At 43.3% G+C, this 72,089-nt stretch overlaps 1 protein-coding gene across 2 annotated transcripts; it reads right to left on the bottom strand.

Moving 5' to 3' along the window:
- Positions 1-45,634: 45,634 nt before the first annotated feature.
- MAP3K8 (mitogen-activated protein kinase kinase kinase 8) lies at positions 45,635-68,318 on the bottom strand. 2 transcript variants are annotated; one of them, XM_077152853.1, is made up of 8 exons: positions 67,976-68,318; positions 63,635-63,993; positions 56,922-57,089; positions 53,899-54,160; positions 52,965-53,071; positions 48,874-49,026; positions 47,919-48,165; positions 45,635-46,985 (listed from the first exon to the last, which is right to left on the bottom strand). In XM_077152853.1, exons 2-8 carry the CDS (start codon positions 63,968-63,970, stop codon positions 46,855-46,857), a joined length of 1,404 nt encoding a protein of 467 aa, XP_077008968.1. In that variant the 5' UTR covers positions 63,971-63,993; positions 67,976-68,318; the 3' UTR covers positions 45,635-46,854. The 2 variants fall into 2 exon arrangements, with proteins under 2 accessions (XP_077008968.1, XP_077008959.1); XM_077152844.1 differs by lacking the exon at positions 67,976-68,318 and adding an exon at positions 67,568-67,963.
- Positions 68,319-72,089: the final 3,771 nt, after the last annotated feature.

Genomic DNA, 72,089 nt, shown 5'->3' with positions numbered 1-72,089 from the left:
ACCTCTCTCTCTCAGCCAACACGACAAGCAAACTCACTGCCATCCCCCTTTCTACATGGGACATGACTCCCAGGAATGTGGACCTTTCTGGCAACATGGGACAGAAATCCTAGAATGAGCTGAGACTCAGCACCAAGGGATTGAGAAAACCTTCTCAATCAAAACGGGGAAGAGTGAAATGAGACAAAATAAAGTGTCAATGGCTGAGAGATTTCAAACAGAGTGGAGAAGTTATCTGGGAGGTTATTCTTACTCATTAAAAAGATATCACGTTTCTAGTTAGGGCATAACAGAGAGGCTGGAGGGAACTGCCCGAAAATGTAGAGCTGTGTTCCAGGGGCCATGTTTCTTGAAGATGATAGTATAATGATATAGCTTTTGCAATGTGACTGTGTGATTGTGAAAACCTTTTATCTGATGCTTCTTTTATCTACCTTACAGACAGATGAGTAAAACACTTGAATTAAAAATAAATAAATAATAGGGGGAACAAATGTCAAAATAAATTTAGTAGATTGAAATGCTAGTGATCAATGAAAGGGAGGGGTAAGATTTATGGTACGTATGAATTTTTTTTGTTTTCTTTTTATTTCTTTTTCTGAATTGATGCAAATGTTCTAAGAAATGATCATGATGATGAATATACAACTATATGATAAAAAAAGAAAAAAGAATGTTCATATTGTGTGTTGATTGATTTTATTAATAAAAATATGGGCAAAATGAACATAGGAGTATACTTATAAAATACATCATGTCCACTGAGTATATTCCAGGAATGCAAGGATGGTTTAACTTAGAAACTATGTATATACTTCACTATTAAATAGATTAAATAAGGAAGTTTTATGTCTGTTTCAACAAATACACAAAAACATTTTGATAAAATTCACCAGCAATTAATTTTAAAAAACACCTCTGGCAAATTTATCAATCAGGATCCCAGCATAATCAAATGGGCTAATCTCAGAAAAGTTTAATGATTTATAGGGGTAAGGGTACAATGTGAATAAATCAATTCAGGCATGCATATCTTAGTTGAAGTTCTCTAAATGTAAAGTCTTAGACAGGAATTTCAGGTATGCGTGTTTCACGGAGGGTGTTCTCAGAAAAAAAGGGGGTGGGGAAAGCAGCACAAGCCAGGGAAAGAAACCAAGCAAGGATAAGATCTCAGGTGCCACCTACCTTCATTTCGATCCCATAGGATGCTCTGGAGCATGGATTGCACCACAAGTTTGGTCCCACTGTTAGGCAAGGGGGCCAGCCTTTCTGGCCTATTTCATTCAGTCATTGGTTATGGGCTACCCCAGCAGGGAGGGGTGGAAGGAGTCAGAGTGCATTGCATCCCTAGCAAAGACAACTTCTCTTAGGCCATAAGCAGTTTTCTGGAGATAGAGTGGCAATTCTATGGCAGTTTGAAAATGGATACATCAACCCACTAACATGGATCTGGATGGAGCATCAACAGCACCCAATATAACCCATCTCTTGCTCCATTCCTACCCACTTGCTTTTCATAGAAAGTTCACCCTCTCCAGACACAGACTCTCCAGGATTCTAGTGGGTCACAGTTTCTGAGTACACTTGCCCAAGTCAGGTTAGTGGGACAAACTATAGCCCCCACTGCTACAGTTGGTTCTGAGGCTATAAACTACACTCATAATCTCCCTCCTCCAGTACTCACTCTAGAACCCCTTCTTCCTCAAGTAATTCTTTTGCTGGTCTAGATGATTCTCCTGGTGGGGCGATCCAGATCCTCACCCTTTAGGGATCTTATGTTCTGGTTAGCATGCCTTGTTAGACCATAGCTGCTGTATTTGACTTCCTAGAATTAAAACTGGCATGGAAACAATAAGCGATGGTAAATCTCTTTCTCCCCACTTGCATTATGGATCAACAGCCCTACCTGCTCATAATAAACAGGATCGATTATCCCTGACAATATGGTAACTCCTTTCTTTGCCTGCAGACTTACTGGCCTGAGACTAAAGTGACTCAGTGAGAGGTATAGCTATAATTTTAAGATCAACAAGGCTCTTACCGTGTCTCCCGGTGACAGCAGGCCCTTTAGACATGCAAAGCCGAAATATCCAGGGAGCACAAAACCCCATGTGTTGCTGAGAGTTGTGATGACTGGGACCACTCCTATTCTACTTCTGGGACCCCAGGCCCATGCATCCCATCTCCGCTGAAGGTATGATACATTCTGAAGTTCAACGACCTACCCTCACAGGGGGTCCACCCCAAGGTGGCACTCAGCTGCACCTTCAAGAGGCCATCCTGCCACCCTTTCAAGCTGGCTGTTTCTGAATGGCTCAGTAGGACCAGGGGTCACTTACTTTGCTGTAAAATGGATCCTCAGGCCCAAGGCAAGTTGTGCTTGTTTGAAAGTATTTATGTACCCTAGAAAAACCATGTTTTAATCCTAATCAGTCTTGTGGGAGCAGCAGTTTCTGTTAATCCCTATTCAGTACTATAGGTTGGAAACTTGATTAGGTTATCTCCACAGAGATATGACTCAATCAATTGTGGGTGTTAACCTTGATTAGATGGAGACGTGTCTCCACCCATTCTGCATGGGTCTGGATTAGTTCACTTGAATCCTATAAAAGAAGAAATATTTTGGAGAAAGCTTCAGAATGCCTTTTCTGTGACTTTACTACTGGAGCTTGCCAGAAGCTCCACAAATTGTCTTTATCAGCCACTAAAATTTCTAATACAAGGGGCCTGCTGGGCCATATGTCCTAAATAGCAGGACTTCCTATAATGCATCCTAGACCTGACGCAGATGACTTTCTGCATTTGAACTTATTCAAAACCAAGCAGCATTTCCATTACCTTATAAATGGGTCAGAAGAGTATTCTCAAGTGTGGGATATGCTCACTTCAAACCTGAAGAGAGCCACCAAGTATTATGCTTCTTTCTGAGTGGCTGGAAATACAAGGCAAAGTAATCTGTTCTTTACTTTGGAGAGAATATCTGGTATTCTCTAGACCATTGGACAGATGTGGCAGGCTCCTGAATCTTTTATGGTTTATCTGCCATCTTCTGGAGCACATCTTGTCAAGGCATCCAGAATCCTTTCCACTGCTTGCTCATCAGGCTGACGAACATAGCGTCATCAAAATATAGAACCAATGTGATTTTTGATGGAATGTCCAGCTAACCTAGTTCCCTTGTGAAAGAAAGTGGGAGAATCAATGTAGCCCTAAGACAAGACCATGAATACATTCTGCTGTCCATTCCTAAGTGAATGCAAGTTACTTCTGCTACTTAGGGTAGCAGATGGGTATTGGAAAGGAAGCATTCATTGGATCAGTAGTAGCTCCATACTATGTAAAGAGTCTGTTAATCTTCTCTAACAAAGATGCCACAGCTGGCACAGAAACTGTATTGGGGCTTATGTTTGGGTAAGTTTGCAGCACATTGGGAATCCAAGGAATATCCACTGGGTGTGTTCATGGATCCAGCGGACCCACTGTCAGATGAACCTGGGCCTGGACTACTAATCCCCAAGTGCCCCTGCTGTAGCAGGGCTAGGATGGTGGGTATCAGCTCAGCATAGCCGTGTGACCAACAGTCCTCAAGAGATCTGCATACACCCCTTTCCTCACTGTTCTGTTGTCAGAGTGAGGCTTTTGAGGGGAGGGCTAAGGATATCACTACTGTATGCAATTGCCATAGGGTTGCAGGTTCCTTCTTGATGGGGACTTGACCTCTCCTTCAGTCAGTGAGTTTTGGGTCCAAAAGCTTTCTCAGATTTGGAAATAGATCACAGAAGGGATGATGATTTCTCATTGTGGTGACTAATCTCAGCCTCTGCACATCTGTTCTTGACCTCCTGACAATACTCTTGGTGGCTGCCCAACTATCTCAACCCAAGTCCAACATGTTCTATTCTACAGGCATCTCTGTCGATCCTGGTAGATGAGGACCCTCTCGCTGTCGTTCCAACTTGGCTGCCCATTAGGGTAATTGCATACATCTGGCTGCTTCTGTGGGTTAAATGCTGACAGCTGGCGCTGCCATTTCAGGCTCCCAGCAGTCTTTCCTATGAGGGAGGCTAATCTCCTCCCACCCACCCTGACCCACAGAGGACAGCCCCACCAAGCTTCTCAGAAATCCTGAAGCTCCCCTCACCAGCACATTCCTAATTACCTTGGGAAGAAGGGTGTCGTCCAGAGCCTTTCAGGGATCAATGGCAGCTCATGGTTTTCCCAGTCTTATAGAGCAACTCCACTGTAGCATGCCTTTGAACGTTTTGTTCCATAAGCTGCCATAGCAGTTTTCACCATCTCTCCTTCATTTAGCATGGTCCATCACTGTTTCCTAGTTCCCAAAGCCATCTAACGTCCAATTAAGATTGACTCCTTGGGCTCTTGCCAGGGTTTTACATTCTATGTAACAAGAGCATTTCCCCATATTAATAAAAACACTCACCTATCCAGCCCTATATTGATCTACCTTGATGCTGCACCCTCGAGGTCCACTCCTAGACACACTCTTGCTGTTCCTGCCAGTTCGGTCAGCCAGGTCCTATAGGTGTTCTGGTGTATGATCCTTCTCCCTTGGCAATGCAATGCTCTTCCAGCTGGGCCACACTGGGGTTTCACCCTGGTTATTGGTAAAGTGCAGGAGGGGAAGTGAGGACTGATGCCTAGAAGGAAAAGCATCTTTCAAAGCATCTATCTCATGTAAGGCTGTGCATAATCCTAAGTCAAAGAGAGGGAGAGCCACCCAATTCCAGTCTTTAGTTACTATTCTTCCATATGCATATGAGATATTGCATAAGTTAGTGTACCTATTTCTACCTGCCCCCCTTCTCAGTGTAACAGACATGAAAGCCTTTGCAATTGCACTGATATTGCACCCCAAGAACTGATCCCCATCACTGGCCGTCCAGTGAGTTAACTAAATCCAGACTCTCATCCTTAGAATCTGCTTAGGTGTTAAGAAAGACCACTTCTTAGATCTGGTTCCCTAAGAGCAGAGCTTGGGACAGGAAATTGGGAGCCTGCAATTTGCAGAGGGATGATCTCCAGAGAAAAGGAGTGAGGGAAGCAGGAGGGGGCAGGGGGAAGAGCTAAACCAGGATGTAAGCCAGCTGGAGTCCTGCTTCAGCCTGATCCCACGGGGAGCATTGGAGCACGAGTTGCAGCACCGAGTGGGTCACACATGTTGAGTCAGTCATCAGCTGTGGCTGCTCCCAGGGAAGTTGGGGGAGAGGTGCAGCTTCCTAGGAGAAGCAGCCCCTGTTAAGCCCAAGGACAGTTCTTCAGAGAAGGGGACAGTTGTGCACCATGAGGGGACAACACTCACAGCAGATGAGGGTTGGGTGCTTCAGTCTGTAAAGGGGGCTGGGGCTGGACACAAATACAACCTCTACAAGGCTGAACCCTGGGGCTGGTGACAGGTGAGGCCTTTACCTGATGGCAGGTGAGACCTTTGCCACCCAGGCATGAACACGCAAGGGAGAGGAGCAGGTTCTGGAAGCTGGAGACAGGCTTGGAAGGAGAGACTGCCTAACAGGATCCAGGACCCCACGAGTAGGAGCTGGGAAATGGATCTTCTCCCTCCCTCCTAAACAGTTTCCACAAGTCTGGACATAGAGCAGGCAAGGGAAGGGTGGAGGGGCCAATGGGAGGTAGTCATCATAGCAAACCATGAACAAAATGGAACTAACTACCTTAACATGATCCAGGTAAATCTATAAAATAGCTAAGAATAAATCTAATATATATATATATATATATATATATAATCACTCCATGAAGAAAATTATTAAACTTATTGAAATATACTTGTTATTGAGAAGCAAGGCCTGAAACAGCCCAAATGTCCCTTGAAGGGAGAGCAGATAAATAAATCATGGTGTTTTCTTATATGCAAGACTGTATGTGCTTTACCAACCAATAATGGAAGTGGGCTAATTATTACGCACATCGGCACCTATGAATCCTCAAATTTTAATTTGAGCAGGAAAAGCAAGCAGCTAAAGATGGTATACAGCATGATATTGCTTTTATAAAGTAAAAAACAAGTAAGGGGAGAAAAGACGTGTAACAAAAAAAGGTATCAATCACTGAGAGAGTTTAAACAGAATCGAGAGGCTACTCTGAGGTCACTTTTATGCAAGCCTGTTAGACATTGCTACTCACTGTAACTTGCCAAATCCCAACCAAAACCATTCCTGCCAATCCTAAAGAATATCTAGGGAATTATGTAAGATTCTACAAAGGCTCCATGCACTAGGGTAACTCTCCAAAACTTACAACTTCCAGATGGGTCCCTGGACCAGATGAGTCCTGAAATGCAGAGGGACCAGTCTTTCCAGAAAATCAGCTAGTTCCATCCCCCTATCCCACATGATCAACAGCCTCTACCAACATGAAAAAGTTAGAATGAGCAATAACCCTAAAAACTGGGAGAAAGGTCAAAGGTAATGGTGGAATTATACAGAGAACGGGTTTAGCAAAGGAGTATGATTGCTGAATCATTATACTGATATTTCTTTTAGCCTCCAGTACCTTAGAGCAGCTAGAAATAAAAACCTAAAATTGTGGAGTTGTAACCCATACCAAACTCTGGAATCTGTCCTACAACTAATTGTTGCATTGTATTTTGAAATTTATTGCTTTTATGTATATATGTTATTTAAAGAGAAGAAGGAGTATAACAGAGAACATAGGATTTAAGAAATGAATATGACTGCTGAATCATTATATTGATATTTCTGTTGGTCTCCAGTGTCTTGGAGCAGCTAGAAAAAAATAATAAAAGTCATGGAATTGTAACCCATACCAAATTTTAAAATCTGTTCTATAACTGCTTGTTAAAATATACTTGGAAATTTGCTTTTTTGTATATATGCTATATTTGACCATTTAAAAATACGTTTAAAAAAAAGTTTAGAGAGTCATACAAACATGGTAAAAACTGCATGGCAAAGAAGGAAATGATTCCCACCAAATTCAGGAAGGCAGTGTGCTCTGGATAGAAAGCAGGTCCCGGGGTCAGAGCAAAGCACACAGGATGTTTACAAAAGTAACCTCCTTCATAACATCTGTGTCATGTGCTTTTCTACGAATCGAATATTTCATAATTTCTCAAAAGAAATCATTAGACCCAGTCTTTTACCTCAAGCTGCTCCCAAAGTGAGGCAAGGCAGACACAAAAACAGCAAACTCTAATACAAAATGTATATGCAAATTGAATCAGCACGAAGTGGCTACTTATACCAGGGAAGAAAAGGGAAGGCTGGGGGCATCAGGGCAGAGCCTGGAGTCAGTTCCAAGAGGGAGAGAGAGAAGGAGAGAAAGGTCGAGCAGAGGCCAGAAGCAGGGGAGGGGCAGGGGAAACTTGCCCGCGAAGCTGGGAAATCTGGGGGAGAAGGGACCTGCCTCCATTTCCCAGATGGTGTCACCTGCCCCACAACAATCTGTGCCCTATCTGTGCCTTTTCTCCAGTGATGAAGTGGAAAGAGCTCAGGCTTTTGAGCAATGTGAAATGGGGCCACCCCCAGCACCGGTGAGTGTGAGGTCTGAGAAATGGGCACAAACATTAGCCTCCTTCTCTGCAGGACACATTTCTAACGAGGGTGCATCCACTTTAAACTCCATGGAGAGCAGGTTAGCTCGGCCTCCATACATTGGACTTTCGGGAAGTTGCCTAAATGCCCCTGCACCTCAGTTCCCAAAATTCTAAAAACAAGAGGAATAGGATGAAAGAGAGCTAGGTGAACAGGTTCCATCTCACTTGCCAGGAGGAGTTTTGAGTCTGTTTTAGGCTCCCATGGAAAGAGGGCCCTGACAGTCTCTCTCCTTTCCCGAATTCCTACAAAGTCTCAGGCTAAGCAAAGCAGCTGGTCAACCTCCCGACCCGTCTAAATGGTCAAATGGTCAAGGTGTTACAAACACCCTGCTCATTGGCATGTCTTTACAACCGCTGCATCTGAGTCAAATCACATCATATCGCGGCTGAGTTCATCCCCAAAACAAACATCTCTCACACACACAAGCTGAGTGTACTTTTAGGAAACATCCCCTTTTAAATCTATATCTAGAATAACATCAGACAGAAGCTTCCGGATGCAGAGGAATCTTTTCTAGAGGAAAACTTTGACCTTTAAAGAGGGATGTTAAATAGCCTCTCCTCATTTCAACCAGACCTCACTGGGTTCCAACCCTGATAATTCAATACCTATGATGTGAAAATTGGATTTGGCACATGAGTCACCGTAGCCTGGCATGGGACAGGGGAATACCCTGTCCACTGTTGAAAAACCACACCGCGGGAAGTGGGGTGAGTCAGATGACAGCTGCCCTGGAGAGGTTTTGTGCTGATATTTTCCCCAGTCATCTCAGATAACTGCAGGGGCTTTTTCCCTTTTTTTTTTTTTTTTTTAATGCACCAACACTTCTGGGATTTCAGAAGCTAAATTTTCAAATGACCACATCGCAAATATCAAGGCATGCTTTGTTAATTTGCTTGTTTGAGATTTTATTCTGGAAAATGTCAAAACCACACAGAAGCAGAAAGAGTGATACAATGAGCCTCAGCAGCTCTCAATTCATGGACAATCCCCTTTCACCTTTACTCCTGCCTACCTTCCCGACCCCACTCCCAGGTTATTTCTAAATAAATCCTACGTGCCATATTATTTCATCAGTAGGTTCAATGGTGTTATTCTTTTAATACATATTTTTATTATACACAACGACCAAACATACAAACATCCTTGACATACAAACATTTTATACATGGTGTACAATCAATGGCTCACGATATTATCACATAGTCATGTATTCATCACCATGGTCATTTTTTTAAATCTGCATCTCTACAGCTAAAGAAATAAAAAAGAAAAAAGAAAAATCTCATACATGCCATACTCCTTACTTGTCCCTCTCATTGATCACTAGTATTTCAATCTACTCAATTTATTTTAACCTTTGTTCCCCCTATTATTTGTTTATTTTTATCCATATTTTTTACTCATCTGTCCATACTGTAGATTAAAGGAGCATCAGACACAAGGTTTTCACAATCATATTGTCACATTGCAAAAGCTGTATCATTATACAATCATCTTCAAGAAGCATGGCTGCTGGAACACAGCTCTACAGTTTCAGGCACTTCCCTTCAGCCACTCCAATACATCATAAACTAAAAAGGGATATCTGTATAATGCATAAGAATAACCTCCAGGATAACCTCTTGACGCTGTTTGAAATCTCTCAGCCACTGACACTTTATTTTGTCTCATTTCTCTCTTCCACCTTTTGGTCAAGAAGGTTTTCTCAATCCCCTGATGCTGAGTCCCAGCTCATCCTGGGATTTCTGTCCCACATTGCCAGGGAGGTTTACACCCCTGGGAGTCATGTTGCACATAGAGGGGGATGGGCAGTGAGTTCACTTGCTGTGTTGGCTTAGAGAGAAAGAGAAGTCACATCTGAGCAACAAAAGAGGTTCTCTGGGGGACTACTTAGGCATAATTTTAAGTAGGCTTAGCCTATCCTTTCCAGGGATAAGTTTCATAGGGACAAATCCCAAGATCGAGGATTCAGCCTATTAATTTGGTTGTTCCCACTGCTTGCGAGAATATCAGGAATTCTCCAAATGGGGAAATTGAATTTTTCCCCCTTTCTTCCTATTCCCCCAAGGGGACTTTGGAAATACTTTTTTATTCACTGTTCAAATCACTCTGGGATTTATTGGGGCATCACTCTAACCTGGACAAACCAACAAAATCTCCATGGAGTTTTTAAACTTGTGTTTCACAGGTTGAACAATTGACAGCCAAGCAAGTCTGCTTTGTCAACAATGATACCCACCTACTAGTATTCTGTGTTTATAGATGGTAACTTATAGCACAGCCAAGCTCTGAATTGGGTGGAGACTAACTCAAGCTGGAAGTGACTCAAATTGGAAGTGACTCTCTAAGAAAAAACACTGAATGCAGAAGGTAACTTTTAGCTTACGTAAGAGGTTCAACAAACATTTCACCAAGCACCTGCTATGTTCAGAATAACCATTTATACATGAAGAGTTCTTGACAATGTACAAAGACCCTTTGATTTTCCAGGTAGCCCTGTGTTGTTACGGTGCATACTTCATAAAGGAGGAAACAAAAGTTCCGAAAAGCCCACTAAATTTCGCAGACTGTCACTAGTAAAAAGGCAAGGTCTCAGGCTCTGACATAAGGACAATTTGTTCCTCCCCCTACATGCTATATTTGTTGCCATCAGCAAAAGTGCAGGAAAGAGTAAAAAGAATTACACAGACATAAGTTATATTATCTCCCTGTCTGCCGAGAAAAGTGAGCAGCTTTTCAAGGACAGTAAATAATGTAACCAATCCCTGAACTCACTACCGCATTAGTTACATGTACTTGAAGGGCTGATCTTGGGATAAGGAGTCCAAGCTGCGATAATAAAATTTAAGTTCTGAGGAGATGAAATGTGTTCTAGAGCAAATGAGATCTCTTATAGGGAAGTCTGAATTACTGAAAACCACTCATCTCCAGCTAAGCCCCAGCCACCCCATGTGGCATGGAACAGCCCATCAACGCAGAAGAAAAGAGTTTGTTTAGATGTCTGAGACATAACACAGACCCAGATGAGAAAGCCCGTAATGGGGAGGAGTGAGGTGTGGGCAGCCTTAAGATTGAAGATAAAATGCAATAGATAAAGGGACTGCGAAAGACTGGAGAAAAGATTATGAGCAATGAAATTACATTTCCTGTAATGTTGGGGGAAAGGCTCATGCATGCATGCCCCCCCCCCCATCCTATGAAGCTCTTACACAATTCTGCAACAGCTCAGGGACCGAGAAGAGAAGGTGGCCCTTTCTCCCGACACCTTCACTACTTGTGAGAACTCTTACAAAACCACCATCCTCCTACTTGGGTCTCATATTTTGAGGCCTCTCAGCTAAACACTGTAAGTTGCCCTCAAAATAAAGCACTCTTTCTGCACACTGGAAAACAGTGCTTGTACTGATTTCTTCAATTTATCAAAAGAAAAATAATGGGTGTTTGCTTGAATTACTTTTGCATGAAGTACTTAAAATATATTTCTGAGCAATCAAACCTCTACTATCAGCTCATTTTAAAGTAATTTAGGGTTTTGAATAGTCTATGGAAGGACTTCCAGTTTTGTAGACTTAACCTGAAAAAGTCCTTTAAAGAGTAATGGTTATTTTTAAAACTAAGACTTAAGTATTCAGTAGACATTCTATCTTGGTGAAATCATGGTTTTTAACATTTTTCATTTTGACTTTGTTTTCTTCCCAGATAGAGATTTTTAAAAAAATCTACAGAGGTACTTTTTAAACTGCAGTAAACTTACCAGTTCCAATGAAGCAGATAAAACACAGTTTCGCTCATTGCCCTCTCCACTATGTGCGACATGACATCCAGGGGTGAAAGGTTCCCTGGTGGCACGGAAGATGATTCCCAGGGATATAAGTCTGACCCCAGCACCATGGAAGCAACAATCCCATCCTGACCAAAAGGGGGAAGAGAAGTGTAACTTATAAGGTATCAGTGGCTGAGAGAGTTCAAATAGAGTTGAGAGGCTACTCTTAACACAAGCTTCAGTTAGACGTCGCTACCTAGCATAACTTGCCAAACCCCAACCAAAACCATTCCAGCCAATCCTAAGGAACACTTAGGGCAATATATAAGATTCTACAAAGGTACCATGCACTAGAGTAACTTTCCAGTAACCTACAACCTCCACATGGGTCCCTGGATCAGATAAGTCCTGAAACCTAAAGGGCCCAGACTCTCCAGAGCATCAGATAGTTCCATCTCCCTACCCCATATTAGTGACAGGCCCTTCCAACATGAAAAAGTTAGAATGGCCATAGCCCAAATACCCATAAAGAGTGGAACAGAAAGATCAAAGGTGATATGTGGAGTTATACAGACAAGGTAGGGTTTAACAAACAAATATGATTGCTGAATCATTAAATTAATATTTCTTTTAGTCTCCAGTATTTTAGAGCAGCTAGAAGTAAAAACCTAAAACTGTGGAATTGTAACCAATACCAAATTCTGAAATCTATTCTACCACTAATTATTGTGCTGTGCTTTGAAATTTATTGCTTTTTTGTATATATGTTATTTTTCACAAAAAGAAAAAAAGTCCATTGTGATGATCAAGAAAACATTTATTCCTTCTAGTTTCCTATATCTGGAGCAGCTAGAAGGAAAAATCCGAGAGGATGGTATGTCTGGTAGCCCATGACAAACTCTGGGATCTGTCCTGTAACTACTTGTTGAAGAGTGCTTTGAAAACTATTGTTCTTTTATTTCTTTGCTTTGTATATATGTTATATTATACAATAAAAAAGTAAAAAAAAAAAAAAAAAAAAAAAAAAGGAGCTTCTCCTTTGTACAGGGATGGATAAAGATGAGTCTTCCATTCCAGAGGCCCAGGTAGAGGCAGTGGGTGGGGCAGACCAGGGCAGGAGGGCATTGTAGGAAAATCTATAATGATAACAAATCTTGTTCACATACAATCTGCTCTAGTCATTTATCCTTGCTTCCAGTCCCCAGATGGTCACCCCTGACTGATTTCCTTAAAATAGAAGGTCAAAACTACCCTCACCCTATACCTCTAACCCTCAGAAAACTTAAAGGCTAAGTTCAAGGTTTTTGTGTCCCAAAGGATGTGATCAGACACATTTTCTCACGGCTGTATTCCACTACACAGGTGTGGAACCAGTTAGGTCCTCTTCTCTCATGGACATCTTAGGGGCCAGTAAGCATCTAATGAGGATTTGGAGTTTAAATTCTATCCTAAAGTTTAAAAGATGCTGACCATGAATTTTTTTTAAAAAATGCACCTTGGGCGACAGCCTAGATCTTGCTTGTTTGATGAGCAGAGTCTGATGACTGAAGGAAAAAATATATATCAAATGCTCCTTGGCTGCAAAGGAGCCAAGACTAAATTTCCCAACATCTTCTGCTTTAAGCTCCAATCAGGGCTGTGAATGAGTGAGCTGGAGAAGGTTTGTCCTCTGTAGTTTTAGCCAGGCCGTATTCCCAACACTTTGTGCATTGCCTCATTGAACCCTCAGCTCTTTGGGGCAGCTGTATTTTAATTCCCACTAATAGAAGAGAGGGGGAAGAAGGCACACAGAGGTCAAGCAACTTTTTCAAGTCGTGGAGCTAGTGAGTCATGAAGCAAAGGCCCAACCCCACCAGCATCCTTGGTTCTAAGTGCTCTTCCGTAAAACCTGCATTACCAATACCTCCTCTGTGCAGGTACCAGGCTGAGCATTTTACGTGCACAACCTCACTCATCTCTCCAGCAGCTTTGTGAATTAACACCAGTACAGTCCCCATCTTACAGGAAAGGGAATGCTCAGAAAAGGGAAGTTCCTTAGCCAAGTTTGCTCAGTTGGCTGAGTCAGCTTTTGAAACCTCATCCAGCCAGCTATGAAACCCAGGCTTTCAGCCAGCAGTATACGCTATCACCCCAACACTATTCTACAGACATGTTGATAGTGACATTTTTCTGATTTAACTTAAAGACAAAAACGAGTACAGATAACAGAGAAAGAAAAATAAGAATATAGAACTTGGACTTTTTCATACCTATCAAGAAAGATGCCAGGCTAAAGATGCAATTGTTACGAATAATTCTCTCTAAATGAACTGTGAGCTCAGCAATCCTTAGCATAAGAAAAACTTAATTATGAAGAGCTTAATGAAGAAGCTCTTAATCGGATACCCAGTGCCCTCTTTCTTATCCTGAAATGACATTGATAGAAAATATAACCTGCACGAATAACAAAAACATAATTTAATGTAGAAGGATTTGTTTGAGATTTATGAGAAATTACAGAGTTATTAAAACATGGGAGAGCCTCCTTATGCTGTAAGAGCACATTGCAGGCCAGTTTCAGTTAGCAGCAGTGGGCTTAACAGATGCAGCAGTCTGCCCCCTCTCCTGAACGCCACTAATGTGACAGTAAAGGGTTTTTTCTTTTAAAAGCACAAGCTATAAAGATAAAAATTGTCTCAAATGCAGAGAGACTGGAAAGCAGAAAGATATACAAACATAGCAAACTTGAGACAATTGAACACTAATCCAGTATTGGAAAAGTCAGGAAACAGTCCAACACAAACTGCAGACCCTGAAAAGGCTGGGGAAAATGACATCTGCAGGCACCTCTAAAGAGCTAAAAACTGGGAACTTGGTTAAAAGTCTATTTAAGTAGCAGTGAAACCCCATATTGATTCCCTCACAGAAAGACCATCCTTTCTCCACCTTGCCAGGAGACTGGAGGTTTATTCTCTGGACTGGGGAAACCCGGCATCCTTTAGGTTCTATCTGGATGCCAATGAAAGGATCACCTGAATACATACATACTGAATGTTAGGGCTCCACCACTTCCTATACTTGGCTCTCGAAAGGCTTAAGTTTTATATCAACCAGACAGAAGCCTAGAAAATCTGAACTTCCACTCCAAAGGGAAAGACCCAAGGATATAAACATTGAGTTTCTCCCAACAAAACAGCCCATGCAGATAAACATTCAGTGAATCCCACAATTAACAAACCATCCTCATATGCTCAGCACTTCCAAGCAGCTTCTGAATGTCAACTCTAAATCTAAGTGGCAGCCAAGGATCGCTGAGCATGGAAAAGCCTTCCAAAATGAAACACAGAGGTCAAAACAAGCTGACAAGGGATTAAAATTTGAAAGAAGAGGAGAAAACTTCATAGCTATAGATAGAGATATAATTTCCTCAAGAAATAAGATAGGCTATTCAACCCATGAGATGAGAACAGCATTTAAATTTTTTTCTGAAAACAAAAGTGTACTTTGAAATTAAAATATGATAGGAAAAATTTTTAAAACAATAGAAAAATTTGAAGTTAAAATTGAGGAAATATCCTAGAAAGTATAGCAAAAAAAAGACCCAAAGAGGGAAAAAACAGAAGAAAATGACAGGGTTCCAGAAAAATCTGGCAGAGAAAATGAACGGGAGAATAGCAGTGTAAATTATGCATACAAACTACAAAAATGATTTTCCAGATTAAATTAAGATTCCCAGGATGTCCAGAATAATATGCTAATGCTGTCATATTACCATGGCATTTCAGGGTACTGCAGTGAAAAATCTACAATCTGAACGACTTTGAAGTTCTCGAACGCAATACTCGAAGTAAGAAGCCAGTAAATTAATACCTTCAAAACTTTGAAGGGAAAAAATGATTTCTTACTTAGACTTCCGCATTCACCTGAATAGCAATTAAATATGCAAGTAGAATAAAAAACATTTTCAGAGCTGCCAGTTCTTAAAAATAATTTGCCTCCTATATAGGCTTTTTTCTGGGAGCTATGGAGAAAGGACTCCACTGAAATGAAGATGTAACATAGTCAAGAAAGAGGCATGCAACCACAGCATGATGGCTCCTGGGTGGAACATTGTCCTCCAAATTCACATCCACCCAGAGCCGAAGAGTGTGACCTTATTTGGAAATAGGGTTTTTGCACATAAATGCAGTTAAGATACAGTTATATAGGACCGGAGTGAGCCTTAAGCCCAATAAGACTGGTGGCCTAACAATAAGAGAGAAATTTCAACAGAGACACAGACACAAGGAAAAAACGGTTATGGGATGACAGAGGAAGAGATTGGAGTGATGGTGCCACAAGCCAAAGAATACCTGGGGCCACCAGACATTGGAAGAGGGGAGGAAGGTCCCTCTCTGAAAGCTTTCGAAAATCCATGGCCCTTCCAACACCTTGATTTCAGGACTTCTAGCCTCTAGAACTGTGAGAGAATACTGTTCGGTTGGTTTAAGCCAGTTTGTGGTCCTTTGTTATGGTGACGCTCAGAAGCTGATGCAGATGGTCAAAGGAGCTCTCAAGATGCCCCAGCCTCATCTGTGCCTCTCTTGAGTAGATGGTACAAAGTTGAAGAGAAAGTCTAGAGCTCAGCTGGTGCATAGAGAAGCCGCTCAGAGCTCCCTTCAATAGAGAACCTGCTGGGAGGAGTGGCTTCAAGATGCTCACCAGGCTGAGAATATAGGGCTACTAGAGCTGCCGCTTCAGCCACCGTGGGGTTCCCTCAGCGAGGCTCCCCTCAGTGCAGGCTCCTCTGCACTGAGGCTCTCCCCACTTGATCCTCCTCTGCTCCCCTCAGCTAAATCAGAGCTGCACCATGGACCACCAGGGCTGTCCCTGCCTGCCCCTTCTTCCTGTCTCCCAGTGGATCTCATATGTAAATCCCGTGCACTTCCAGTTCCATACTGGTGCCTGCTTCTTGGAGGACCCAAACTAACACAAATCCCAAACAAATCAGGTCAGATGCCTCCTAGAAATGTTTCTTCGAGAAGCAAAAAGTAGATGTCCCAACGGGTTAGATTTCACTGAGCAATATTTACAGAAGGGGAGGAAAGCGGGAGGATAATTAGCGATAAATATGTAGACCATTAGTCCCCACCCCCAAAAGGTAATGGTTAATTCCAGGGGAAAAGCCTAGTTGATTACACGACTCAGCTCTAAATAGCAAAGATGATGTGAACATTGAGCATCAGTCTGACTGAGATTATAATATACTGGAAGAATGTCCATAAATGTGGTCTGAAAGTTAGTTGTGAAAGAGAACTATATCTGCATCTTTCATATTGATAAATCAATAGATAATGCCTAAAATAGGAAAATAAAGTAGCACAATCATGTTATTTAGTGATGAGGGAAACATTATTAAAGAATTCATTAAAAACTGTTGCAGATAGTTGCCTCTGGGCCCCAGAAAATGGAGAGGGTTGTTTAGGGACCTGTTTTTTAACAATCATTAAAAATGAACTTAAACTATGCATAATTATAACTTTCATAAAACACACATTGCAAAAGAAAATAGTGTTTTAGGGGGAACATAAGATGAAGAAACAGGAAAAGCCTGGTTAGACAGTGAGAGAAAGGGAAGAGATGGAGGGGAGAGGTGTTCTTGGAAAAATATTTGAGTGACTGCAATATGGTGAGCAGGGAGAGGAAAGGCAGGACATGAGATGGACAGATGGGTCGGGACTCAGAGGGCTTGACAGCACATTTCCTGGGGACCTTAGTTTAACCACAATCAGAAGCCTTTGAAGGGTTTTCAATGGGAGAGCGCCTTAGGTGAATGTTTTAAGATCTCTATTTAGCTTCAACTAGAGATTCGAATGAAGCTGATCTGGATAGGACCAAGGTAATTCAGAATACAGGGTAAAAGGTGATATCATCCATATTTTAAAACTTCAACTTTTGGGTGAGACCAAAGAAAGAGATGCTCATCTGATGTAAAATGTATATTTTAGGCAGTATATTATCTAATTTAACCTGTATGGTCAGTTTATTCGAACACCACAAGTACATGGAATCTTGAATAGGGTATGAGATCTTTGGGGTTTGTATAGGTTACTGTGATGCCCCAATATATCCCAGAGTAATTTGGGCAGAGAATAAGAAATTATTTGCAAAATCCCCTTGGGGGACAGGGGAGAAAGGAGGAAATATTAAACCTCCTCATCTTGGGCATTCCTGATATTCTCGCAAGCATTGAGAACAACAAATTCAATAGGCTGAGCTCTCAGTCTTGGAGTTTGCCTCTATGAAATTTATTCTGCAAAGGAGACGCTAAGCCTAATTATAATTATGCCTAAGAGTCACCCTCAGAGAACCTCTTTTGTTGCTCTGGTGTGGCTTCTCTCTAAGCCAACTCAGCAGGTGAACTCACTACCCTCCCCACTCTGTGGAACATGACTCCCAGAGGTGTAAATCTCCCTGGCAAAGTGGGACAGGACTCCCAGGATGCGCAGGGACCCAGCATCATGGAACTGAGAAAGGCTTCTTGACCAAAGAGGGGAAGAGAAAAATGAGACAAAATAAAGTTTCAGTGGTTGAGAGATTTCAAACGGAGACAAGAGGTTATCCTGGAGGTTATTCTTATGCATTATATAGATATCCTTTTCAGTTTATGGTGCACTGGAGTGGCTAGAGAGAAGTACCCAAAACTGTTGAACTGTGTTCCGGTGGCCTTGATTCTTGAAGATGATTGTATAACTATATAGCTTGTACAGTGCGACCATGTGATTGTGAAAATCTTGTGTCTGCTGCTTTTTTTTATGCAGGGTGTGGACAGATGAATAAAAAAAATAAAGGATAATAAATAAATAATAGGAGGAGAATAAGGGGTAAAAAAAATTTGGTAGATTGATATGCTAGTTGTCAATCAGAGGGAAGGGTGAAGGGTGTGAGATGTATGAGTCTTTTCTTTTTTCTTTTTATTTCTTTTTCTGGAGTGAGGCAAATGTTCTAAAAATGGTGAACACACAACTATGTGATGATATTGTGAGCCGCTGACTGTGTACTACGGATGGACTGTATGTGTGTGACGATATCGCAATAAAAATATGTATATTTTTAAATCACTCTCTAGGATGCTGAGAATGTGCTGGAAGGAGATGAAAGAGCAGCAGGAAAGAGCGGCTTTTCCTGCGCCAGGTCCTGCGTTCCTCCCTCAGGCCTTGGGGAGTGGACTGCGAATTACTGATGAAGCGTTTGCTACAGGAGCAGCAAATTTGAGAACAGGAAGAAAACAAAAAATTCAGTTTAGGGTAAACTGAGTTTGAATTTCTGAAAGTCTCTAACCCAAGTTGTCAAGTAAGCAGCTAGAATTATAACTCACGGGTTTAAGAAAAAGGTCTCTCCTGGACATGCAAATATAAGGGTCATTAGCATATGGATAGGTAATTAAAATACAGGGGAACAGGTGAGTGGCTACAGAAGAGAGCCTAGAGGGAGGAAAAAACCTTGGACTAGGCCCTAGGGAACCCCACAAAGTAAAGATTGAGTATTGGAGGAGCTGCCAAAGGAGACTGAGAACGTATGAGGAAAATCCGGAGATGATGTCCCTGGAAAGATTCAGATACTCAAATGGAAACACCTCATGACTACAGCTGAGCCACGCAACAAGAGCCTCCAGAGTAATCAAACATAAAACCAAAACCAACTTGGGGGAGGGGGAGGTGAAGACTGTGCATTAGGAATGGTAAAGGCAGAAGGCAGAAGCCTAAGAGGGCAGAGACCAAGCAGAGCATCCCAACGCAGAGTGCGGTCAGGCCACAGAGCTGCAGGGAGGACAGGCTCAGAGGACAGTGCTCTGTGATGCAGAAAAATAAAAGAGAAAGAGGGAAAAAAGCCACAGCCACAGACAAGAAATTAGCTAAACTTCTGGGAGTTTTGAGACAGGACTTCCCATGCACAAAAACTGTTGCCACCGATGGGTTTATAGGAAATTGTTGGATGCGTGAAGTCAGTGTAATTTCCTTCGCTTTTCGTCACCCGTTTGGGTAGATGGGTGCAAATTCTCAGATAGCTTAACCTTGCCACTAAGAAGTGTCACTTCTGGGAGTGGCTGTGCATACGTATTGTCAGAACCTCCTCTTCGGCCCCGGCGGCAGATCTTTCCAGCTGCTGAAACCACTTCCTAAGTACAAGAAATGAGTCGTTTTTCTACTCACGTAAAATGTGAACTGTAGACCCCAGCCATCGGGAAAGCGTAACTGAATGAAGTTATGCCAATTTGGAATGCCCACTTTAAAAGGTGGAAAAGATTAACCCCTTTGTTGAAATGTTCTTATCCGTTGTTATTTTTCTCTGTACACTGTGTTAAATAAAAAAACATCCAAAAGCCTGATGGAAAGGTATTGTAATTTTTTTTTGCTTTAGCCAAAAAGATGTCAATGAAAACTTAGTATGTACAAGTTTCTGGTCTTTGGAAGGAACCACGTGGCGATACTCTGCATGTATTCCAGTCAGTGTCTTGCTTTCTGTGGATGCTAAATCAGTCATGAATGCCTTAAAGAGAAGGATTATAACACTAATGAATTCTAGCTCATAAGATGAGGGCATCCGAAAAAGCACAAAATGCTGGTTTTGACCATGTGGTCAGGGTTTGTGCATCCATCTACTCCAATGAAAGGGGAATCTTTCCTTCATTTAGTTCTCCTGTTAAAGTAAAGTGCCTGTTAAGCAGTGCTTTAGAAGAAAATGACATGTCTCGCTCTCTTTTTCCCTTTTCATCTATTGCTTTATTTCTTCATCCGTATCTATATATTTTGGTTTCTTGAGAATTTAGGCGAAGGGGATGGATGGATCAAATCGATAATTCAGTTTCTCAAGAAAATCTGTGCATTTTGGTCACAGTTCTAGGCTGCAAACAGTAAAATAGATTCCGGTAAACTTTGGCAGCTAAGCAATTTATTGGAACACACCTAATGACTAAGAATCAGAAAGCAGGAGGGGGCCCAAGGAGGCTGGGCAGCTGGCACACTGCAGGGCTTTGCTGGTTAGAGTGCACCACTAGCCGTGGCCAGCAGCTACTGGTCACTGGCCACCTGTGATGGGCCATCAATTTGCCACTCAACCACATGAGAAATCTCTGACCGCACTGAACCTCGACTTCACCCCCTCAGGATTCAAAGTAAGAACATTCAGTTGGCCCAGCCTCAGTCATGAGCTCACACTCTGGACTCCACAGAGAAAGAGGGCAGGTTACTGCACCCCTTAGGTTTCCCTGGAAGAAGACGGGACCTTGCCCCATGAAGACTCACACAACTGAACATTTCCCAACCTCAGAAAGGGAGTTCCAATGTTGGGCAGCCAAAAAAAACCCACCGTAGCAGTGTTTTTCAAGCTTTTTTTGACCGTGGCTCCTAGTAAGAAACACATTTTACAGCACACACCAACCCATGCATGCACACACTCGTATACATGCCTATAAATGAAAGTTTTGTGTGATACTTATCATCACTAATCAGATCCAGTTCCGGCTGTCCTACGTACTAAAGGTGATGTACTAACAATGCTAGGGCTGCCATGCACTCAGACTGCCATGCAAATGATGTCCTTGAAGCGTGCAGTGCACAACCTGCACAACCGTACCTAGCAGCCCTGGGTGCTTTGTTTTATTTTATTCCATTTACTTTATTGCAAATTCTCATTGCAAACCACTAAATTGACTTTCAACTCCACAGTTCGAAAAACACTATATTACACTATGCTTAGGGCAGTGGGTTAGGAATATGTGGACCCCTTAGATGTCTGCCTCTAGCTCCAAAGATTCCTTGAGAATTCCAGGCTGCAACTATTCCAGAGCAAAGCCTGTTCTGAGCTTCCACCTCCCACAGGGGCCTCCCAGTTCCCTCGCTGGGGCTCACTCCCACCCGCAAACCATTTTTCCTATTTGTCCAGCCTTAGTAACTCTACACTGGGAAAGTAAATAGGTTATCTTCCTTCCCTAACTCCCTCACTCACTCACTCCTTTCTACCCACCTTTCCTTCCTTCTTTTCTTCCTTCACTCCCTCTTCCTTCCTTCATTTTATTTAATAAAGGGATTCTTAAAGATCCCAGAGCTTCCTTAAGCAACAATATCTTCTAAAAGTATTTTAATTGACTTAAAATGAATGTGAAGTACATAAGGATCAACATTGAATATTTGGCTTGTAAAGACTTAAGTCTTATTCTCTTATTATGAGCAAAATTATAGCTTTTATAAATAAAGGAATTGAGAGGCCAAAAAGTATATTAAAATTTTTTTGAAGCCAACACTAGCCTCATCCAAATAAAGCCTAACCTAATGTGCCCTAGATTAGGACACAGCAAAACTGTTCTCTGTCAAGGGGAATAAATTAAGAAAAATGCCTTTTTTTTTAGGAAAAATTGTTTTTAAGGCCGTATTCTCTCCCCTGCGTCTGTTCCTGCTTATCTATTTTTTCAGTCTTTGCTTAGCACCTCCACTGACTTGTACTCTAGTTAAGAATGTATTCTTATTTGCCATTTCCACTTTATCTGTCTCCTGGCTTCTCCTATACTTTACAATGTTAAAAAGAGAATTACGTTGCGTTGACTTTCACTATATGCCAGTTACTTTATATGTATTAACCTGTTTTAGCCTCATACCCATGGGGTAAATTCTCTCAGTCCCACTTGACAGGTGAGGAATCTGAGATCAGGAATTTCAAGTTCATACTGTAAAAAGTTTTAAATCAGATTTTCCAATTCCAAGATGTGTGACTCCTTCCTCAACACAGCACTGCCTTCCCATTGCCCATCCACCCAGAGAACTTCCTTTCACATACTGCATTTGGACAGCAGCATGTCCTGGACAAGAGTTAGATACCATGGCCTACGTTTTCTTAGGCCTCCAGAGTCCACTTTCAATGGTGGACACTACATACCAGTCCCTTGGATGACAGTGTTTGCCCCATTGGAATTTATATTCTCTGATGAAAAGGAAGCCCTTTTGCATTTGACCCACCAACTTCATGGTGTCCAAATTATATACCACATCAATCCTAAACTTCTTAAATTTCACTTTCAAAAATGTCTGTCATTTGAACCCATCCATCCTTGTCCACCCATTCTGCACTATGATATAATAGGCTTTTCTCCAATTTTTTCTGAAATTGTGGAAAGCATTGTGGTGGAACCAGCACTAGGCCAGCTGTCAAAGACCGAAGGCTCTTGCTCTGGCTTTGATTCCTGGCAGCTCTGCATCTGTCAGACCATCAAATCCCCTCCCTTGGAGATTGCTCCCCAGCTCTGCATAAACAGACCTATACTTTCTCTGCAGTCCCCAAGGTCTCTCTCTGCCTTTCACCTCATGGCATTATGGCAGAGGAAATTCTGGAAGCCTTTCACATACAGCATAAGCACAAAGGAAAAAATTCTCCTCAATTTATGGCTCAAGATTTTGTAGCCAGAAGACAACGGCAAAGAAAGATGCTAAATGGAGCGCAGGGCCTTAGAATTAGCACTGTTTTTTGTTTTTAGATTAGATGGCTTCATTGTTCCAAAGGCTTTAGATGTTAATACTATAACATTTGTAGGCTGGCAGGGAAAGTAAGCAAAGATGTGGGAAGGAAGTGGCTGAGGCAAGGTGCCCGGAGCCCTTTCAAACAGGCAAACAGCGGTCAGTGCAGTTCCGGGGAAATTTCTCTCTGCCACCCTGCAAACAGAACTGCACACTAGAGTGAGTCCCCTACACACTCCTTCCGAAGGCTTCCTGGGGTGCCCTCTAGCTGAGACCCAACTGACAACTGCCTTCCGCCAGGCCGCCAGAGAGAACTGCTCTCGCTCTCTCTTTCCCCCTCTCCACTTCAAATGGAATTTTATCCTTTCAAGGAGTCACGCTTGGATTGAACAAAATTCTATACAAATCCAGAAGCTCATCTCCTTATAACTTTCAACTTATAATCTTCGTGAGGGCCAACAGGGTGACCTCTGGGCGCCCTCGCCCGCACCCCAGCGCCTTGCCCTGCCTAGCAGAGATGGCCGCTGCTTCCTCGCCTCAAGTTCAACCCTTCCTTGGCCGATCAACCAAAACCATTCCCAAGGCTCACCTAAGTTCTCTAGTTCATCCTTGGGGGGAATGACACAACACGGGCGGGCGAGGGGGATGGAGATGGCAGGCCCAGTGCTGGCCTGGCAGCCGCTTTGGACCAACCATCAGGGCTGGTAGACAGACGTCTGGTGATGCCCCAAGTCATGGCCACCACCTCTTCTGCCCAGGACTGACCTCACCCGCAGGAGGGCGTACAGGCTCCCACGCAGCACCACGGAAGGATAGCCATTCCTCATTGCTCCTGGAGAACAACCTTCCCTACCAAAACCTGAAATTTCACCATCGGCCTTTGGTCAAGCATTTCTCTCTCTCCCGTGTGCATTCAGATTATCAACACTCTTGGGAAATAGCACATCCACTCCTCAGTACTTCTCCATGAATGAGCTTATCAGGTGGTACCAAGGAGCCAGGCAAGTTGGTGAGGGTGCAGAGGAGAAGGGAGAGGGGTGCTGCTCCCTCAACAGGAGAAAAGCTTTCCCCATGTGACGCATGGGCCTGGAGCCAGTCCCTGTGACCTCCCCCCTCCTTTCCTTCTGCCGCAAAGAAGCATCTGAGGTCCCGGGTATGCTTTCCTGACTCATTCAAATGGCTTCCAGAGATGGCCTGGATCTGAAAAGACTGTGACCAAAGGAAAGAGAGTGAATGAAAGAAACCGCAATTATGGTGCTTGTCTCACCAGGTCTGTCTCTTAGGAAGTATGCAATAAATAAACGTGTCTTCCTCATAGAGCTACACCACTAGACATGTAGGCTTTATGTCTGAAATGCTCTGAAATTGCAAATAAAGTTCATAAGCAATTGGTCTTCACAAAGGAACTCTTGCCGTAGATATTAACAGGTTTGCACATCTGTTCAACTTTGACCATGAACTTATACAGATTGTAGTGTAACTGGAGGTAGGAGTTAGTTAAATAAAATCAGCAAACAATGAGGTTAAAAAAAAAACCAAACTTGTAATGTGGAGAAAGTTCTAAAAGAGCTTACTGCTCAATTTGTTATTTACTATTGCAAATGCTTCTCAGCCATTTCATTTCTAAGTGCTCTAACCACACAGCTGATTCTTTAATCCGATACGGTAATAGCACCTTAATTTTCCATAACAGTTGGCCCTTTTAAAGGAACTAGACCTTTCTAGTTTCTCTTTTGATTTTAAAACCATTTTAGTACATGCTGAATAAAGATGCTCTTTCACTAATACCACCAAACAAAACAAGGCCTCACTGACTGATTTCATTCAAATTCCCTTGACACATAAATTAATTTTTTTCTTCTTTTTCCATGGTGTGTTTCTGGAGTCTTACTCCAGCCCTGCAGCCTACACCTCCTGCTTTCCTCGGACACACATAGCCTGTCCCAGTTCCCTTCTCATTTCTTTAACTTCCTTGGATTCTCTTTGCCTTTGGCCTTTGATTCATTTCTTTCTGTCCTTTCTACTTTTCTCTGTTTCAGGGTGACTTCCTGTGTTCCTGCTTCTTCGTGTTGCTTGGTTTTCTGAGATAGTCATTTCTTTATCAAGGCACTGAGCACACATTATGCACCTGGCACTGTGACAGGTGCAGGGTCCCCCGAGCTTAGGGGCGCTCAGCTGAGTGGCAGCAGCGGAGAAAAGCAGTTGCAACATACGGCGTGTGCAGGGCAAATGCCACCGGAAAGACAGTGGCAGTCAGGGCGAGCTTCCTAGAGAAGTTGCCATCGAGCTGGTTCCTAAAGGACCAACACTCGTGGAGGGGGCCGGAAGGGGGTAGGACATCTCCCAGGCAGCAGAGACAGCAGTCTTTGTCAGGGTGAGGAGGGAAGAGAAAGCATGAGCCCCACTGGAGGTCTCTCTAAGACGGGGGAGCAGATGGGGGCAGAGGAGGCCCTTTCCATAGTCTGCCACCCCCACCTCACCCCCAGCCCTCTCCTGCCCCTCCCCAGGTGGCCACACCTGACTCTGCCATTTCTCCAAACAAGCCAAGCACTTTCCTACATCAGGACTTGTGTTTGGCATTCCCTCTGCCTGGGAAATTCTTCCTAGGGCTTTCCAACTTCTCACTCTTTGGGTCTCAGTTTAAATGTCATTCCCTCATCACCCTTTCTAGCTGGGGCACCTGTTGTTCTCACTGCATTATTTCCCTCCTGATACTCGGGACTCGTGGTAACTTATACACTTGCTCCCAGGAAACTTTGTCTCCTGCCTCCTTAGACTGCCAGCTATCTTTGGCAGAGACCTTGTCTGCCCTGTTCTCAGGGTATCCCTGTGCCTAGCACGGCCCCCGGCACACCTCTGGTACCCAATAAATGGAGCCAGAGTCTTTGCCACAGAAGGGGGCCATGTCTGCAAGGTCCTGGGAGGAACTGGCAGCAGCTTAAATTGGGTGGTTTGGAGCAGGCCACAGTGACTCAGTGGCATAGTTCTCACCTGCCATGCCAGAGACCTGGGTTCGATTCCCGGTGCCTGCCCATACACACACACAAAAAAATGGGTGGTTTGAGGAGAGTTCAATAAAGGTGGGGGGGGAGTACCGCTGACAGTAAGGGTGGGGTGCTCCATCACTGCCCCCTACTGCAGGCATGGAGGGGACGGGGAGGGAGTGATCCCAGATCCCAGAGACAGCCTAGAGGGAAGGGCGAGTGGCAGGGCCCAGAGCCAGGGCTTAAGGGAGGGGCCCAAGGAAATGCCTGGCCCCGTGCTGCCCCCTCATCCCCAATGCCCAGGAGGGGTGGTGAGGGAGCTCACACCCATCAGCGAGTGTGCCCAGGTCCACCCACCCAGGTCCAGGGAAGGGCGGACAAGGGTGGAGGGTGGTCCAGGAGGCAAATGGTGAACGCTCAGTGTAAGGACCACCCAAGTCAAGAGAGCCCACCAAAGCTTGGGGTTTGCTCACTGAGACACCTACCAGCCCAAAGAACACTGTTTCCAAAGGCTTCTGGCAGAAAGGGGCACCTCGGCCTCAGGGAAACTAGGTGGGTTCTAAACAGCCAAGGACAGTGTAGGTCTCGTTTCCAAAGTGTGTCCTTGGAGTGCCTCTCAATGAAATAACATGACAAGAAAAATGGGTGGCATAGTCAAAAAAAGTTCAGAAAATGCTCAAACTAATTTCACGCTACCCAATATTTCAAACCTCCCGCTATACCAGTGTGCAACTTCAATTTCCTAAAAAGGAGCTTCTTGGTGGCATCACGTGGATCTAGAATGTTCTTTAATGTGCTTCTTGGTAAATCCCAGTGTGATTCTGTTGGACAGGCTATGGCAATTCTAGGTTTGTACTGACCACTGCCCAGCTGCATGGGCGCTGCAAGCCTGGCCTGCTCCTTGCCTGCCCATCTTAAGGGGGCCATCTAAGATGCTCGTATTTTTAGGATTTAATGTCTGCCCCTGAGGCAGGTGGAACCGTGATCTTTAATTTCTTGGGGTGAAATGCAGGAATCCCTAGGGGAACCCCTGAGGGCCAGCTCGGTGGGAGGACTCGCTGCCTGGGTGCTGAGTGCCAGTCTTCCCTCCGCCACCCTGCCCAACTCGCCCGGACGCATTTGCCACCAGCTCCAGCGTGACTCTGGTTCCAGCTGTGAGGCATGCTGACGTGACGGCCAGGAGCAAATGACTCAGGCCCAGACTGCCCGGTCTGGTTCTGCCTCCATGACATGTGCTGACTTATTCGTCTGCATCTGTGACTTCTGAGCATCCTCCAAGGTCGTTCCCCAAGGTCACCTCCACGGTCCCCGCTCTGTCCGGGACCGTGTGTCCTTGTGGTTCTAAGCTCTCCAGACCTCAGCGGCAGGTCTACCCACTCTGTCCTCTGGCTACTGGTTTTCTTTTTTCCATACTTCTCTGTTTATCCCTGGGAGCTTCCTCTTTTTCCCTACCACTCCTGAACGGCAGCTTCATTTTTTCCCAATTTCTTCCAAGAGCTGCCTCTTTCCACCTTCCCCTCTTCTCGCAGGTCCTGTGGCTTCCCTGCATTCCTTTGGGCAAGAGTTACCATCCCCTCCCAGTTGGGACGTTGACCCCCAGCCCCCCCAGCCCCACCCCCCCACATGGCACCATGTCAGCTTTGCTGTCTGCTAGGACAAACCTATGATTTTTCATCCACACTGGGTTACTTCTGAGTGTGAAAGAGGATGACAGCAGCAAGTACACCAAAGGACTGTCTCTGGCAAACAGGGATGTACGGTCGCCCCACTGTTGGCAGACCAACGACCTAGTAAGCCACTGAAATTTCATACAATTTTCTTCTAGGATTTTCTGACCTGATCCTGTGGAAGAATTTGAAGCCCTGTTCCTGAAGGCCAAGCACACATGGGCTTTTTTCTTGAGTGCCATGTCGTACAGGTCTCTGGCCATCTGCTAAATCAATTAAAGGCCTCCCCTAAATGACAGGAGGCCACCGGGGTCTCCTACCACATTTTTGGTCGCATTCCTAGTCCCAGTCTCTGGAGCATCTCTTCAGTGAGCAGCAGTCTCTGCACCCTTGTCTTTTCCCCTTCCTGCTTCCCAGGTTTCTTCGATGCCCACCCTATGCCACCGGCCCCCCATTTTGCAGCTTAACCTGATTCTTCCACTGGCACCGACAGCAAATATCTTCCAGAATGTTCTCAAGGCCAGGAGCAGGACACCTGAGCCCTAAACAGCCAGTTCCTCACCAGTTAGTGTCTGTGGTGGGGTCTTCGCCCTCTTCCCTGGCCAGCTGGATCCTTTCTGGCAGTTGCCTACACCAGGATCTCACCAGGCTGTGTAAACTGATTTGATGGTGAGGGATGGAATCCCAACTCAAGCTAGTTTAACCCCAAAGGGGAATCCATTGAGCAGAGGACCCAAGAGCTGGGCCTGAGAAAAACCTGGAACCAGAGGTCATGGAACCCATCCCACCCCACACAACTGTTGGCATCTTGTGTCCTTATTTCCCCTTCACTGATGACCAGTGTCCTCCAGGAAAGAAATGTGATGGCTGAGTTCCCAAGTTTTGCATCTTTTGACACAGAAATAACTTCCTGTCTCCAGGGCTCTCGGCCAAAAATCCAGAGGCAGGAACCAGCTTGGATGTGACTGCCCAATGCCAGGATGAGCCGTCGAGCCCGAGGGGAATGGAGCTGCTGGGCAGAGGCTTCCCTGGACCACTAGGCTATAGAAGCCCACCCACAGCTCCCCATTTCTACCCCCCACCACTGGGGCCTGAACTCTCTTTGGCCCGGCGCACAACACGCCCCCCCCCTCCCCAGCAAAGCTCACTCTGACTTCCTGTTTTATTATTGTTCTCACAAGTAGGTCCTTACAAGTTGTCATTATGTAATGGCCCCAGCCTGCCACCAAATCAACCAGAGATTGTCCTTGACCTCATCCCCACCCAATTTCTTGTAGCATAATAAACACCTTCTCATCACCCCCTCTCCCCCGACGCCCAGTTTCTCCACTTCTGCCCTCCGGGAGGCGTTAGTCATACTGCAAGTCGACTTTCAGTGGAATTTCAACATGTGGGGAGCTTAATCATCTTACTTGAGCTCCCAAGTTTCTTTTAACTTTGACACATTTCCTTTCTGTCGCTTCAACTTTTTTTTCCCCTATATAAAATCTGCACTTCTGTGCCAGGCTGAATGTGCCATCCCTTTTTAGGAGATTTATATCCCGGGGGGCCCTTTGAACCATCCCCACCACCACCGCCGCCACCACCTGGTTTCCTGGGACTTCCCTCTGTCCCCCTCCTCTTTGCACCTTTGGGATCTAAACCAAGCAAGGCCTCCCTTTTCCGGAGGGGGGCGACCTCCTTCCGGCTATCCTTGGCTGTCTCAGCATCCACTGATCAGCCCTCTGTCCCCCTTGCTGCCTGGAGACTCTGCAGGTGTTGCCTTCTCTAGATGGCCGGCTTCCTGGGCAGGTGTTCCCAGCCCCTGTTTCACTTCCCCTCTCACCCGGGGCCTGTCTCTACTGAGGCCTGCACATGGCTAGTTTATGTTAGTATAGCTTCCTTCCACCCGAAGATGGGCCCAACCTTTTGTACATGGAAGGGATGCGATGGGGGCAAAGCTTGAAACGCTGTTCTCAACCTTACCACTGAATTCAGAGAGCTTCCTCGTTGGAGCAGCATTTTGTGAATAACAAGTTCTTTGTAACTGTAAAAATAATACATGGATGCAACAGAAATAAAATATTAACATTTTTGTGGAGGCAAAGCACAGTGAGGAATTTTGTGTTCTGGCTGAATGCATACCGAGAACTCACACCAACCATTTTCAATCACTTCCTCTTTCTTTCAGACCTTTTTTTAGTTATCCCGACTTAGTTCTTAATTACCATCAGTGAGTGTAGAAGAGGAAGGAAGCAAATACCACCCTTCTTGGGTGGTTGGACTATTTTAGGCCAGTCACGGTGGAGTCACAGTTGAGGCTTTTTCCTAACAGTCTTATTAGGCTTCATCGCCAGTGTCATAAATCACAAAATCTCAAATCAGAGAAATGATTTCTTTTCCTATATCATTTTCACTTGTTGGAAACACTTCTTGTTATTTTGTCATCTTTCCTGACCCTCAGCTTCCTCTCAAACTAATTTCATTTATTTGGGAAACACCCTGTTTCATGGTTCATCATTTTTTGTTGACAAGAGCTGTACACAGCCAAGATGTTAAGGGGCAGCCCACGGTGGTTCAGTGGCAGAGTGCTGGAGACTGGGGTTCGATTCCTGGTGCTTGGCCATGCCAAAAAAAAAAAAGTATATAAAAGCTATGTCAAAGTACATGTCTTCCTGAATCTGCACACAAGCCATCTGTCTGATGTTTGGTTCCTTTTTGGTGTTTTGTTTTTAAATACGCTCCTAATAAAAATCCACATGCTCCTTTATTCAGAAGAGGGCTGTCAATCAGAAGAGTTCTTCATTCATCTCATCATTTGCTCATCTGTTCACTAAACATTTATTAAAATAGCCACTATATATGAACTTTCACACTGCTGGAACCAGCCTTAGTCTCACACCCTGATCAAGAGTTAAGAAATGATTCAATTTTATGAAACCCTTAAAATGACCTCTTTGCACAACTTACAAGTAAGACTCTTTCCCAGTGCATATCTAACATAAATAATGCAGATCCTTTTTAACACTTTCTTCCTCTATATAACAAGATTAATTTCAGTTATAATCATGAAATGAAATAATAGTTATTGCCAGAAAGAAAGCACAGGCCACAAAAAATGTTCTCTTATTGGACTTCAAATATACAACTATGCCAGTAAAAAAATTAAAAATTAAAATAAACATCACATAACAAAAAAGAAAAAGTAAAGAATTAAAACATTTTATATTGCACTAGTGTATTTTTTGTTTGTTTGCTGAATGGCGGGGTCATATTTTATTATTTTTCCATGTGAGTATCATATTATTGCAACACTATTTGTGGAATTTTTGTTTGTCTGTTTGTCTGTTTTGCTTGTTTGTTTGTTTTTTGGGGAAATGCATGGACCAGGAATTGAACCTGGGTCTCCCACATGGCAGGTGAGAATTCTACCACTGAACCAACCCCACGAATACAGTTCTGAAAGAGAAAAAAAAAAAATCTCTACATATTGATTTATTGCAATAAAGAATAATAAATTATAGTTTCTACTTTTGAGCCCTAGCTCCTGCAGTATAACTTCGTAAAAATTTATCTTTGCAGATTCATGCTCAGTGGATACCATGGCCAGATTTTTCCATCTTCCTTCACCCGTAGTTGATTGAAAACATCCTTTTTCATTTTAATTTCAAGAAGTGTCTTTACATGAGACAACAGATTTACAAATAGGGAAAAGGATATGGTTTAGCAGAGAGTCATATAAATCCCATTTCCAAATAAATTCCAGAAATTGAAATACTTCTTATGTTTTTCTTTCTTCAGAGTTTCCAATGGCTTTCAAAATACTTCACCTTCAAAAAAATTTCATTAAAATACCTTCTCCAGAAAATTTATTACAGATTTCTACTACATTTGGTAAAAACTTCCAAAGCTTTTATTCTTCTGCAAAATTCAAGTGAAATCATGTCAGGATGAGAGTAAACACTGAAGTTATTTGATGTTTTCTTTTAGTATGAGTGTGATAGGTTGAATGATGTAGCAAACCTATGCTCTTAATCTTAAACCACATTCCATTGGAAAAAGGACCATGTGGCCCAAGCAAAGCAAGGTGCACCTTAATCAGGATTACTGGAGGCCTTATAAAGGGAACTTAGAAGTCACAGAAGCCAAGAAAAGAGACAACACTGCCATCTGATAGGAGACAGAAATAAAAGCCAAGGAACCCAAAGGATGGCCGGCAGCCAGCACCAGAAAGCAACGGATTTTCAGGAAAAATAAACCCTTTCTGATGTCTTGATTTGGGACTTCTAGCCTCAAAATTCTGAGCCAATAAATCCCTGAGGTTTAATCCAACCCATCGTTTGGCATCTGTTTTAGCAGCTTGGCAAACTAAGACTGAGCATCCAATTCTCAGAGAAAATGATTGGGACACTCAAACATTGTCTGTTAAGTTTCTTCTGACACTGGGAGACCAGCATCTTTTGTCTATTCTAGCCATTTGCCTTCAAAATGTAACTGTATTTTCTATACAAATGTCTCTTGTTTATAATTTATTGTTGCATAGTTATAGGTCTCCTTCACAAATATGCACACTGATCCTGAAGAAACAATTTGGTCCTTCCTATACCCTGTTCCACTGATTGCAACTGCTTGTGGAGATTGCTGTCTGATAAATCTCATCCAACACGGACCCCAGAAAAAAATGTAACTCAGAAAATAAAAACAGCACAAGCCGAGGATGAAACCTAAGCTGATCCACGTGTTCACATTTTTTTTTGGATTACACACTACTTCAAAGTTTGGGATTAGCTTCAAAATTAGCCTTTATGGTATGCACAGTTTATTTGCTACCTACACTCTGCAGCATTCTTCATTGATGGCGTGAGACTAAGAGAGAATGAATAACATTTTTCCCAAGTTCCCGAAATATCACATCATGAGACACATCCAAAAGGGTAAGTTCTGCAAAGATTCATTTGAATGTTTGCAGGAAGGACTTTGGTTAATTTCTTTGATTTTTACTGAGCAACACCATGAAGAATTCTGGTCATAATTGCAGAGTTATCATTTTCTTGACCACAGCAGAAGTTTGTGTTTAGTCTACCCACATCCCATTGTTTCAAGATCTCTTTTGTGTAGTCAGCAGCAGTTTTCCCAGAAATAGGAAATAAACCCAAGAATGATTGCTTTATTTTAACTTAACCATCTTCAGTGTGGACATTCTGATGACTTTTAATATTTAGCAACTATTTGAAATATCAGGAGTGCTAGTGTGCTTTGATTTGTTTAATATTGTTTTAGTTCGCTAGTGCTACTAAAATGCAATATACCAGAAATGGGTTGGCTTTAACAATGGGTATTTATTAACTTACAAATTTACAGTTCTAAAGTCATGAAATTATCCAAATTAAATTATCAATAGGATGATACCTTCTCTGAAGAAAAGCTGCTGGCATCTGGGACACCCCTGTCACATGGGAAGGTTTATGGCTGGCATCTGCTGGTCCTTCATTCCCCAATTTTGTTACTTTCCGCTTCTGGTTCCAGTGGCTTCTTATCTGAGTTTCTAGAACTGGGGCTTTTCTCTAAGCTCTCTCTAGGCTTTTTCTGTCTTTTCTCCTCCATAAAGAGCTCCAGTAAAAAGATTAAACCCACATTGAATGAGCTGGGTCACATCTCAATTGAAACAACTTATCCAAAAAAGTCCCACTCACATTTTGACCCATTGATCTATACCTGCAGGAATGGATGAAAAGAATATGGCCTATTCTGGGCTACAAAGCAGCTTCCAATCACATAATTATCTACTACAATTTTCAATTTTTTGTGATTTCCAAAAAGGTGAATGAATTCATCTTGGATTTTGGAGTTATGTATGAAATAAAATTAATTTCACAAAGAATCATACATTTAATTTCTACAAAATTGTTCCTTCAAAACTGGATTACAAATTGACATCGTTTCTACCACCTCCCCCAAAATACACACTTTCCTCAGAAAGAAAGGTTTTATTTGGCCAAACACATAATTAGGTCCAAAAAATCATACAAGATTATGTAAAATGTCTCATTGTTTTTTATCTTTATCTCTTTTCACTTGATAGGTTTTATCAATAGTTTACAGGAGTTTCAGTCTCGTTACCAAGGTTTTCCATTTTTCCAAGCAGTGGTTTAGCTACCTCATGACCAGGGACTTTAGGGTTTAATTTCTACCAGATTTTAAAACTAGTTATAAGGCTGGATGCTCCCTTTTTAAAAATCTCATCTACAAAAGTCCTCCAGCAAAAACAAAATAAACTAGTTTTTTAAAAAAACTAATTAAATTTTCTTTGAATAAATGGCCCATGTTCTCTGTACATTCTTGGCATTTGGCAGAGATTTAGGAAACCTTGACTTTGTCGTGTGTTGAATGCCTAGTTTGCTATTTCTCCTTTCTGTTTTTCAGCACAGATGAGTTATGTATATTGTGAAGGGTTCATTGGCCCTCTGCACCAAGTTAGTTCTCCAGTCATCTAGAACCAGTATTGGCCAAAATTATCTATCTATCTATCTATCTATCTATCTATCTATCTATCTATCTATCTATTTATCTATATAATGCTTTTTTCTTTATTCATTTTTTAGTTTTAAAACCAAGTGGTAACATCTAACAATTCATCTTAAATTTTAAAAATACTATTCACAATGAACTAACAATTTACCCTTACCAAACAAAAAATTACATCTCTCCAATCATACTCTGTTTTAGTATTTGAGATTTTAAACACTCCAAGCTGTCACATGGAACAACAGAATTGAAGTCACACGAAATTTTTCTTTAAAATCATTGGAATATCATTGTTTATTTTTATCAACCATAATAGATATAATGTCCCAGAGACTGAGGCATGAACTGCACTGAACTGAACAATTACAAGCCATTAAAAACTTACTCTTTGTTCTTTTAAGTTTTCATTTTGAAATAATTTCACACATAGGAAAGTTACAAATGTAATTCAAAAGAATACAGAGGGCTCCAATATGCCTCCTACCCAAATACACAATTTACCAACTATTAACATTTTGCCACATTAGTTATATCATTCTCTCTATCATCTATCTACCATTTTCTAAACATTTAAGAATAAGTTGCACACATCACACTCCTTTACTATTAAATATTTCCATGTACATTTTCTAAAAACAAGAATATTCACTTACATAACCATATTAAAGTACAATTATCAACTATCTCTTGAATCACTCTCATGTGGCTGAGTTCTTTTGGGACTTACAACTGGGAATTTTCCAATACATGCTTATGAAAAATAAGTAATTAAAATGTGCTAACTAAAGTTTATATAGACTATTAAAAGTCAATGGTAATCAGAGAAATTGTTTAGAATTTAGACCAACACAAGTTTTTTAGAAAAAATATTTTTCACTGACCATGGTCATAATCAGGAGCAGACTGACTCTGTGTTGATTTCAGTACCGTTTCTGAGTCTTCTATAGACAAAACCTCTACTTATTGCCTATACCTTGGAGGCCAGATCCCACTGCCTCAACCTCTACCCTTGGTGTGGTGATTTTGAAACATGTACCCCCCAAAAATATGCTCTTAAACTTAATCAATTCTTGTGGGTGTGAACCCATTTTCAGTAGGACCTTTTGATGATGTTACTTCGGTTAAGATGTCACTCACCTCAATCAGGATGGGTCCTAAGCCTATCACTGAAATCCTTTATAAGTGGAATGAAATTGAGGCAGAGAGAAAGTCACAAAGAGAGCAGCCAGAAGCTGAAACTGAAGGAAGAGAAAAGAGAGACCCAGAGACACTGCCATGTGCTTTGCCATGTAATAAGTCAAGGAACAAGGATCAGCAGCAGCCGGAATGTTCCAGGTTTCTGGCTGAAGCCTTGATTTGCACTTTTTCCCATCCTCAAACCATGAGCAAATAAATTCCATAGTTTAATCCAACCCATTGCATATTTGCTTGAGCAGCCTAGGAAACTAAAATACTTGGTATGCCATTAATCTAACTTTTTTTTTAAAGATAATAGATTTGGTTGCACATGTCAAGATTAGAAGAGATGATTAATTAGTGGGTCTTCCCAGTCTCAACATGTCTTAACCAAAACCCATAATCAGCCGAGAACATCGCCCATCCCCACCCTACGTGATCACTCACATCACTTTCAAAATTGCCACCATTTCTCCAATCACACAAACTCAGAAGTTGCATTTGTCTTTGCCTCATTCCTCTCTCTCACCTCCACATCCAGCAATATACACATCTTATCCATTTTTCCTTTGAAATACATCTTATGACTAATTTAGACTTACATCTCTCAATTTCTTTCTCTATTTAATAGCTTCCCAGCTGGACTCCCTAAATCCAACTTCCCTCTTTTCTTAAGTTAACTTACTGTTCTCCCTAGGCTATTCTTTCTTAATATTACTTGCATCTCAAAATCTTCAGTAGCAACTTTTTTCCCACCACACCAAGAAACTTAACTCCCTGATTTCAAGGCCCTTCAGATAATAACCCTAGCCACTTTTGGGTATTTCTTACAACGTTTAACTTGTGTTGGATCTGAATGATCCCTTCAATGCCCCCAACAAACTCTTCTTGCTTGTTCCTATCCCTGAACATTGATTTATTGATTTATCCTTCTTCCCTTGACTGTGACACTCTTTCCCCTGTCTGGCCATGCCCTAATTCTCTTGCAAAGGTATAGAGGACTGACATCATCAGCTTGACTGAGTCACCTCAAAAAAAAAAAAAAGTAAATGACAGGTGTGAGAAAGGCCTAAATGGGAGTTTTTATTAGACCCAGTGCCACTGTAGACCTCTACTAATAGACCCTTGTTGTCTGGCTTCTTGATTGGTTTAGCCAACGTGGAGCCCAACAAGAGACCAGAGAATAGGAAGGAAACAAAGACAGGGTATTTACTCTCTGGCACCTTCTTTTTGAGGTTGCCTTGTGGTTGGCTGGGTCCCAAGATCATCGTTAATCTCGAGGAGGCCTCCTCAACTGTACTATCCTTTTGAGTTCAGTCATTGCTGCTTCATTAAATTCCTCCAGCCTGGAGTTGGTAACCAGCTCAGCTATCCCTAGCCTAGAATTATTGAATGATGCCTGTGGTTCCCTTGTGCTGTCATCTTTGGAAAGAGAGCTTTTGTGGCATTAACCTAATGTGTCACTTCTATTCACCTGGAACCCTTTATCAGAAACAATTTATGTACTTCCTCAGATTCACTGGACCCCATGTGTCTGTGCCCTTGTGTGCTCAGCATGAAGAGTCCCCACCACTACCAATTTTCAGGGAACCATCACATCATCTGCTAGCACTGAAATCTTCAAGCCACCATCAAGGTGAATACCATGCTCCAACATGGCCAGTGTTGCCCTGTTCCAGTGGGATCCTCTGCAGCTCTGGTGCCCAGGCCCACCTGACCCAGGAGGCTCTGGTTCTTTTCTTGGCTGAGGGGTTTGGATGAAGTCCTAAGCTGCAGTTCATGAGATGAGGCTTCCACAGCAGTTTCCCAAAGTGGTATGATAGTGCAATCCAGAAGTGTAAGAGAGTTAATGCTAGATGAAAACCCCTTGACTTATGAGACCCAGGATATTGGAGAGAAGGAAGATGAATCCCTCTCCTTTCCTCCCTTCAATAGACTCTTCTGGGACACTGTGTTCTGTACATCCTGTCTGAAAATACCCCATGTGACCAAGCAATCACCCATGCCTCTTCCTGAAGCTCTGGTCGGTCAATAACACATCACCTTCTCTTTACTTCCACTCCTTTCCTGCTGTATTCCCTTTTCTCTTACCACACTCTCACAGCTCTGGAATTGCACCTCCCATAAAGCATTAGTTAACGCTTCAGCTTTGGCTCAGGCTGTTTTTGAGGACGCTCAGTCTCAGAAAGACCCTAACTGATGCAGATCCTCTCCAGTTCTATGAGCCTATGAGCCTTCATTCCTTCAACTTTATATTCTCTATGCATTCATTCAGGAACCTATGCCACATAATTGTGTCATACACAATTACATTAAGTTGCCACTTTTATAAGTCCTGATCTTATGGTCCAATCAGATTGGAAGCTCTTTATGAGCTAAGTTTACATTCTGAAACATGAAGCAGACAGGTTTCAGCAATAAACACTATAATAATTCAAGGAACTTTATTTCTGAAGGTGGTAATAATGTAAGAGTCGTCAGATTTGGATTCTCATCTTAACAAGTTTTAATAAGAAATGTCTTTCTCCTCTTCACACCACTGACATGGTAAAGCAGTAGAGTTTAGTAGACAAGTATTAACTTAGGAGTCAGATGAACTAAGGTTCAAATCCCAGGTGCACCACTTACTAACTGCACATCCTCAGATCACTTTCCCTGCCTCTTAGAGTCTCAGTTCTTACTTGCTAATAGATATAAAAGTAGCTATCACAATGTGTGACACATATAACGTTCCCAATAAGTGTTAGTTTCCATTTCCTCTGAAACTGCCTAAGTCAATGGCTCAAGCAACACTTTCACCACATCTGAATGAACAGGCTTTGCAAATTCTGAGCACAGTCTATTCCTGCCTAGGCCTGGTTCTCACTTACAGGAGACAGAGCTGCCCACCCTGTCCTCTTTCTGAGCCTCAGCCACCAAGACAAACAACCTAGGAGACTAGTATTCCCCAACACACCTACCAACTCCAAGGTTAGGGTTAGTTTAGAGGAACTTTGCTCTTAGAGCACTTAGTATCACTTTTCTGAATTCACAATTCAGTGCGATTCTTTTCATCGTACGGAGAAATAGTAATGCCAAGCTACAGTACAGTGTACCTGAACTATAACTACAGAGGTAGTTGCTGGAATATAACTTGGCATCTACCCACAACTTCATCCTACAGCTCTTGAGCAAGCAGCACTTACCCGGCAACATTCCTTGTCATTTTTAGTATATTAGTCAGGGTTCTCCAGAAAAGCAGAACTGACAGGATTTATATATATAAAAAATATATATATTTGTATTTATATACATACACATACATATATGTAGTTACTAAGAGATTTATTATATGAATTGGCTCACACAACCAGGGAGATTTACAAGTTTAAATTCCATAAGGCAGGATGCAAGTTGGGAACTTGAAGATGACATTGAACTCCCTAGGAAAAGCCACAAGTTAGGAATGTCAATTAAGGTAATGATCCTTCCAATGAGTGACCAGCGGGGTGGCTAAAGTAGAGAAGGAAATTCTTCCTTCTGACTGCCGAAATCCTTAGTTCTCCCTTGAAGGCCTTCAACTGATTGGATAAGGAGATTCCTATCATTGCTAAGATAATTTCCTTTGTTGATTGTAGATGCAACCAGCCCCAGATGCAATCAGCTGACTGAGATTTTAAATCCACAAATTACACTCACTTCACAGTAACAATCAGTCCAGTGGCTGCTTGAACAAACAACTGGAGCCCATAACCTAGCCAAGTTGATGCATACATCCCAGTTAGCTGTAATAAGCTGCTCACAACTTTATTGTCTTGCACCAAACACCAGCAGTTCTTTCCTTTAATTTCACATTGATTTTGCCTCCATGTGTACAATATCTTCTCCCCTCCATCTTTTTTCCCAGAGCCATTCTCATCTGCCTCCATCACATCTCATGGCATCATCTTGCCACAGGATCCTTGCTATCAACAGAAGGGAAAATTGATCAGTCTAACCCAGATAGTTCTATCAGTTTCCCACACTCAAAGGCTAACGTGACTGTGCACTCCTGTCCTGTTTCTGCTCTGGGTTTTCCCAGGCCTTAGCAGTTAAAAAAGAAGCAATAAGCAGAAGAGAACAGTACATTCTAGTGGCAAAATCTGAGGTTAGGAGGCAAGGACTCTGGTTCCCATATTTGCCCTGCCAACAACTAAATTGGGTCCTTAGGCAGATCCAGAAGCTTTTTTCCATTCAGTTTCCTTTCCTATAAAATTAACTGTAAAGATTTCAACGGCTGGAGGCAACCTGATGGAGATCTAGTTCCATCCCTCAATTTCCAGAGGAGGAACAAAGCCCCAGGGAAAGCAGGAGTAAATAGAGCTTGTCTTAGTGTGCCAGAGCTGCTATGACAAATACCACACGATGGGGTGGCTTAAGCTGAGAGATTTTACTGGCTCAGTTTGGATGCTAGAAGTCCAAAATCAAGATGTCAGCAAGGCCAGGCTTTCCCCAAAGGACAGTAGTGCTTGGGTGTTGGCCATCCTCTGTCACCTGCCCATCCCTCTCTCTCCTCGTATCTGCTCTTCTGGTTTCCACTGGCTCCTGGCTTCTCTGTGTGGTTTTCTCTGACTGACCGTATCCGAATTTCCTCTCTTTATAAGGCCTTCCATCATGCAGATTGAGGCCCACCCTGATTCATTTGGCCTCATCCAAGACGGGATCTTTGATAATCCTATTCACAAATGAATCCACACTTTAACTAATAAATAGCATCTCCAAAGGTCATGTTTACAAATGGGTTGACACCCACAGACTCGAGCAATGCTTTTGTGGGCGACATGATTCAATCCCCAACAGAGCCTCCCTGACTATGGCAGAAAGAGAAGGGAAAAGTCTTTAACCACAGAGTAAGACACATGTTAAGAGGTTGCACTCAGGAAAATACTTTTTTCTGTGCTCTCTGAGAAACATGCTGTCAAAAATGTCAAAAATGCTATGTATAAATTACACTACCATTTGTGCAGGTTTTGTTGTTTTTGTTTTACTAAGAAGGATGCCATATAACCACATGTAATCTTTGCTAGCAGCAATTGCTTCTGGAAAGCTGAACTGGGAGGCTGTGGGTGGGGAAAATTAGGTGTGGGAGGGAGGCAGGCTTACTTTTTACTCATTTAGACTGTTCGATTATTTTCTCTGTGCCTAGAACACCTATTTAAAAAACTTCAGTACTTATTTTTATTAAACATACAAATCCCAGAGTGATTTGAACAGTGAATAAAAAAGTATTTGCAAAGTCCCCTTGGGGAATGGTGAGAAAAAAAAAATAGTCTTTACTACTTTACAATGCTTTCACAAATGAGCCCAGAGGAAACTATTCATGGGTGAAAAAGGGGGAGGGATGGCTACTGAGGGGATAAAAGATAGAAATAGTAATAAATCAGACATTTACAATGCACACCCCTTAAGGAACCGCATCCGTTTGCTGAAACCCGGTGTTGGCTGGCTTAGAGGAGCTTCCCATGGAAGTGGACACCAGTGAGGCACAAGGCTAAAGAAGCAAAGTAGGAAGGCACTTGCCAAATCTTTCTGTTCTCTCTTGCCTGCTGGCCAGACCAAAAATAATAATAATAATAATAATAATAATAATAAAGAACTTTTTATTTCAGGGAGAAAATCTGAACTAATTACATTACTCTTTCTCTTTCTTTTCTATGTGGCTTAATTAGGATTAAAAACAATTGGTGCTTTTCTTGCTCCCTAGCCCTGGCAAGGGCTCTTCAATAAAGGAGGGAAGTTGTGAGAAGTACAGGGCAGCCTCCCAGGTTCTGAGTCACCACTCAGTTCTCTGTCCTATTGAGAGCAAAACTTTGGTAAGACCAGAATTTCCAGTCAGAAGAAATACCTAGCCAGGTGGGGGTGGAGCGGGGCAGGGGGGTGGTTGGAGGTTATGTGTTTCCTTATTGCATGAGCTTAAAAGTTGGTGTAGAACTTCTTGGCACCACCTGGAATCATCCTGTGGCCTCTCTCCTTTTCATTGGTGCATCTGGGTTTGTGGTTCACTGGCGCTTTTTTTTTTTGCATAGGCTGGCACCGGGAACTCATGTCCCCAGCATGGCAGGTGAGAACTCTGCCACTGAGCCACCATTGCCCACTCATTAGCCACTGCTACCCACCCTCATTGGCACATTTTTTTTCCTATTTATTTATTTATTTTTTAAACATAACAACATACAAACACATTCTTATCATATGATCATTCCGTTCTTGATATATAATCAATAACTCACAATATCATCACACAGTTATATATTCATCATCATGATCATTTCTCAGAACATTTGCATCAACTCAGAAAAAGAAATAAAAAGAAAAAAGAAAAAAATTCATGTATACCATACCCCTTAAGCCTCCCTTTCATTGATCACTAGCATTTCAATCTACTAAATTTATTTTAACAGTTGTTCTCCATATTACTTCTTTATTTTTAATCCATATGTTTTACTCATCTGTCCATAAGGTAGATAAAAGGAGCATCAGACACAAGGTTTTCACAATCACACAGTCACACTGCGAAAGCTATATCATTATACAATCATCTTCAAGAAACATGGCTACTGGAACACAGCTCTACCTTTTCAGGCACTTCCCTCCAGCCTCTCCATTGTGCCTTAACTAAAAAGGTGATATCTATTTAATGTGTAAGAATAACCTCCAGGATAACTTCACGACTCTGTTTGGAATCTCTCAGCCATCGATGCTTTGTTTTGTCTCGTTTCTCTCTTCCCCCTTTTGGTCGAGAAAGTTTTCTCAGTCCCTTGATGCTGAGTCCCAACTCATTCTAGGATTTCTGTCCCACGTTTCCAGGAAGGTTTACACCCCTGGGAGTCACGTCCCACGTGGAGAGGGAGCAGCAGTCAGTTTACTTGTCATGTTGGCTGAGAGAGAGAGAGAGACCACATCTGAGCCACAAAAGAGGTTCTCTGGGGGTGACTCTTAGGCCTAATTTTAAGTAGACTTAGCCCATCCTTTGCAGGGATAAGTTTCATATGAACAAACCCCAAGATTGAGGGCTCAGTCTATTGCTTTGGTTGTCCCCACTGCTTGTGAGAATATCAGGAACCCTCTACATGGAAAAGTTGAGTTTTCCCTCACTGGTGCATTTTTTAAAAGTAATATTGAACCGGAAGTCAACTCCTAGCTCCAAGCCTTTCAGAGATGCACATTAACCCTCTTTTTCATGAAAATATTCTTCTTCTCTTACATTGATATCTTGGGAAAATGTTAAGAAGGCTCGGGAGAGTCAAGTCCACTGAAATTTATAAATAGTTGACTATGGATGTATGTTCCAATGTAATGCAGGATGATTCCTGCTCTCTGAAATCCTGCTCTCTGGTAGCTGTATAGCTGGCATGCATTAAGCTTCATCTAGAAAAAATCGAGTTTTGAGTAATTAAAAATAATAGTAATATTAATTGTGGTATGCTTTGAAATCTATTGCTTTTTTGTATATATATTTTTCAAAATGAAAAATTAGAAAAAAAAATAGTAATAATAGCCAATATCTATCAAGCCATTCATTACGTATAACCTCCTCTAACCTCTAGTGTTATTTGTTTGATGGTACAAGTACTACAACAATTCCAGCACTTCTCCATAGAGCCATCAGTTGAGAATGCCATCATCGTTAATGGATCACTCATTGATCTGTATTTCCAACTGACTTCCCTTACATAGCCATGAGAGTGAACAGGTTCTCATTAAACCAGCTGTGGGCTCTGGGCAGACAGGCAGGCAGTTATCACCAGCCCATCTCTTATATATGGGGAAGCAGATTCCTCTGAACTGGGTCAGTACTCAAGACATGTGCCAGTGCTGAAAAGAAAACAAAAGCCAGGCTTTGTTCCCATTGTGATAACTATGTGGGTAATCTCTCACTTTGATTTTGAAGGAAGACAAATCCAATCATGGTAATAATTTGCAGTCCCTCATCAGGGAAGAGTCAAGTTGCACATGTTGAAGGGGTGGCTGCTGCTTGCGGCTAAGAACCTCTGTCCCAGGAAGTAGGGGGCTGACAGCAGGATGCCTGCTCCTCTTGCTCAAATTCCGTCCACCTGCACACACTCCGGGAGAGACTCGAGCAAAGATTCCGGTGAGGAAATGTAAGATGTTACATCAGTGCTTTCTATGAGGCTACTTCGCATTGCTCCTCTCTGGGCCCATAGTGGACTTTTTGAAACCTGACCTTGGTGCACACACCACATCTCATCAGCATTTTCTTTTGCATTTGAAATTAAATTGAAATATTAAAAACCAGCTGAGGGCAAAAGGTCAAATTATAGGTAAATGCTTGGCCAAAAAAAGTCTTTTGTGGAAATGACGGGGACGTACATTAACACAAATAACCTTATATCAATTCCATAATAGGATGTACTTCCTTTGGCAGGGAGGAGATAAGTGAGAGCATCCAGCCTCCCTCTTACGGTGCAGGGTCTAGCCCAGCTTTTTGCCTAGAGTAGGTCCTCTTAAGACTTCAGGTCTCCATTAAACAGGCTCTCCCACCGGCCCAGACCCATGGTGTCCAGCCATCTTCACCCCCAATCACATTGCAGACCTACAAATAAAAGCCTCTCTGCCCTCCAGAAAACACAGAAATTTGTTACTGATAAAAGATACACTTGTTTGGGTCTGCCAGTGAATGAAGAAGCAGCAAGGAGAAACTCAGAGGACTGACAGAAATCCCATTTTGGCCTCACTGCAGGGCTCAGTGAAGGGACAAATATCCCTGGAAATTTTGCTTTAGGGGCACAGATGAACTGACTGACCGCCAGAGGAGAGCCAGCTCTCCAAGGCTGGGCAAATTCCCACTGGGTCAGACAAATTCCTGGAAGGCAGTCTTAAGCATCTGTTTCAGATTACTTTAGACCTCAAGACAAATCTACAGATGAAAGAAGTTGTGGTATACGGAAAGTAGAGAATGAGGGTCTAGCCCAGGCTGAGTGACTTTCCCCAAGTCATGTCTTTCGGCCTATGCATGGGACAAAATTTACTTCTAAGGCCTGGCTGGTTGGGCCCCATCTACTCTTCCATAATGCATTCTGCTGGGATTAAGACATGTCTCCCAGAACAGGCATGTCCAGCTCCAAACCCCAGTCCTGTGGAGGGGAACCCATTTGTAAATTGGACCTTCGAGGATGTGATTAGTTAAGGCATGCCTTTACTGATTGAGCATGGGCCCTAATCCAACATGGTGAAGTCCTTATAAGCAAAGGAAACTGATATAGAAAGAAAAGCCTCAGGGGAAGAAAGAAGCTGGGAGTTAATAGAACGGGAAGAGAAGAAGATGCCACCATGTGCATTGTCCTGTGACAGAAAAGCCAAAGAACCCAAAGACTGCTGAGCAACCAGACCCAGGGAGGGAGCAAATCTTCCAGCCTCTGAATTCATGAGCCAATAACTGCCCATTGTTTAAGCCGACCCATGGTGTGGTGTTTGTTGTTGCAGCCAGGCAACTAAAGCGTGCTCCAACAAAAGCTTTGATGCCTGATCAAAGTGGGCAGAGGGAGACTTCCGGAGGTGGTGATCCTCTCCCAGCTACCCTAGGTCCAAGCCCCCTGCCCATCTCCTCAGGCACAGGTGAGTGATGGAGTCCCTGGGAACCCCAGCAGAGCCTCTCGGCTTCTCACAAGCTGGTGGGTGACTCAGCCCAGGCCGTGACTCTGTGTCCAGCTCAGCCTCGGGCCCGGCTCTCAGCTCCAAACATTTCCTCATTGCTCCATGACTGCTTCCTCAGCTACCACCACCACTGACCAGCTCTCAGACAGCAAACTTCCCTAAATCATTCCGCAAGAGGTCAAACTTATTCCAAAGGAACACTTCTTTCCAAACGGGCTTTGTTAACTGAAACTCAACTCATAAGGCTTTATAAGTTGTTCAAGAGTCATCAGGCCGGGGGTGGGCCAGGCTTGGTATCTTATTAAATTAGGCAATGGGCCCCGGAAGAGGCCTGAGGCTGGAGCTTCACTAGCCTCATGGTGGGTGGGCCTCTGCCTCCCCGTGGGCCCCCCAGAGTGGGCACTGCGCTCCCCCTGCAGTGAGACCAGCCTTGAGGGCAGCTTGGTTCTGGGAAGCACACGCAGTCATCAGAAGGGCCTGGGTTGAAATACCAGCTGCCTCAGAACTTGCTTTGTGCTCTCGAAAGCAAAGTCACCTGCCTCTCACGGTTTCCATTTCCCTCTCTGATAAAAGCAGGAAAAGCGATGCCTGCCTCGTGTGTGTTGGGAGGATTAGCAGGGCCAACGCATCACATAACCCACACACAAGTGTTTAGTCCTATACACTCAATGAACGGTGGAGCAGACTCCCATGCAACACATTTCATTAGAATTTGATGTGTGTGAATTAAATCTACCTTGTAAAAGGGCAAGAGCGTCATTAACTTGCTAAATATCTGTCCCTTCACTGTACTAGGCAAAATACAGGTGAGGGAAGAATAGCTGTATAAAAACTAGATGCAAACAAGAACCACACTTACCCTAAACAAGTGGTTCACAATTATTTTTCTACTTCAATGTATTGGAGGAACGCAACCCATTGCATGTACCAGCAATAGCTCGAGAGAGCGGTACCAAAAGCACCATGTACTTTGCAAAGCTTCCAGATATTTTTTGCTTTTAAGTGAATACACCTTCTGCAACCACCTATATCCCAACGCCTATAACCTCCCCAGTCCCAGCTGAGAATCACACTCTTTACAATAATGAAGGCACAATACTGAATTTATTCAGCTGATGTATCCAATGACACTGGACAAAAATGTTGGTTTTATTTGCCTCATGTAAAAACATACTTTAAATAGGAGTACTCATATACTTTACAATATTAAAATATATATAAGGGAATTTCATGAAAGCATTTGCTATACAACATACACAGTATGCTATTTTCACATACAAATGCTTCAAAGAAAGTAGAGATATAAGAATTACAAAAGAAATATCATTCAGAATTTACAAAAGTATCCATTTTCCTTAAAAAGTCACTTTCTCATCCTTTGGGATGTACAGAAATTATGTGGTTTTCACAGTTCTACCCACATTCAAAACACCGTTTTAAATGTTTAAAGCATAGCGTGTACAGTACAAAAATGTTTCCATAGGAACAGAAGAACAGGTTACTAGCATTATACCATCAGATGGCTCCTCTTTAACCAGTTAGCCATTTTTAAGGCACTAGTTCAGCTTATTGCTACAATACTCAAGTTGTTCTAGTTACCCAAAATATAATGAATCCAATTTATACTAAAGGTTCAAAGAGTTATCAGATAATATTTACACCAAACAATGATTCAGACTTAAAAGAAGACCCCATACTTAAGTTAAAACCAAAAATAGTAATTTCAGGCTAATATATTACCTTTGCAATTGTATTTATAAAAATCTAAGCAAAGTGCACAGTGAGTGGAATCAGTCACCAAAAAACAGTCCTTCTATGAACTCTCAATGTCCTACCCTGGAGGCACAACCCCTGAGAAATGAGAACTTTTACACGTGAAGTCTTGTACCAGTGTAGCTTCATAATCAAATGCACAGATGTTGCTTGGAGCTCACATTTACAAAGTCATTGCATTGTGCCAGCTAATCAATGGCATAATTCCCTACCCGGAGGCCTCGTGTACAGTCTGCAGATTTAGCTTCCAGAAGACATGCTGAGGGCTTAATTCGGAGCAAACAGTGTCATCAATCAGCCATATTCCAGGGTTGGTGGACCCCGAACAAGATTGAAATAGCCGGCCAGGGCCCCAAGATCTATGTAGAGAGAACGCTGCCTCTTTAGCATGTCAGATTCCTCGGTGCTTCCTGTGCATGAAGAATCTGAAAAGTGAAACAATTAAAAAGTGAAGAAAAAATGACCAGGGAACATACCCCATAATAGATATTCCTTCCTCCTGCAAACAAGTAATGCCCTGGGGCCTCACGAAATGGATTTTAACTTCTGGTTTTACTAAAAGCTGGTCTTTGCCCATTATGGATTAGTTTAGGTACTGACATATACCAAAGAGTTCATAAAAGAGTCAATAACTACAAGAAACTATTTTGAAATCCTGGCAGGTTCCCTAACATCCCAGATGGTTCTCTTTAAATACAGAGAAATTTCTCTTTAAAAGCAGAGAAATGCAAACGTGGTTGCATCTGGGCTTGGACACAAACAGATCTAGAATGCCACAGATTTCAAGAACAAAAATGGAACCCCCTGTCTTGTGCATATTGGGTGCTCCTGGATTGCTTGCTGACTTTTCCAAATGGGAAAAATATATAGCTGGTAAAGAGAGTCTAAACAGAGGAAGACAGAAATACATGTTGTCTTCAAACTTAGAATCAAACTTTAGAATAAAATCTGTACATAGCAATGCCATGAGGTTTATAAGAGAGGACCAGAGTGGCTTACCAGAAATGAATTAAAAAGAATCTCACACTTCACTGATGGCAAAACTGTCATGGTTGGTTTGCTTTTAAAACCAAAAGATATTCTCTGTTGCAAAAAAACAAATCAGAGGCAATCCCCAATAACTGTATTATCGTATTTACACTGAAAACCTGCTAGAGTTGCTGATCAGTTATCTGATATTAAAGAAAAAAATGTTTGCACTAGCTAACATTTCTCAAATACCCTTTGGCATTCTGCAAATCATTTCATATTCTTTTTTTTTTTTTTCTAACCAAGTGTTTTCATAAGCCTCATAGGTTTAATGTAGACAGAAAAAAGAAAGGAAAGCCAGGATACTATACACAGCAGGGTCTCCCTACCAGCAATGTTCTCAGGAAGCTCCAACTCCTTCCTACTCAGCAGCCTCTTCTGCTCAAAGAGAGCAGAGTCCAGGCTCTGGCAGCGCGGCTGATCCTCTCTGGGGGGATTCAGGGCCTCGTGCTTTAGGAGGTCGGCTGCGCTGGGGCGGTGGTTGGGGTTCCTCTCCACCGCAGCCTCTATCAGCTCTCTCATACCAGGGCTGCAGTTGTCTGCGATGTCTTCTAACGGAGGCGCCTGCTTGTGGATCTGTGAAGAAACCAGCTCTCTTAGCATCGGCAATATGCAATACACTCTCAACAGGGATAGTACTCCAGTAACAAGACACTGGAAAGTGATTTGTTTTCCACCTTATACCCTGCAGCAAATCTAGTTCATGGGCTTAAAGAACCTTCCCTTTAATTTCCTAAGCGCACTGCATTGAACTCATCATTTCTTTTGGTTGAGTGCCAGAAACAGTTCATGCTCAGTGTGAATATGCAGCGACAGCTTCATGTCTGAACAGTGTGGCCCAAGGGTCACCGTGGAGGTAAGGGGCAGCTGCTCCTGGATCTCTCAGTGATTCCTTTCCTGTTCCATCTCCAGGCCGGGCTGGCATGGGAATCAACAACCTCATATCTTTTTCTTGAAAGTGTTCAAAGAATATACACAATTTTCTTGGTTCAAAGATTTATGCTACTCTGATGCAACTAAGTGGCATTGGATAAGTACTAGATATAATGGGAGAACACAAAGTTTATGGCTAATGCACATTTTAGCAAATTCCCACAAAAGGAGCAACATCTTTGCTGTAAGAAAGGCGCTCCCACCACATGGGAAGAACTCGCATCTCCCTCTCCTAGAGCACCACTTTACCATCATACCATTCGAGTATGGGGGGGGTATCAGAAGTAGACCAGCACTCTGGAGCAGGTGGACCTTCCCATACCCCGACCTCCAGGTTGGACCCCCACTTACTATGTACAGGTAGGAGGGGTAGGCTGAGCGGGGGTAGCGCTTCACCCAGGGGGGCGTGCCCGTCTGCATATGGATGAGGGTGGCCCCCAGACTGTAGATGTCGGCTTTGGTTGAATGGCCCCTGCACAGAATCACCTCTGGGCTCATGTAAATCTGCAAGAGAGTGGGGGAAACCGGGTTGATTCCCTCCATCTGTCTGGTTTTCCATTTCCCGAATCCAGTGCCAAAGAATTGGCTCATCCACCTTTATCTTATTTATTGCACACTTAGAGCTCTTGAGAAGAGACTATCGTCATTACGTTCCCTTGGGCCAAAAAGAAGAATGCAGACATTATCTGGGAGCCCGGCAGCTTTGACTGGAGGTATCACTGCAGCTTGACAAAGAACACCTTTTGCCACAAACTGAAGGTCAAGGGGCCAGGAACCAAGAACCCACTTGGGACTCCTATTCGTTAAAGTCTTATAGCACTGATGTGATGGAGTTCGTTTTCAATCAAAACACCAGGTCCTTTCCTATTTAAATGGGCGCTATCAATATATTTCTTCACCTAATGCTTGTCATTAAATTGTCAAACCTTTAATTATTTACTGAGGTCTATGAGGCATTGACATTGACCCCCTGGAAAAGAAGAACTTACAAAATAAAGTGTCAGGTTGTACAAGTGATCCCCATTAGTCATTTCTACTGAGTCCTTAAACCTGCCAGGCTGCCCAGTGATCAAGCATTAAATACAGATCTCATTAGCACTAAGTACTAAGTGGTTTCATTAGTAGCTGCTGAATAAATAGGCCTGGTTTTCTAAACAGTTTTTCTAATAAATGTTTGTTTCTAACTTAAAAGAGAGAAAGGACAAACACTGGTGGCTGATCAGCTATATTTGTGAGATTCATGGTACAGATACAGAGTAGTTGAAATCCTAATTACGAATCCTTAGCTTTAAAAAGCTTTTAGACTGTCTGTTTGTTGTTCAAATATGGAGGAGGAGCTAGAGTTTCCGGAATACATTTCAGAGGAAAGAAGTAAAAAGCCTAGCTTACAAAAACTGGGGAAATTGCCCAGCTTCCCCCACCCTAACCCTGCTGGACTCCTTTCCACAACACACTTTCTGGCTGGCTGGCGTTTGACCCCTAGTCTGTGGCATCGCTCTCTCTCTCTCTCTCTCTCTCTCTCTCTCTCTGGCTCTCAGCCAACAGGCAAAACTGAGCTACTTGTTCTCCTGCTCTTCCTGCAGCAAAGAGAATATTCAGACCCTGAAGGCCTTTCTGAATAAATGTCATCACAAAGTTACAAAACTGATGCAGTGGTGTGGTTAGCACTCAGCAGTGGATGCCAATTTCATTCTCCCCAAGAGAGCAGGGACTGGGCAAAGCGCTGGCTGTGGGGTCGGCAGTGGCTGTGCACATGGTGCCTTGCAGCAGCCTTCCAGCCTGCGGGCCAGGCCCCCAGGGCTCTGCGGCCCAGAAGCCCAGGCAGAGCTTCCTGCTTCCTCAAGCTCTACCATGGACAGGATGGCCAGATCGGGGGCAGCAGGGCCTGGTGTCCAGGGACTCCTCAGACTGGACTGGGGGCCGGCGAGACACAGAGGCAAAACTCTGGAGAATTCCATGCCCCAAGCCTGGGCAGGAGCAGGGAAACCAAGACATCAGGGTTCCGACCTGCATCTCTTAACACTTTTGCCAGAAAGGAGCAGAGATTGTGCAGAGGTATACATGCAGGTGGGTGGGCAGGTGTGCGTGTGCAGGTGGGTTTGTGCTGCAATGACTAAATCTCATTTCTATCAAGTGAGGCCCAGTGCAGACCCAGAAGAAAATAAGCATCTTACAAAATGGTCATGCCCTGAAAGTAATTCTCATTAGTTACTTACATTCCCTGCTTATTCTTTCTGTGCTCTACATAACTCAAAAACTCTAGATTAAATATATGCCAGATTAACCCTGTGTATGTATTATATGGCTCCAATGCAATGTTCTGAATGCAAATGCTTAGAGAGAGAGAATACATAGATGATCAATATTTATATTTGGGACCCAGTCTGCCAGGATCAGAAATCATTTATGGCTAGGCGGTATAGCCTAGCAATCAAGCCCTAGCGGAAATCAAATCTGCAAGGCTGACTTTAATTATATCTTATTGGCTCTTTCAATGTGAGAACAGACTGCTGAAAGCAGTGGTGACTTTACAACCTTGTTCATCACCAAACTTCAAGTGCTGAGTACTGTACTGAGGTATGTAGGTTGATTATAAGAAAGTTTATAACCAGAAAAATGGAGTCAAGTCCTACAAGTCAATTTTGCCACTTCATAACAGCAGTTTACATTGGCTGAAAATAATTTGATCGAAAGGCTGTTCAGGAGTGAGCACGATGCTATTATTTCATCCTCAGGCATACATTCTCTTTCTGCTACAGAATCCCAGAAAGGACCGGTCTTTCTCTAGCACATTACAAAATGTTAAATTAATCACACTGCCGAGAAGGGAAAGATATTTTCCATCTCTCATGCCATAAATAGTCTGTTTCTCAAACTAGCTCCAGGAAAAAGGGTGGAATGTTACATATCTAAACTGACGAATGCCAAAATATGCTGAAACATTTTCCAAAGAAAACAGGTCAGAAGTATAAGGTCTTAATAAATTTCATGCTTTCGTGAAGGATTTTTAAGATGTGAAGTATAAGACATTCTTTTTTAAAAAAATGTCTACACTTTCCTCTTCTTTGAGAAAATATTATCTTACTCAGGGAAGATTATCAAGAATCTCCTCTCAAGTATTTTCCAACTATAATTTTAGTAATATCAGCAAAAACAAAGATTTCTTTTGATGCCCAGAGAGTCTTGGCTTTGAAACAGTTTTTAAAAAAGTTTGTAGAACTCTGGTTTAAAATGAGTATAATTTTTTTGGCATGGGCAGGCTCCGGGAATTGAACCCGGGTCTTCAGCATGACAGGTGAGAATTCTGCCACTGAGCCACCGTCGTACTGCCCAAAATGAGGATAATTTTTGCACTTCCAACATAGAGACTCATGTGTGGCTAGAGGTCTCTGGCGAGTGGAACATCCCATGGGGCTGGGGAGGGAGTCAGGGAAGCAGTTCTCACATCCATTTACCTTCCCCTTTGCATACAAACTCACGCCCACCATGACCTGCTGTGAAATAAACTGTGGATCTTCTAATAATTCAGTAGGCCCTCCCCACCAAAAAGCATGTCCCTCTAAAGTACCACCCAGGAAAAGGCCCTAATCGGTCCTGTTCCCTTTCCTGTCCCTGTGACCACAGCCAAACCTTCCCCATATTAGATGTTCAATAAATGTTCGCTAATCAATCAAGCACTCAGCCTACTGATGTGAATGTCAGATTCAGTAAATTATTTGAAAGCCTGTGAATGCATTTCTCTGAATCACATTTAATTTCAGGAAGGGTTTTGTTATTGTACGTTTTATTGTACCTTTTTTTTTTTTGCTTTAAAGTGAGTTAAATATTTATTTAACCTTTTTATTTGAAGTTTATTTCTTCAAATAAGATACATCTGTGTTAGCAACTTCAGGTTTACAACAGTAACTTTTGTATTTTTAGGACCAAAAATATGCCAGAAATGTTGAAGATCTTCAATAAATACTATTAATCACCATGACAGCTAAGGCTATCACTAAACCAAAACTTGGTTATATTAGTAATTTATATCAATCTATCAGCTATAATAAAAGATTACATAGCAGTTAGACCTTAGGCTTTAGACTCAGAAAGAACTGGGTTCGAGTCCCAGCAGACCTGTCATTAGTTAAATAATAACTCAGGGCACTTTATTTTTCCATCTTTACACTTATCCCCTCATTGTAAACAGGAATAATGATGGTATGTGCCTACAGTGTAGCACTTGGGAACAGCCGATTTGTGGTGAGGATTAAATGAGATAATACATCTAGAGTGCTCAACTTAGTACCTGACTCAGATCAGGGGCTCATTAAATATGTTACTAATGATGGGAGGCAATGACTTTCCTCCCTTTCTCTGTCCTTCTCTCCCACAGTAATTCTGGAGCCGATTCCATCTCACCCTTAGGAAGACACGAACCGTGCTCACGAGACTGTACCTACCTCTGTCCCTCGAAGGTCCTTGGGAAAGTAGATGTCTTCAGTCATCTGGACACTTAGGCCAAAATCCACCAAGACGGCCTTTGTGGACATGAAAACGATATTGCTGGCTATAAAGAGGGGGAAAGCAGTCTTTAGTCTAAAACTAGGGATGTGCACATAAAAAAATTAAAATATTATCCAAAAATTAGTGCTTCCCAAATCAGAGCAGGTTTGAAATTACTTTTCCTCTTGAGATGAGGGTGTTATATTCAGAATATGGTCATTTCTCTGTGCTAAAATTCAAGTGGAAACCAGGTCAGTTCTGGCAAGAATTCAGCTGATGTGGGCAGAAATGGTTGTAGCCAGCAATGACACTCAAGAGCATGAGTTTCAAACACTAAATACCAGCAAACTTGTATCGAGCCACTCCCCTAAAACAAAAAATTAAAATACCCATTTTTTTTTTCAGTAAGAGTTAAGCTAGTCCACTTTAACACTAGGTGTTCAGGACTTACATTGGGTCTCTCTTGAATACTTCCTCACTGCATCTCACACCTAGAAAGCAGTTGGTGAAGGCTTCTTTATGGGACTATGGCCAGATTGGTTTTCCAAATGAAGAAGTTGATTCTCAAAAACACGTGACTATGTGTGTACATTTCTAAGCACAGCTACTACTTTAAAAGTTTCGCTATCAAGGACACAGGCAGTACTTAATAGATATGTGGCTACGCCTTTTCAACAATTGGGCTACCGTCCCCCCTTCTGACTTTGATAGTGATCTAGTGATACAGCTCGATGCCAGCATCTGTTTCAGGAGCTCGGGGAGGAAGGGGACTCACTCAGCAGGAGACCTTCCCTCTGCCATTGAGGAAGGAGCCTGTTTCGGCTCAGAAGCCCACTGCCTCCTCTCCAAGTCTGTTTAAGCCAAAAAGAAAACCATCCAAAGATAACTCACGTTTAATATCATGGTGAATTACTTTCTTTGAGTGTAGAAAATCAAGTCCCTTGAGAACGTGCTTTGTCACCCAAATAATTTCGAATTCTCTCAACGGTCCACAGCTCTCCAGTTTCTCCAAAACAGATCCTCCCTCGCCTGCTTCCATAAAGAGGTGGACGGTCTCTCCCCACAGGACGGCACCATACAGCTCAGCGATGTTCTCGTGTCGGAAGCAAGCCTGGATTTCCACATCGGATGGCTTAAACTGATCCACCGGGATCTAGAACACACAATCGTGAGATTCTAAACAACCTCCAGATAATAAAGTTACACACATTATGCAGGTCAAGCCACAAACCGCAAGTCACATAAACGCCCTTTATGAAATTGTACCACGGAGTTTAAATAATGTTTGCCTCATATCTGCCTTTACATTATGTCAGCTTTCGGTATGTAATTAAAAAATGAGCAAATTAAAAAAAATCGTGAAATATCATTTTCATGGAAAGTCTAGAAGTCCAGCTTAAAACCCAAGTTTCTTTATTTATGATCAAATCAAAACAGGGATAACTTCCCACCTGCTACACACCTCATTTCTACGGCCCCTAAAGTTTAGATTGGACTTTCAGTGTTTCAACTTAATTAGAGATAATATAGTCTTTGGTCCCACGATGAGTGCTGTAGCAAAGCATTTAAAATAAACGCTGCCCACCCACACCATCAAATGAAGTTCTTAATAAAGAAAGAAGTAGATTTTTAAGTACAGATAGATGTGGAAATGCTTCCAAAACAACAGTGTTAGGTGAAAACAGTAAGATGCAGAAATATATATTGTAGGTTCCCATTTGTCAAAGCTTTTTAAACTATACGAACATACATGCATAAACATCTTACTGAAAGATATCCAAGAAATCATTACAGGTAGGTCCCCAGAGAAGATTCTTAATTTTTAGCTTACATTCTTAAAAATTAAATATAAGTACTATAAGGAAAAACCCACCAAGCTAATTTCCGATGATTTATGCAATGAAACTGAAAAACAGGATGCTTAGGTTCTAAAACCCTTATACAATTCCTCTAGTTATTTTTTGGGGGGTGGGGGGCAGGTACTGGGAACTGAACCCGCGTCTCTGGCATGGCAGGCAAGAAATCTGCCACTGAGCCACCGTGGCCTGCCGCCCTCTAGTTTTTTAAAGAGCTTGAATATATCTTCTCAAAATGCAGGCTTAAAGAGGGCTTTCCTAAAATGCTTCCTTTTTGTTTCTTTTTCCTAACAGGAACTCTAGCCAGTCTTTATAAAGGAACAATGAGGCCAACATATTGTTGATCTTTTCATTATAATAAGAGAGACTGTGACATGATATTCAGCAACTTTTTTTTGCATAGGCAGGTACCAGGAATAGAACCCGGGTCTCCAGCTTGGCAGGTGAGAACTCTGCCTGCTGAGCCACCGTGGCCTGCACTCAGCAAATATTTTTTATTTGATATTTTTGTTAAATTAAAAGTGGGTTTATTTTATTGCATTTTTTAAGAAGACACTTACTGGTAAAGCAAGCATACATAAAAATGCAAAAATGGTGAGTTTGAGACTCAATGAATTATCAAGTGAACACACCCACACAACCACCATTTAGACTAAGAAATTCAGCTATCCCAGTGCCCTGGAAATGCCCTCTTGAGCCCTTTTCAACCACTGTTCCTCAAGGGTACCCCATCTCCTGACTTCCGGCAGCAGGGATTTGCCTTGCCTCTTTTTGTACTTTATATAAATGGAATCACATAATAGATCCTATTTTGTGTCCGGTGATTTGGGCTACACATAATGGGTAGGAGATTCATCTGTATCACAGGTGCTGTAAATTATTTATTCCCTTTGCCCTACAGTTTTCCACTATGTCTGAATACCACATTTCAGCCACTGGGATGTTTCCAGTTTGGGACTATTACAAATCAGACGGCTGTGGACAATCTTTCTCTGGTGAACACTGCACCCACTTCTGTTGGGTATGCACCTATAGGAGTGGAATTGCTGGGTTATAGAGTGTATGAATGTTCAGCTTTGTTGGATACTGACAAACAATTCTCAAAAGGGGTGGTATCTCAGCAATGTCTCTTTAAAAAGAAAATATCAAGTTGGAAGACCAATTCAATAACTGATCTATTTAAATTCAGCCCTGTAATTACGTCTGTTATTATTCTTTTAGGAGCAATGTAGATGACCTAAAAGTATATGTGATAATGACTGTACAACTGGGTTATGATACTGTGAGATACTGATATATACTTTGGATGGATTATATGGTAAATAAAATTTGCAGTTAAAAAAAATAAAATCAGCTCTTTAAATCTGCAGTCTTGAGAAAGCTTGCAGCTTCCCTGCCTGGCCTCTATCCCAGTGGGCGGGATTAAAGGAGCACAGAAATCTGCCCTGGCATTGCGTGACAGCTCTCCTCCACCCAACACCAACAGTCATGACACCATCTGAGCCAGTCAGTGCTAAATAAACCAGCACTTTGCATCATGGTTGACCTACATTAAAGTCAAGAATGCACTTAAAGGGGGGCATAAAGGGCAAAAAAAAATTGGGTAGATGAAATACGAGTGGTCAGTGAGAGGGAGGGGTAAGCAGTATGGGTGTATGAGTTTCTTTCTTCTTATTTCTTTTCTGGAGTGATGCAAATCTTCTAAAAATGATCATGGTGATGAATCCCCAGCTATGTGATGAGTGATCATGGTGATGAACACACAACTTTGTGATGACATTGTGAGCCACTGATTGTATACTTTGGATAGACTGTGTGAGTGAAGATATCTCAATGAAATTATTAAAAAAAAAAAAAAGAATGCACTTAAGAAGAGACTTAGGGGCTAAATAGCCATGGACATCAAGCAAATCCATGAAGAAAGATGCTTCTGGACAGGGCACCCTTCAATAAGATCCAGCCAAAGGATAACAACTTTTGAATACTCTAAATAAAGTGACATACAAAAGTGATAATGTCAGACATGCAAGTCACGCTGTCTAGTTATCAAGCACATACCAGTTTACATGCCATCCTTTTTTTCGTCTTTATGTCTTGTGCTAAGTATACTTTCCCAAAGGCCCCCCGAGGGATAAAATCAGAGCCAATATTCCTGTAAGTCAGCTTCCAAGGAATCAGGAGCACATCCGAATCTATTTGATAGCGTCCATTTTGGGGAGTGATCACCTAAAACAAAATAAAAATGCGGGACGGTGAGCATTCCAGCAAAACTGTCATTTTCCAAGACCCCCACATTAGAAAGGGGTTATTTTAGATGCATTTCTACATGTTGCATTTGAAACGAATGTCACTGTGTCTAATCACAACCCCGAACAGTGACTATATTTAGAGCTTTGGCAAGACAGAGAAAGCATGCAACACAAATGTGACCCTGTTTAGATCCTATCCTATTTCCACCTGCTCCTGAATAGGTAATTGGCAAATCAAATTTAAAAAGTTATTTACCTAAGAGAGCATGGCTCCTGTGACCAAAAGGTTGAAAATAAAGATTGCATAAATATAAACTGTATCTGCAGGTTGATGTTTCTGATTAAAACGGGCTAACCTGTCAGGCCACGTAACTGTGACTCACGCATGACAGTGAACACTTGGAAATGAACTGATGGCTGTGAAGTATTCTGAAACACAACGTGCTATGCCAGAACTATGAGTTGACAGTGCCACATAAATGAAGTAAGGGCAGAATTATTCCTCACCTACTTACTCATTTGATATTTATTGTGTGCATAGGATGTGCCAGGCACCGGGTTTAGTGCTGAGAAAACTACCATGGAGAAGACCTTTCAAAACCCAGCCGACTCAAAAATAAAGGAAGCTGGGGTTCAAGGCATGGGCATTTGTAAAACTCATCAAACTGGACATGTACAATCTGTGTATTTTATTGTTTATAAATTGTAACTCCATTTTTAAAGAGGAACAAAATTTAAAGGGGAAATTACTATAATTAAAATTAAAACAATATGGTTATCCATAAGAACCATGATCTGGAGTGCACATGCCTAAAAAAGGTATAAAAAAGTGTTCTTTCCACGACAAATAGTCTAAAAAAATTCAGTTTTTCCTGAATATAATTAATAAAATTTTGACTGGTTTATAGCAGGAATAATGCAACTATCAAAGTGATAAGAAGTTATTTCAAATACAGCAGCTGCTGAAGAGACATCGGAGAAACTTCCAGATCTACTAATAGGGAAAGAATAAACACCCGATTCATGTTCAGAAGCCCTGGGCTTCTCCCTCGGGCACTGCTACGAGAATTTTTCTAGGAACCATAGAGGTCATCCGTGCAGTCTCCATGCTTGCTAATTTTAGTACACATCTTACAGTCTGATGAGCTCACTATGAGGCAGGGAATGAAGCAGAGAATAATTGCTCTAATGCATGTGAAGTCACCGTGTCCCAATATTAAATATTTTCCAAGCACTTCCTCCACGGGAGCTCGTGCGGGGCCCTGGAGCAGGAGTGCGTGCAGACCACCGTTTTGGTCAGCTGGAGAGAGGACTTGCTCCCAGGGAGTCTGCCACCAGCAGCCAGGGGCAGCCTTTATACCAGGCTATGGCCAAGGAGAATGTGGCCCATTTCCACATTCAGGCAGAACCGTAGTCCCTGTACTCGCTTGGCCTCTCTCACTGCTTTTTTTTTTAACATGGGCAGGCACCGGGAATGGAACCCAGGTCCTCTGGCATGGCAGGTGAGAACTTTGCCTGCTGAGCCATCATGGCCTGCCCTCACTGCTTCTTTCTTACTATGAAATATTTATAGATCCAATTTCACTGTGCCTTCCCGTCATCCATGCCAGTGTCCAAACCAGCCTTCATGAAGATTTTCCTTTGGTCCAATCTAAATGTGTCACACTCGTGCCTGGGAGGTGTTGCAACTGCAACTTTTACCTTGTATATATGTTACCACAATTTTAAAAAAAAGAGAGAAAAAGAGAGAGACTAAAGAGACAATAGCAATGAATGCAACGCATGATCCTTCACTAGATCTAATAATGGAGGAGAAAATGCCCAAAAGGACATTATTGGGGCAACAGGAAAAACTGGACTGTAAGTTTCATATTAATGTTAAATTTCTTGAACCTGATAACTGCATTTAATGTGGTTACAGGATGAATATCTTTGTTCTTAAGAGAGATATATGGAGGTAGTAAGTGTTAAAGGAGCATGATGCATGCCACGTACACTTAAGTGTTTAGGAAATAGACAGAAACAGAATGATATAACAAATGTGGCAAAATGCTATATTAATAAATCTACATATCTGAGCAGGGGGTATATTGGCCTTTTCTGCATTATTCTTGCAACTGTCCTGTAACTTTGAAATTATTTCAAGATAAAAAACTTTAAAAAGAATGTATTATGCCCAGTTTGACCCAAAGTCCTCTTATTCTGTCTAAGAGGACAAAGGATGATAAAACGTTACACGCTGAGTGCTCACTATGGGTCAGGTGCTGCACTCAGAACTTTAGTGTGTCTTCTCTTCTGAGTCTTGCATCAGTCCTAGGGTAGAGCAGTCCTATCTTCATCTCCATTTTCAGATGAGGAAACTGGTTCCAAGAGGTGCAGCAGCCTGCTGGTCAGCGACAGGCCAGGATTCTAACTCAGGGTGGCCAGACCCAGGCCCAGAGCTGCTCCTTCTTGGAAGAGAGCCTTTTACCTTCCAGAAGGCCATCATGAATGCCAAACCTTTGTCAGAATCCAGTTATTAAAAGCCTGCATTCACCGGTCACTGAGCACACCTTTGCCACCTCCTCTTTCGAGCAAATAGTGCAACCCCCTCCAGCCCTGTTTTGCAGCACCCTCATTTCAGGGACCCTCCCCCAAGTGCACTGCAGGTTCTCCATGGTGCCTCTGCATGACTGGCCCTACAGCTTTGATCCAGTGTGGGTCACAAGTCCTAACCAGCCCTTTCCTGTCGGGACCGAGGATGGTTTATTTCTTCTTATTGGGGAGCCTACCAAATAATCTTCCAGGCATCCAGGCTGTTTCCCTTTGCCAACCACTTCAATATATCAAAGTCGCCTGTAAGTGCAGATGTTTCTATTTCTTCACCCAGGTCACTTTCATCTATATCAGACAATACTGGGCCCAGGAGCAGCCGTGAGCAAAATCCTTGGGTATTTTAGTAAGCTCTGCAAGCAGCCTGTGTGATTTGGCTGCGAGGAAATGGATGGGCGCTTGGGCTACATTCAGACAGGCATATCTTTTAGGACAAAGCTGCAGCTAGCTCTGTCCTGCTCTGCTGGCCGCATGACAGCCTGCTGTGGCATTGCCCAGACAGTGAGCAGTGGACACAGCCAACATTCACGTGGAAGGACAGACGATCTGGGGACCGTGAGACTTTTCAGTAAAGGAAGGTCTGTCATGGGGCTGGGGATAACAACCGTACAGGATGACAACATCTGTGACAGCTCACATGCTTTACACACTCACCACATGTCATGGGTCATGTGCAGGCATTATTTGTTCCAGACAACTCCCCGAAGAAGCAAGTGCCTTGGTGGTACCCATTTTACAGATGAGTAAACTGAGGCCCAGAGGAGTGAAATAACTAGCCCCAGGCTACACAGCTAATCCATTCTGGAGCTGAGATGCACACTTCAGCACTTCATCTCACGGGGCTACAGTCTTAATTATAACTTAGTATACAGACCTTTTTTGTGGCCAAACAGGAGAACCAAGGTGAAGGGGAGAAGAAGGATTTCAACTCTATCTAAGGAAGAACTTTCTTACAGTTAGAATTGGCCAAGTATGAAATGAAATGCCTCAAAATACGATGAGCTCCACATTATGGGAGATGTTCAAGCACAGACCAAAACGTTCTGACAATTACTGGGTATGATGAATGGGATAATTCCAGTATCAGAGAGAGGACTGGACTCAGGCCCTGTAGAATTCCTTGAACCCTGAGAATCAGCCCAGCCCCATGACTAACCTCCAAAGAACAGCACTCTGCTTCTCACACCCACATCTAGAAAGGCCTTTGGCGGGGGCCCTTCAGCTCCCCATATAACCACCAAAGAGTTGTGTATTTGGAACCCATTTTAGGTTATTCATCCCCAGATCAGGCTATGAATCAGACTAGATTATATTTAAGTGTGACATTCTCACACGAAACAACTCCTGGGTCAGTCTCCTAAAGCATCTTCCTTAGGTCTTGATGGATATTGGCAGAATCTTTAACAAATATTATCTTTAGGAAAACAGCAGGCATGTGCACACATGCCCACACAAGAGACCACCCTCACCCCTGCCCAGGCTTCAGGACAGGTTTGCAATTCCCGGTCCTCCGCCCTGTTTAATGAACGCCACCAGCATCTCAGTCGTGGGCTGCGCAGCACATACCATGCTCTCTGTCTATGGCTCCGGGCCTCTGCCCTTTACCTGGTGTACTTCCCACTCCCTCTCCCTTTGTCTGGCTAACTCCAACCCAAGGCTTCAGGCCCCAGCTTGGCATCGATTGCTCTGGAAAGCCTCTGCTGACATCCTCCCTTCTCCTACCTACCCTCACGGCTGGGTAAGGTATCCTGCTTGAGCATTTCTATAGCAACCAGGGCATCATCACACTTGGGCAAGTATCAGAGTGGATTATAACTGCCTGCTTATTTGCTGTCCGCACTCACCAGGCAGAAGGTTCCAAGAGGGCACAGGCACACTGTATCTCCAGCAGAGAAAAGTACCTGAGACACTGTAGATAGCCCAGACACCTCTAGCAAATGAGTGGATGAATTCTTCAATGAAAAGTTTTCAGTCAATGGGTAAATACACTTTATAGATCGATTTGACCTTGGAACCAATCAGTTTGGTAGAAAATCAGCTGTCATTTTGTACAGCAGAGAGACGGAGAGCAGCAAATGAAGCTAAGAAAAGTGCAGGTGGGATGGTGTAGTGGGTGGTGGAGGATGAGAAGAGAGAGGTCTGCAATACAGGAGAGATGCAAGGAGAGCACTGCATAGGGGAAGACGCACAGAGGAAGCAAAAGCAAAGCTCGCCTCCTTTACCACCAGTCTTCCTCGCATCTCATTCCGTTTTGAAGGCTTCTTGGTTTATATTTTATATACTTGATAAGTTTTCAAATAAAATGTTTTCTGAAGTTTTAAAGATCCCTCCTTTAAGATATGTCCTATTCTTAAATTTTCTTTCCCATATACTTGTTTACTTACAGAGCACAGACAGGCACTATGGCAGGTCTTAACATTTTACTCTCACCCAATGCCTATCATGTTTTGACTTTCTTTTAATGTATCAGTTTCTTTCCTTTCTGCATTAGTTTTTCTGACCAGTATCCTTAAGCTTCAGGAGGCTATGTTTCTGTACCCCTTGTGATTTTCCGTAATTTTCTTCTGTATGTTCCTGGTAAAGTTCTATGGCCCACCTCTCATGTCTCTGGTGGGCCAGGTGGGACAGCCAAGTACACCAAAGTCTCTACATATTTAGTAGCAAGAATAAATTTTTTATTCCTCCTGTTCCCCTTTAAATTACCCACTTTAACAAATATGTAAAAAGAAAAAAGAGAGACTTCTTAGAGACATCTGTATTTTGCACCTGAGTTATCCAGCTAAATCCAGCTAATAAAATCAGTTGTCCACAGTACAGCATTGTTCTAATTCAAATGATGACTTCCCAAATATAAGAGGAAGTAATATTCCCAAGGCAAAGTAGTTGTTTGGATTGAGTACTTTCGTATATCCACACCAAAGCAAGCCAATAACTATGCAAAATGTGAGCATGCTCCTTATTGAGTTACAGCTGCGCACAATTGGCTTCTGACAAAACAAACAATTCACTACATAGCTGACCTAAATTACCTTGTTTTTTTTTAATTAAATGAACGTGGTATTCAAGAAAACAAAACAATTAAGTACTGATTTTGTCCAGACTTGCTACTCCTTTGGCACAGACCATTTAGATTCACCAAAGGGAAGGGAGCCACTTTCATCCATAACCGTGCTTTGCCAGTCACCGCCTACTCTTCTGCAAACAGCTGTTTTTAAATAATTGGATCGTGCTCACCCAACACCTACGTTCACCTTTGGCATACTGAGAGCCTGAGGGGGCCCAGGTACACCTAAACACATCACCTGACCCACTGTTGTGGAACTAAGTGTTGTTACAATATTTTGGATTATTTGCATACTTGGGATGACTAAGCAAATATATCATCTGTCATTCCTACTTTGCCAATTAAAGAGAGTGAGTCTGTGGATAGCTATTTACTGCCTTCAATCTGCATTTCTACAAGAATGAGATTTAGCCATTACTAATATTCTGGCATGTTAAGATGCGAGAAGAGAGGCACACATAATTCAGACTTGAAGACTATGATTGAGAGGCAGTGTTTATTCGCCCCTCTACTAAATTAAAAAAGTTCAGTTATCCTTTGGTAGATGAAGGGTTCTCATTAAGCATTTCTCTCCTACCCAAAGGATAATTGAACCTTTTTAACGAATTGTTATGTTCAAATACAATCCTCTTTAATTACCTACTACTAAAAGATGGTCAGGATTCTTTAAATGGAACTTTAATGGAGACTTTTTCTGCATCTTTAACATGGAGGTGACTCTTACAGATACTGCATTTAAAAAATCATACCCAGTAGTCAGCCTAAACCAAGTTCAAAAGCCGCTCTGCATTAAATAAAGCTATGGCAAAAAGGAAAAGAAAGCTGACCACACAGTACTCAACTGACCAAGAAAAAAAAAAACATACCATATTTAATAAAATTCCAGATTCTTGCGGTCGATGTCCATAAAAACGCTTTGTGGTATTGGATATATGGTTGGCGAAAGCAAGCAAATCCTCGACCGTCCCATATCTGACTGATGACAAGGAAGGCATCTCCTGGCCACTGAGCAGCAGGGACTCAGCACGCTCCTCGTTTTGATTGTCATCTGGGCACATGGTCATCAGACTGGGTTCGTAAACCGCCGGCTCTTCACTCGTGTAAAGATTTTCCATAATGTCTATGACATCGGACACATTTAAATGTTTAATTAATAAATCGATTTCTTCTTTATTGTCACTTCCAGTGCTCATGTACTCCATCACTGTTGTGCTTTCCAGAGAGTCTGCAAAAGAATACAGCAATATGTACTGTACTATACTTGTTTGACTCTAGCACCAGTGAGCAACTGGAAACAGATGCAAAATGATAAGGAATATTCTTCCATATGCCCTAAAAGGAGAGGGCTCAATGTCAATAGTTTGTGTGGATTCAAGTTTACAGCCAGGGAAGAGTAAAAGGGACCTTAGATAACCTTTAGCCCAACTTGCTCTCTTTGCAGAGCAGAAACCTGAGCCCAGCAACCTTCCTGGTTGGCAGCCTCAGCTACAGCCACTGAAATCAAATTTCCACCAAATAAACCAGCCCAGGAATTTCCAAAGAGCTGTAGCTCCTGGTCCCTGACAGTTCCCAACCGTGACCAATCCTGCTGCTGGCCCAGCGTGGCAAGGACCCCGCAAGGATCACTGGCTTCTGTGCCCCGGGTGACTTTAAAGAAAAGGAACAGCTTTACTAAATTATGTGAGTAGCTAACTTGGTAAATAAAATTCAGGCCCTGGAGCCAGAAGATGGTAAAATGGATTTTAATATAAGTAAAATTTATGATAGGTCAAGTCCTAGGAATAATTCTGATGCAAATGAATTAAGGAGCAAACTGAAATCCTAGTCCTGCCAGCAATAAGCGTGAGAAAGATGATTCATTTAACCTGAGAAATCAGCTGGTCCCCCCCACCCCACCCTGGGCCCCAAATTCCTCAACAGCACAAAGCAGTCATTTTGAGGGTTCAAAAAACTTAATTTAATATCTAGCTAAATGACCCTCTAGAGTTGTGGGTAGATACAACAAATCTATCATAAGCAAGACACGCATAAGGCCAACTAACTAACTACACTAGCCAATCCTGATAGCCGTTACATACAAATCGGTGCCACACCGGGAATCTATGAGTGAGGAAAAAAAGGCAAAGCAAGGATGAAACGGTACATGTTACTCAGGATTTTAGCGTAACTTCATTCTGAAGGAGAACAGATAAAAGGATCTAAGAGATCGAGCTAAAAGAATTTCGAAGCATGTCTTTCTACGCAAACCACTGTGTCTCTGAAAGCATAACCTCTCTCTGAAAAAAATGTTTCAGGTTCTTAAAATCACATGCTCTTAACACACCCAACACTCAGTGCTAAAACCTGCACAGTTCAAAGCTTCAGGGTATGCTCCGGGGTAGCCTCCCCCAGGCTCCAAGGAGGAATTGCACTTAACCAAAGAACCACACGATTGAGTGTCATCATTTAACTGACTTGACCCTCATTTTCTTATGCTCAGATTATGTCTGCGGAGAGCAGCCCAGTGTCCTGGTTGGAATCACTGACCTGGGACGCAGACTGTCGAGGGTCAAACCTTAGACCAGTCCCTCTGTATCTCAATGTCCCCATCCGTAAAACAGCACCTGCCTGGGAAGGCAGGCATGAGGCTTCAATCAGCCAATGTACGTAAGGGCCTCAGGGCAGGTCTGGTAGCTGTCAATAAGCTGTGTGACTTCTAGGGGTTATTTCTGCATGCACAAAAGAGCAGCACTGGGGGTACATGGGTGGTTCAGTGCTAGAATGCTCATTCGCCGTGCAGGAGACTGGGGTTCGATTCGTAGTTTCATATTCCCCCTCCCCCATCCCCCCAAAAAAGAGCAGCCCTGAGTCAGGTTCCTGTGTGTGCAGATGCGGCTTTAGGCCTCTTTTCTTATCTGCACATGGGATGTGGCTACCTTCTTCCCCACCCTCACGACAGTGAGGTTGCAAAGAGAAACCTATGACATGCTTTGAGGGTTGTTATCGGCAGTTTCATCTAGACTGGCAGGCGTGCGCTCCCCTAGACACTGGTGGCCTTTGAGGGAGATTGTGATTCAGGCCCTGGGACTCTGGTGAGTTCTGAGAGAACTGCTTAAGAACATGGGGGAACACGGAACTTGGTTTCACCTAGCCTTTAGTTGCAGTTTCTGTTAGGAGAATTTTGACTTGGGGGTGGGTAGAATAGGACTTAAAAACAGCTCAGTTTAGAATCCCATTAGCTGAAAAATTCGAAGGCTCCTGGACTCTGTTGTCAAATGAATGGCTTGAGAGTAAAGAAAGTTTCCTGTACTGATAAGAGAAAGAGAAGAAAAATTCCACCCGGTTTACAATTAATCAGCTGATCCAGAGAAGAAAGGCAAGTTTTGGTTTCCAAATCCTGCAGAAGGTCTCAAGCATTTCTACGAACAGCCTAAGATGTTAAACACACACAACCCCCCTGAGCTTCCAGTTGGAAGGCGATGGGGGGAGAGGCCAGGGGATAGAGAGTGGATGTTTGCCTGGCATTCTCCCTTGCCAACGCAGAGGTCTGCTCCTGCAAATCAGTGCCACCCCCTACCCCCCGACCCCGTGGCCCTGAGCACCCATCTCCCTGCTAAAGGCTCAGCAAAAAGCAGGAGCAGCAGTTTCCGGACTTAATGAAGGAGACAATCTGCTAAATGATTTCTGAGTTATTCCTGATCAGTACCCCTTTAGAAAAAGCACGGCTTGGGAAAGTATTCTTGTTTAGCAATGGCCTCCTAGCCACTCCCAAAGAATGCAGTTTTCAACACAAATCTTCATAAAATTTCAACTTCTTAATACAGTAGCCAATGACTCCAATTTTAGAAATAGAAAGTTCTGCAAATATAGGCAAAATTGTTTGCTTCCCATTATTTCAGAAATCAGTAATAAAATCAAGAGGAAATCCTAGTCCTAAACATTAATAAGATACTTCTAGCTACTTTCATCTACCATAAACAAATGTTGAGTTTCCTGGCAAGTGTGAATGAAACCGGCCAGGATTACAGGCACAGACTCCTGCCTCACAGAGGACGATTATGCAGTCCTGTTACTTCCCATTTAAAAGGTTTTTCTGCCAAAATAGTACATTGCCCCTCAGGGCACGTCTCAGAATTTTCTTCTCAATAATGAGTCTTCTCCGCTGACAGAAGCACTGCCCGTCTGCATCTAAACCTCTAGACACTTAAACCATCCGATTTTCCTTAATTGACAGGTTTCTTAATGGCCAGAAGCAGCGCACACAAAACTCAATCCTTCCGGGAGCTGGGGCCGAAGGGGCTCGTACCACAGGCATGTAAAGCAATGCAGGCGCGTTTCTTTCCCTGCTTTATCTCGGAGCAATTCTTCATTCTGGACCTATGGACCTAAACCTCCCTTTTCAAAAGCATTAAAGCTCAGCATCGCAATCTTTCGCATAAAGAAACTCGTGGCCGTCCCAGGTTAACCCTTGGGACCAGCCCAGGCTGCCTTCTAATAGTCTTTCGCCCAAAATTACAAGGATTTCTGGAGTCCTGACAAAGCATTGCCCCTGGAAATAACTTTGTTTTTCCTAATATTCTCTCTTAGGCCAAAGGCCCCATACTCCTGCTCTGCTATAACCGCCCTTTAGGCACAGTATAGAGTTTGGTACATAGGCACGAAATTCATTTTCAGCAGCTCGAAAAGCAATCTGCACAGCCGATTCCCATCCCCATTCGCTTCTACCGGGTCCCGAAAGTCAGGGGCCTTTAAGGGGTTGTAAATTGCAAATGCACCCACTGCTTGGCAGCCAGGTGCTCGGGTCTCCGAGGTCCACTCACCTGGGGCTCGGCCAGGAATAGTGCAGTTGCCCCGGCGGGCCCCGAGGCAGAGACGCGGTGACAGCGGGCCCCTGCTTCCCCCGCGCGCTGCCCAGACCAGCACTGCCCTGGCGCTGGAGATCCGGGAAGGAGAAGGAAGGGGGAGGAGCCGCAAATCGGCACCCCGTGAGACCCTTGCGCAAGGTGCTTTCCAGCGGTGCCCGGCTGCAGCCCGCGACCCGCGCGCAGGACGGAAGCGCAGCTGCCAGGGGACCAGGCACGCCCCCACCTCCCCGCGCTCCGGAGAGCTCCCCTCTGCTGGGGGTAGGGGTGAGGGTGGCGGGGTAGCCTCTAGTTCAAGGTGGGGACCCCCGAGCACCCAGGAGGGCGCCACCACAAAGACTCCCCAAGCTCGGAACTCTGGGTTACCTGTTGCCTCTGTGCAGCCCCCCGACGGCTCAGCGCCCCGCTGGCGGCCGATCCTCCCGAGTGGGGCGCGCCGGGGCACCCAGATCCGGCGGAGGCAGATGGGAGAGCCCGGGCCTCGGGTCCCCGAGCGTGGCGCGACTTCTAGAGCGTGGCGGGCGAGTGAACCCCGGGCCGCCTCCGCCGCCCGCGTGGGCCCCTGACTCACAGCGTCTGAACAGGCGGGGGGGCGGTGCCGCCAGCTCCAGCCGCCACCTCCCCGCGTTTTCCATTTCCCCTTTCTCTCCGTAAACAGAAAGCGACTCCTCGGTGACACGGGAAGCGGGAGCCCCCGCTTTTGGGAAATTCCGGCCTTTCCCCCGCCCTCCCCCCCCCCCATTGCCCGCGGAGCGCCGGGGCGGAGTTGAAGGCGGGGACAGGGGAGGGGCGGATCACCGGGGCTTTGGGGGCCAGGGGACAGAGGAGGAAGCGCCGGCCAGAGCTGGAGTCGGGAATTACCGAACTGTTGGGGGAGGGAGGCGGGAGGAACTGTTCGGGGGACGGAGAAAGCAACTGCGCGGCTGCAGAAGGGCCTCGGACACCAAATGCCTCTTACCCGGAACTTGGGAACCGGGAAACCTGGTCTCTGAGTGCGTCCTAATGCCGGAGCAGGACCCAAGGCGAGCGCGCCTCCCCGCCATGTCCTGGTCTCCTCCAAGGAGAATCGCGTTTCCTAGCGGGCTCGCTCCCTCTGCGCTCCTCGGACGTCCCAGGCCCCCACGGCTCCTTGAGTTCGGGTCAGGGGTCCCCAAACACTGAATGCCCTGATCCGTGGTCCGCACGCACGGACTGCAGTTGAACAAACATTGGGGAGAGGCTGCAGCGGGCTGGCCCGGGGCCTGGGCTGGAGCTCCGGGAAATGTGCGTGCGCGGCGGGGGGCTGGGAGGGGTGTCTCAGGCAGTGTGTATTAACTGGATTTGCTCTTTCCAGTCCGTATTGGAACTTGCTTTCTGCACATTACGAAACTTACCTGTTCTGATCTCCTCACCTGGCTGCGAATCTGGGATTCTAGCCCTAATTGGAAAGCAGGGCAAAGTTCGTTTTGTAGTGTTCTTCCTGTTTTGAGTGGAAGTGTTTAGTTCAGGTGAGGTGGAAGGAAACAGCGCCTCTCTCCCTGAAATCCACTCTGCGGGGCATTCCCAGCGCGCACTTAGCTGCACTTAGCTGCGCCCCTGGCCATTCCGCCAAGTCTCAAGCACCCACTTAGGGGGTCACTTTGCAAGACTGCCCGGAGAACGAGAGAACGTAAGGTAGCTACAGTCTCCAACCTACAACCCCGACGTGGGCCGTCCGGGGCAGAGCCCAGGCTCAAACGTGTGTGACTCCGAGGTTTGCTTCCCAGTCCCCCCCTCCCGAGCTCATTCTCCCTCCCGCAGCTTCAGAACGGTATGGGGCCCGCACTGATGGCCCCATCTCTCGCGTGGAGACCGAAGCACAGGGTTTATTACAGAGGCCCAAAGAAGTCAGAGGAGAATTGCCCGCCGACCTAGGCTAGCCGAGGTGAGAAGCGAGGCCCTTGCTGTAGTACCTTAAATCGCATCTTTTGTTTTCCGGTAAAGAAGGGACCGGGATGCTGACAAAGTTAATTGACCGTCCTCTTAGCCTGTCAATGACAGCGAGTCCAATTAGCAAATAAAACGGCGAGACCAAGTGACTTGGCACTTAAATCATCCCGGACTTTATTATAAATGCGGAGGGGGGTGAGTGGCAGGACAGGAGCAGCACAGTTACCATCCCCTCGAGCCGTCCAGATTGCCCCGGGTGCCTGGAAGAGAAACCCTTCTTCGGGGACTTGCTCTTTCTGGTCTTGGGGGGATGGGGCTGGAGGGGGACAGTCCGCGCGTACCCGTCGGCTGGTACGCGCGGACTCGGTGGAATGGGTGACTGGCTCAGAAGTGAATTAACCTTCTCGCTCTCGGCTGAAGCTGAAGCTTTTCTCTGGAAGCCAGGTGGGGAGAGGTTGTCACCTCTCACTGTAGCGTGAGAGACCGAGATGGCTCTTCCTCATCTGTCAGTTTTTGTTCAAAATGTGAGCTTTTAAAACCTGTTAAAAATGGAAACAGAGCCGCTCCCGCCCCTTTCCCCTTTGAATGAGCTCATTAAACCACACCTAATCTTCTGGGAACTAAGTGGTAGGCTTACTTCCTTCATAGAGGGCTCCCAAATGAAGTTGCGTTCCAGGGAGTGGACGAAATGGCTAGTTTCTCAGGATTCTTGCCAGCTGCAGGAGACTTATGCAATGGTAAATTTCACCCCCTGGAGGGGGGGCGGGCGGCGGGGGCCAGTATTAGGACTAAGTTTTACTCAGTAAAGTTTTTTTTTAATTCAACTTCACAACATACAAACACAAGCATTCTTAACATATGACCATTCCATTTTTGATATGTAATCAATAACTCAAATATCATCACATAGTTGTATATTCGTCATCGTGATAATTTCTTAGAGCATTTGTCTCAATTCAGAAAAAGAAATAAAAATAAAAAAGAAAAAAATTCATATATACTATACCCCTTACCCCTCCCTTTCATTGATCACTAGCATTTCAATCTACTAAATTTATTTTAACATTTGTTCTCCGTATTACTTCTTTATTTTTGATCCATATGCTTTACTCATCTGTCCATAAGGTAGATAAAAGGAGCATCAGACACAAGGTTTTCACAATCGCACAGTCAGTGCGACAGCTGTATCCTTGTACAATCATCTTCAAGAAACTTGGCCACTGGAACACAGCTCTACATTTTCAGGCACTTCCCTCCAACCTCTCCATTATGCCTTAACTAAAAAGATGATATCCGTTTAATATGTAAGAATAACCTCCAGGATAACCTCGCGACTCTGTTTGGAATCTCTCGGCCACTGACGCTTTATTTTTTCTCATTTCTCTCTTTCCCCTTTTGGTCGAGAAGGTTTTCTCAATCCCTTGATGCTGAGTCCCAGCTCATCCTAGGATTTCTGTCCCACGTTGCCAGGAAGGTCCACATTCCCGAGAGTCATGTCCCATGTACAGAGGGCGAGAGCAGTGAGTTTGCTTGTGGTGTTGGCCGAAAGAGAGAGGCCACATCACTCAGTAAAGCTTAATAAAGATTGAACCTGGGACCCTGAAAAGAGAGAACAACTGAAAAAAGAAAATGTGTGTGTACTCATGGCACTTTTCTTGTTCAGGCCCCTGTAAAACAAACTTACAAAACTAATCCTCCTCTTCTAGGAAACTGGCTAGCAAACTGATGTTTTTAACCTCGGGCAAGAGCATGCACTCAAAGTCCCTAGAAGGTACATTGCAAATCAGCTCTCTGGAAGCTGTATGCATCCAACAAAAAGCACCTTGAAAACGGTTTGCATCACTTGCAGTTTGCTGGAAGAGGGCTTCTCCACTCACACATTTGGATAATGATGGGTTGTCATCTAGAGGTTGGAAATCAGAGCTCATTTTCTCATAGAAAATTATAGCCAATGGTGGACTGCCAAGTCAGCCCACCCATTTGGGACCTATATTAACAGGTAAAGTATATAATAGGGCACTGCTTTCCAGTCTTTTTCATGGCCACATAAAATATTGTTTTGCTCAGGATACTGGATAAACAAATAAATTGGGGGATGCCTACATGTGGCTTTTAAATTTATGATGAAACTAAAATACAAAGTATTCAAGGAAGATAATTAAGTACTGAATTTGTATAAAGCTTCAAATAAGCTTTTTAAATTATATTAAAAATAATAATGCCAATGGTGGCTCAGCAGGAATTCTCACCTGCCATGCTGGAGACCCGGGTTCGATTCCAGGTGCCTGCCCATGTAATAATAATAAAAATAATAATGCTGATTTCATGAGCATAGTTTTTTCTATATGTGTTTATGTTGCAACAGCTGTATCTACTTACTAATTAAGATATTTGAGTGTTGATGTAGATGAGAAACTGTACAGGCATATAAGTATTAAATTTAAAACTTGCTGTAATTTTTAAAATTTGTAAGTAGTTGAAATTGTATTTTTTTTTAAATCCAATAGCTATTCTTTTTCTTTCATTGACATGTAAGTTTCTTATGATACTGGGTGGATTTCAATTATAATTG

This window comes from Tamandua tetradactyla, chromosome 1, assembly GCF_023851605.1.
Source record: "Tamandua tetradactyla isolate mTamTet1 chromosome 1, mTamTet1.pri, whole genome shotgun sequence".
In the NCBI taxonomy this organism is placed as follows: Eukaryota; Metazoa; Chordata; class Mammalia; order Pilosa; family Myrmecophagidae; genus Tamandua; species Tamandua tetradactyla.
This window is presented reverse-complemented; position numbering and strand designations above follow the sequence as displayed.

What these genes read in the sequence shown, in the direction of transcription:
- MAP3K8 (XM_077152853.1), bottom strand. Translation starts at nt 63,970, where the DNA reads ATGGAGTACATGAGCACTGGAAGTGACAATAAAGAAGAAATCGATTTA. An exon ending in AATTCACCATGATATTAAAC is followed by an intron (nt 53,072 to 53,898) that starts GTGAGTTATCTT and finishes CCCTCTTTATAG; the next exon opens with CCAGCAATATCGTTTTCATG. An exon ending in AGGACCTTCGAGGGACAGAG is followed by an intron (nt 49,027 to 52,964) that starts GTAGGTACAGTC and finishes ACTCTCTTGCAG; the next exon opens with ATTTACATGAGCCCAGAGGT.